The 69,562-nt window shown below is 37.6% G+C and overlaps 9 protein-coding genes across 19 annotated transcripts in view; 3 read left to right on the top strand and 6 right to left on the bottom strand.

Annotated features, from left to right (window-relative positions):
* Nucleotides 1-18,402: 18,402 nt before the first annotated feature.
* Nucleotides 18,403-19,689, bottom strand: LOC112569181. Of its 2 annotated transcripts, XM_025246907.1 has the most exons (3): nt 19,559-19,689; nt 19,048-19,152; nt 18,403-18,963 (listed from the first exon to the last, which is right to left on the bottom strand). In XM_025246907.1, exons 1-3 carry the CDS (start codon nt 19,614-19,616, stop codon nt 18,518-18,520), a joined length of 609 nt encoding a protein of 202 aa, XP_025102692.1. In that variant the 5' UTR covers nt 19,617-19,689; the 3' UTR covers nt 18,403-18,517. The 2 variants fall into 2 exon arrangements, with proteins under 2 accessions (XP_025102692.1, XP_025102691.1); XM_025246906.1 differs by having other exon boundaries at nt 18,403-19,152.
* Nucleotides 19,690-22,329: 2,640 nt separating this feature from the next.
* On the bottom strand, nt 22,330-23,690 carry LOC112568561 (phosphopantothenoylcysteine decarboxylase subunit VHS3-like). The gene is made up of 2 exons (XM_025245891.1): nt 23,501-23,690; nt 22,330-22,783 (listed from the first exon to the last, which is right to left on the bottom strand). The coding sequence occupies exons 1-2, from the start codon at nt 23,556-23,558 to the stop codon at nt 22,434-22,436; spliced, it is 408 nt and encodes a 135-aa protein (XP_025101676.1). The 5' UTR covers nt 23,559-23,690; the 3' UTR covers nt 22,330-22,433.
* Nucleotides 23,691-25,372: 1,682 nt separating this feature from the next.
* LOC112569553 (probable DNA-directed RNA polymerase subunit delta) lies at nt 25,373-27,035 on the bottom strand. The gene is made up of 2 exons (XM_025247364.1): nt 26,790-27,035; nt 25,373-25,855 (listed from the first exon to the last, which is right to left on the bottom strand). The coding sequence occupies exons 1-2, from the start codon at nt 26,845-26,847 to the stop codon at nt 25,503-25,505; spliced, it is 411 nt and encodes a 136-aa protein (XP_025103149.1). The 5' UTR covers nt 26,848-27,035; the 3' UTR covers nt 25,373-25,502.
* A 1,775-nt stretch (nt 27,036-28,810) lies between these two features.
* Nucleotides 28,811-30,072, bottom strand: LOC112568364 (trigger factor-like). The gene is made up of 2 exons (XM_025245642.1): nt 29,922-30,072; nt 28,811-29,270 (listed from the first exon to the last, which is right to left on the bottom strand). Exons 1-2 carry the CDS (start codon nt 29,977-29,979, stop codon nt 28,969-28,971), a joined length of 360 nt encoding a protein of 119 aa, XP_025101427.1. The 5' UTR covers nt 29,980-30,072; the 3' UTR covers nt 28,811-28,968.
* A 2,296-nt stretch (nt 30,073-32,368) lies between these two features.
* On the bottom strand, nt 32,369-34,751 carry LOC112568236 (trigger factor-like). Its single transcript, XM_025245436.1, has 2 exons — nt 34,626-34,751; nt 32,369-32,815 (listed from the first exon to the last, which is right to left on the bottom strand). The coding sequence occupies exons 1-2, from the start codon at nt 34,681-34,683 to the stop codon at nt 32,550-32,552; spliced, it is 324 nt and encodes a 107-aa protein (XP_025101221.1). The 5' UTR covers nt 34,684-34,751; the 3' UTR covers nt 32,369-32,549.
* A 3,227-nt stretch (nt 34,752-37,978) lies between these two features.
* On the top strand, nt 37,979-41,330 carry LOC112568302 (ependymin-related protein 1-like). Its single transcript, XM_025245542.1, has 7 exons — nt 37,979-38,087; nt 38,645-38,818; nt 39,271-39,384; nt 39,751-39,838; nt 40,168-40,344; nt 40,681-40,778; nt 41,068-41,330. Exons 2-7 carry the CDS (start codon nt 38,666-38,668, stop codon nt 41,116-41,118), a joined length of 681 nt encoding a protein of 226 aa, XP_025101327.1. The 5' UTR covers nt 37,979-38,087; nt 38,645-38,665; the 3' UTR covers nt 41,119-41,330.
* A 2,099-nt stretch (nt 41,331-43,429) lies between these two features.
* Nucleotides 43,430-48,099, top strand: LOC112568655. Its single transcript, XM_025246064.1, has 7 exons — nt 43,430-43,568; nt 44,018-44,191; nt 44,587-44,700; nt 45,905-45,992; nt 46,301-46,477; nt 46,772-46,887; nt 47,725-48,099. The coding sequence occupies exons 2-7, from the start codon at nt 44,039-44,041 to the stop codon at nt 47,788-47,790; spliced, it is 714 nt and encodes a 237-aa protein (XP_025101849.1). The 5' UTR covers nt 43,430-43,568; nt 44,018-44,038; the 3' UTR covers nt 47,791-48,099.
* A 1,477-nt stretch (nt 48,100-49,576) lies between these two features.
* LOC112568654 lies at nt 49,577-53,702 on the bottom strand. Its single transcript, XM_025246063.1, has 4 exons — nt 53,167-53,702; nt 52,655-52,784; nt 51,239-51,271; nt 49,577-50,979 (listed from the first exon to the last, which is right to left on the bottom strand). Exons 1-4 carry the CDS (start codon nt 53,668-53,670, stop codon nt 50,735-50,737), a joined length of 912 nt encoding a protein of 303 aa, XP_025101848.1. The 5' UTR covers nt 53,671-53,702; the 3' UTR covers nt 49,577-50,734.
* Nucleotides 53,703-54,024: 322 nt separating this feature from the next.
* LOC112567781 (AMP deaminase 2-like) overlaps nt 54,025-69,562 on the top strand; it is a 37,202-nt gene continuing 21,664 nt past the window's right edge. For 2 of the 10 annotated variants that reach the window (XM_025244605.1, XM_025244604.1), the window contains exons 1-7: nt 54,026-54,187; nt 57,411-57,636; nt 60,451-60,489; nt 63,073-63,132; nt 66,699-66,746; nt 67,857-68,013; nt 68,186-68,369. In XM_025244605.1, the coding sequence (XP_025100390.1) occupies nt 54,139-54,187; nt 57,411-57,636; nt 60,451-60,489; nt 63,073-63,132; nt 66,699-66,746; nt 67,857-68,013; nt 68,186-68,369 (763 nt within the window). In that variant the 5' untranslated portion in view covers nt 54,026-54,138. Of the gene's footprint in view, nt 54,188-57,410; nt 57,637-60,450; nt 60,490-63,072; nt 63,133-66,698; nt 66,747-67,856; nt 68,014-68,185; nt 68,370-68,893; nt 68,897-69,562 lie in introns of all 10 variants that reach the window. The other 8 variants (XM_025244603.1, XM_025244602.1, XM_025244606.1 and 5 more) reach the window with 8 other exon arrangements.

Genomic DNA, 69,562 nt, shown 5'->3' with positions numbered 1-69,562 from the left:
TTCATTTGTAAACATGGTTAGCTCCAGTAGTGCATTCGATTGAGTCAATAGATAATCTCACCCTTTCCAGAAGGAATCTGTATGCCATTTTAGTATGTATCCAAAAGTGTAATAGGTGATGAATCAACAGGAAACTGTAGTTAAATATATTTTGTTTCAAAATGTTACTATTAAAAAGTACGAAAATTTGGTATTGGTCAGCATCTCAGGTATTCAGGTATGTTATGACTATTCTGGAACTTTTTGTGGTAAAGAATGCTGTTCAACATCAAATGAACAGCACAGGCCAAAAAAAGTACTTGTACCCATACCCCCCAAACTTTTTAGTGTTTGATGTACTTTAGTCTGATGTGCATAATTTCAGAAAGGTCTGTTTCATATGTTATTGCCAAAATAAATGAAGGTCTTTTGGGAGGTAGGGCTGCAGTCGAGAGCTGCGAGCTATGCATTTAAAATATCAGCATGCTAAATAGAATTGCTGACCATAAATATATTCATACAATATGAACAAATCTTATGGGAGAGCAATCCCTGTACTGTAAACGCCTTTCAGAACATACTCGTCCATCAATCAACGTGAAGAACTTTGGCCACATTTGAAGAAATATTTATTGAAAATCCAATCAAGCAAAAAATACATCTTTAATTGAATTACAATGCTACATATAAGGGAAACCCTTAAGATAAAGTTTTCATTAAAGGATTTACAAAGAATAAGCTTAGTGAGGTGATTACAATGTTGACAAATACATTTAAAAAAAAAGAGCCTTAATGTGAAATAGTACATGCACCACTTTCATTTAGAAAAGCTTTGTAACCCACAGCTAGATAAACAAAGGACTGGTCCTGAGCAATAACCTTGGTTACATCGAGGTGCAAAGTAATTTGTTCAGATTGTCTCATCTGAAGAGATTTCAAATCATCCCATCTTGTACATTACAGATGCTTAGGAATGTGCAATGCCATCAGTTTAATAAGGTAACTGTCAATGACTGAAACATTGACTCTTCTGTTCTTATACTATATACTTTCTACTTGCTTGACATTTGCAATGCGAGCTGATAAAATATGTATTTCTAAAATAAAAACAAATTCTTATAAAGATTTCTTGCTAACCTTTTTCTTTAATAATAATTTGATGTTGCTTATACAATTGCGTTGTCAGTTTGCACACACAAGTGGAACTAGTTACCTATGTGTGTGAATGTGGACTTGTGAAATTGGGAAAATGGGTGCAAAAGAGTGGGCGAGCCAGCTGAGCATACCCCCCTTACTCCAGTTATTTAGCCCACACCTTCACCAAACAGGTTTGTCACATGGCATGTCTGAAAACATGAGTATTATTTAGGTTGTTTCACTTGCTGTATTATTTCTGTCTTATTCACACGTGTTAATGAATGCCTTGTACTTATGTTTAATGTTGATCTTGTTTTCTTTCAAATATTTTCATTTGGTCTGGTGAGAAAAAAGTCATCTGGACAAAGCCCTGATGAGCCTTTTCACAAGGGTATTACATCTTAGACCAAGCAGGTCAACACCTTTGTAAGTAATTATGTTTGTCACACAAAGAAAGAAGCTGGGGTAAGTTATTCAGTGTAAGGTAAAGATTTATATCCAAATTAGAGGCTGTTTATTTGAGATTATGTTTATTTAGTGGTAATTTGCTATTTTTTTGGTGACATTTACAATTTGATGGTACAGTGCTGCTAAAATGGTGGCTTCAGAATCATATGTTGCAATACTGAATACTATAAATTGTTCACCAATGTTCTTACAAGAAGGTGTAACCAACACGTCAAATGGTTACTTAATATACGTACACCGTGACCGTCGCCGCCATTTTCAAAATTTGCCATTTTGTGGCAAATACATAAGTGGTACTTCGACATCGGCCTTTAAGTGTTGTTTTCCAGGATAAATTATGGTAGTAAATAGAAGGAGGGGAAAAAGAAGAGGAGGGAGAGATTGTAGAAAATAGCGATGAAAGGAATCGGCGCCAGAGAGAGTGGTGCCGCCGCCGCCCGGGCCGTCGCAGCAATCAGCAGGCAAATCCAGCGGCAGGAGAGGGGACTGTCCCAGTGCAGCAATCCCCAAATCCGGTACCTGCAGTGCCTGCCCCAGTGCAGCAACCCCCTTCTGCATCTAGGAACTGTTGTTTCAATATCCCTTATGAGATTACAACTTTGCATGTGTCGCTGCTGGTAAAGATGAATTCATGGATGCTATACGGCAGGCTTTACCAGAGGGACACTGTATTAATGCCTCTTCCATTCACTTTACACACACAAATGCATGCGAGATTTTTGCAAATTGCCTTAAGTGAGTATGAGTTTTACCCCTCCATTTTTACAATCATCTTCTGGTGCTGTGTTTATGAAGTGAGGGTAAACTCTTACCCTGGGGTAATATCGGAACTCTAGAACAGACACCTTATTTTCAAACTTATAAAACAGGGCCCAGACCTCACAGATATTGTTTTACCCCTGTAGCTGTAGTTATAAAGTGGTTGGAAATGTGTTCTAGGGTAAAGAAACATGAAGCAACATAGTCCACAGGGTCTGGGCATTGCTTTATAACTTTGAAAATTAGGCTTTTCGCGGTGTTTCCCATTTTGAAATGAGGAAGTGACTTACTTTTGCTTCATAACTATGGCTTCCAGTGAGAATACGAATAGTTTATTTTGTTAGGCCTTTGGGCCCATTCAAAAGGATTCAACATGTCACAAAAAATACATAGTGTTATTATCGTGGAATAGCATATCTTTTCTTTGTCGCTAAATATAAAAACTTGGCAAGATTGGACAGTATTGTTTCAGTACTGGTTGACATAAGCATCTGCAGTTTAGAATTATTAGGTCTAGTGTAGTACATTGTCGGAATGAAATTTTTTCTCAGATCTTTCAGGCATGGACAACATAGTATAAAATGAAACTAATCCTCTTCATCAATTTGACACATAGGGCATATTTTACTTATATTATTGTCAGAATATCTTAAAGTATGTGTAATTATATCTGAAATACCAAATCGAATTCTCACGAATGCCTTTCTGATGAAACCACATCTAAACTCAAATACATCTCTCTGTGAGTCACAGATTTAATTGACTTATAGAAACTATACCTTTCACTGCTATTGATTATAAAATCCCATTCTTGCCAGTGACAATCAATCAATCTTTGTTTAAAACATTTTATAAAATTGCTTACTGATTCCACTCCTTGATTTAGCCAAACATGTCCAAAACCATATCTAAAAAGAAGTAACCTGATGGCTTCCAGTGAGAAAAATACAGTGATACCTTGGTTCTCGAACGCCTTGACTTTCGACCAAATCAGTATTCGACCAGGAAATTCGAGAAAGTTTTGTCTTGGAATCAGAACAAATATTTGGAACTCGAACATCCGAACGTCCGAGTTGAGCCGAATGGCGTTCATTCGGCCCAGCGCGCCTTGCTTGCGTCATCAGTGTGAGTGCAGAGAGAGAGTGTGTGTCACGTTTTTGTGGAGAGAGTCACGCTTTGTGTGTACTGTACTGTATTGCAAATTACTGTACTGTTCACTGAATTTAACCCTTACACATGGGTCCAAAGAAAGCCAGAAGTGGTAATGCAGACAAAGGTAAGCGGAAAGCTGTGAGAACAACTATTGAGATGAAGAAAGAAATCATTGCCAAATATGAACAGGGCACACGTGTTTCGGATCTGTCTGCCGAGTATGGCATGCCAAAATCAACCATCTCTACTTTCCTTAAGAATAAAGCTGTTATAAATGCTGCCAATGTTGCCAATTGTGTAACACTGATAACTAAGCAAAGGCCTCAGATAATGGAGGAAATGGAGAAACTGCTCCTTATTTTCATTAAAGAAAGAGTTAGCAGGTGACAACATCAATGAGGTCATTATTTGTGAGAAAGCACTACAAATATTCAGTGATCTGAACAAAGAAACACCTGGTACAAGTGGTGAAGGTGCTTTCACGTTTAAAGCCAGCAGAGGTTGGTTTGAGAATTTCAGACTTAGAAGTGGCATACCTAACCCTAACCCATGTAAATCAGGATCTGCCGAAATCCCTAAAAATACCAATAATCTGAAGATATAAATAGGGGGATATATAAAAAAAAAAACAGATGGGACGTACCCATGAGCCATCAGGGTTGACTAGCGGTCACAAGGGGGAGAGAAGCGTCCCACGCTTGTTTCACAGGTAAAACAGACATGACCCCGTTGTTACGGCCCGCTTTCACTTTCGCTATGGGTCGGACGCCATTTTGCCACATGGCCCCCGGGTACTCAAGACATGTGTCCCACCTGTAGCCAATATTCCTTTGCTGCTGGGGGAGGGGCACACAGATGTGTCTACCTGAAATCAGCAAATCTACAGGTTATTAGTGAAATTACTCCTAGATATTGAAGTAAAGTTCAAATAACTCACTTTACAACATTTAATCTTTGTATGTTATACCTAGTTTGTTCTTCAGATATACTGTGCATTTGTTTTACAGTGTAGTGCATTGTTATTAATTAAATAATTTGTTCTAAATGGCCCCTGGTGTATGATAAAACATTTTTGGACATTGTACTCAGCATTGTTATAAATCCACATTAATGACAAGTGGGGTAAGCGTTGATACATTCGAAGGAGTTGTGTTACACTAACTTCTGTCTGGATTCGATCTACAAGACAGGTTTACACGAGGCTGGTCAAACCTCTCTTCTGTCGTTTTGCTCAGTTCTCAATTTAATTAATTCTTAATCATCAAAAACACATGACAATAATGGACGTTTATTAATCACTAAATTTGTTCAATGAAGTGTAAAATACAAACGTTACATAGGTACATCCTGTGCACCTGTAAAAGATCGACCTCTGTTTTTTTAACAGCTGTCAAGTTTGACGGCTTACAAACTTTGCAAGACTGAGGACAATGAAATGCGAGAAATAAAAATTTGTCATAAACTTTTCCGTATAGATTCGCCTACGTTTCAAGTATATCCCGAATGGTAGGGTACTGTCGTGAAAAATCGATCGATATTTCTGGGATGAGCCACTTATTTAATTTTCCAGGACAAATTGAGCATACAACCATAGGTGCAGGCAATTACTCTGAATGTTATGTGACCCGTACCTCCCAACTTAATTCGGATATTTTAGTTCCATTTTGAAAATGTGATGTTTATTTTGGGTCCCGGAACCACAAAAAGTTTTTTCCTGCAAATTCTCTTGGTTGCGAATATTACCGACTCATGTACAACTCCATTCTGAAACAGCTCAACTTTGCTCCAATGTAACATGCGTCACGACATCGAAGTATTTAACTAGTACTTTAGTACGATATTGGTACTTACATTGTGTCGTCAATCCTGTTTGTTGTTGTCGTCGGCGTGCATCCAATATATCAGCTGTGGTGGTTCTGGCCCAGGGACTTGGGGCCGCATGAAACGTGTGTTCTGTGGCTGCCACTGTGGACCTTGGTCTCCTGCTGGTTCTGTTGGTAATTTCACTTTGGTTATTATTTAGAACAAATGATTCTGTCAATTATTTCGGTTCTTATGCTTTTTAGCATCCTTAATGGAGTAAACCAGGGATTTGAAGTGTTCATCCGGTTGCATCAACTATGTGGATAGCCGTCGAGCGGTGTCTATGCGTTCAGTTCCTTTGAAGGCGGCTAATTTGTCTCAGTAGTTATATCATGATAGTGATCATGGTTTGCATTGTTTGTTTTACCCAGCTGGGCTTTTTCACTGCACCTGCAGCATCTGTAATGGTTGAAGTGACCAATGGCTCTTCAAAGTTTGTTACTACCTTGTCTGAGTTTTATATGAACAATCAAGCACTAAGTGATACATTAGAGGGCATCGTAATGATGAGCGTGTTACCTCTAACGACATTTCTAGTGACGTGTCTGTCTACCTGTCTGACCGTGGTCAAGCTGAGAGCCGCCATGACGTGGCGAGGTCAGGTAAGCAGCAGCGCAGCGCGATAAAGTCAAGTGCAGCAATGGCGCTGACCAAGATGCTTGTAGTAAGTGTCCCTGTGTCTACATTCCTCACCACCATACCCTGGTCATCTTTTACATGCGGTATTGATGGTAGAAGATTTCTCATCGCAGGGTCAGTACAATAATGTTTACTGACATCAGCAGTGATAGCCAATTTCACCTGGCTTACATCAACAGCTCGATAAGTTTTTATATCTATTCAGAAGGTCAACTCGCTTAGAAGAGATGTTTATACTTTATTCCGCTGTTCATCCATAAATCGAGATAATAAAGCAATTAAATTCTTCTCAGAAACAATAATGTTCCAATTTAAATGATTATGAGCAGAAGAGTTTCGTGAACACTCTTCTTAAGCTACACTGTTTCTGTTTAGTTTCTAATTTACAGAATAAATAAGAGGAAAAAAATAAAAGATAGAGACTTTTCGTGAGCAAAATGTCAAAGAAGCTATTTACGAAAAATAAAACTGCTGCAAAAAAAGTTGTAGGAAATAAAAGTCAATCTTTTTACAGACGATAATTTTGCATTATCCTCGACATAGCTAGACATTTCTAAAACAGCTCCGGAGTTACTTCTTCCTGTTTTCTATGCTATGATAATAAGTCTTTGTCATTATTGAAGCTGAGTCATTATCAGACGAGCAGATCACCCCCCCCCCAAGGGGTTAAGGACGCAGGGAATGAATACAAGTTTGTAAAGTGGAGGTATTCCTTGACAATGTAGGGCTATCTGTGCTCCACTCGTTTACGAAATCACATTTATTTTATTAAAATCTGTATTCTACGTTTCTTTGAGCAATGCACGAATACTTTACATGTTTTTAAGATTTATTGTTGGAAGAGGCTTGAAACAGATGGATCTGATTTTTTCCATTGAACACCCTCTAAAAACGCTTACGTTGTGGAGGACGAAAGCCCAAACCAATAAATATACCGATTCGAAAAGCTATTGTTAATGAGGCAAATATATGTTGTTGGTGATTAAACGGAAACTAAAGGTGATGTGCAATTTCTACCTCCGTTATGGATTTATATAAAATCATGCGAATTGATCAACATAAAAGCATTGCAATGAGTTTTGTTGTGTCCAGTACTAGGACACTAAGAGTTATCTAGAGAGAACAGTTTCGTAGTCTAATTATTTCCCTTTTCTCATAAACAATGTGTTCGAAGCAAACTTTTTTGCAATGGTTTCAATCGCTTGTGAGTCGGATGGAATATTCTCGCCCTTGCTCTCCAATGACAAGTACTTGTTTTCCATTGTCATCACTAGATGTCGCAACATGAACTGAATCCCAGGCGCGAATAAATGTCTTCAGGTCAGGAAATACACGCCTTTTAGATGTTAATCCCTTCCTTTGTTGAGATAAAAACGTCCAGGTGGATAATATGAACAGACAGTGAGAGGAGTCATGGTTTGTTAGTCCTACATAAATGATCTCTCACGTAATAAAATATTGAGTATGTGGATTAATAATGGGCTGGCTTAGTTTCGCAAGTTTGCTTTGAACCGACTTATTCTTTATCTTTATCTACGCTCATACAGAGTTGAGGCGTTTCGAACACTTTAGGGTAACTTTACTTGATGTAGACCTGCACGTCCAGGTTGCTTGAGAAGAAGGCTACTTTGCATTAAAAGAGTAATGTATGCTTTTATACTATTTTATTTATAATTTCTAACGAGTAGAGAGGCTTAAATGGTAACTGTCAGACCAGGTTGGTCAGTTTTAGAACTGGTTGTGCCCCTTCCTCTATACCATCGGTGGGCAGAGTCTCGGTGTGAGACAAGAGCGAAGACCTTACAGGTCTCAACAACATCACCGATCGGCGGTTTCTTCTATACCCACTTATCCTCACTGGACCTCAGCTTGAGTCTCTTGGACCCACATTGTCCAGTGTTTGCTGATCCGTCTATAAACAGAAAAAACTAGCTTATAAACATCTAGGTCGTAAAATATCTACCTGATACTGAGGTCATTCATGTGATAATACTGATGGGTAAACCACTAAAGGTAGACATTCAGAAAAGGTTTAAAGGCCAGTTTCTGCGACGTCACTAGTGTAACATCACCGGCAATATTCCATAGGAATGTGTGCCTTGATACTTTCTCATTCATTTTGGTTACGGGGAGAATATGAACTAAAAGACAGTCAAAGAAATTTCAAAGAAAGAGACTTTTGCATTAGAAAGCTAAAGTTAAGATGTTAAGTTCTCATGGAATATTGTCTCAAAACTCACCGGCACCAAGCAAGTACCAATCAGCATATGCTAAAATGTAAGCTGCCAAACGCATAAAATGCATTTGTAGCTTGAACAATGTCTGAAAGCCTTTTTGCTACTAAAATAAGTTATACATTAAGCTGGAGTAGTTTAGTATATATAGAAGGTTTTGAGTAACTGAGTAATTGAGACAGTTCACAAGAAGTAGCTGTCCGCGTCCAACAAATGGCCACTCCCATCCCGCTCCCCCTCACATCAGCAGATGTTATCATGTTGTATCTTCCTCAGTTTGTAATCTCATTCAGCAAAGTTAATAGAAAACCATCTGAAACAAAGAAATTAAACTTTCTGTGATCATCCTTCAAAGAAAACATTCTTGACACTTTCAGTATGATTTGCCTGGGTGGCTGTTGGTTCCTGTTGTGTTTCCTTTTTGTTTGTGGGGTAGGAGGTATTATGAGCAGTGATGTGTTCCCAGGTTCATTGACTTTTGTGTTCCAGTACTGTTGTCAGCCAGGTTGACTTTCTTCTCTGCTTCTAACTGTTGTTCCACTCAAGTAACTTAGAACCTAAAGTATAACTGTTGTATGTCTGTAACACAGTTTTAAGGCTGTGATACTGAGATACACTGTCACTCTATCTCGTATTTGATTACTCCAGGTTGAAAGTAAAAGATTTAATATCCCGATTTTTAAATATATAAGGCATATTAATTATAATAAACTCATCTGACGAACAAAAATCATGACTGAGAAGCTAATCCATTCCATATAATTATTGTGACAGTTTGAGAGTAAAATACAGTTCACGTGATTTAACGTGTTTTATGTTTATCGAATTTAATACAGTGGGGCCCCCCAAATTCCCTCTTCCCTAACATTCGTCTGATTGACTTTTCCTGTTGTTTGTGCTAGATTTTGTTGTTGTTAAACAACGCTACTTTATTTAACATTCATTCAAGCTGTAGATGAGAAAGTGATGTGGGCTGCTTTGTATTTTGTGAACTTGCCCATACCTCTGAATGGAAGAATAAATAAATCAAAATGAGTGTCAATGTTAACAGTCACAACAGACATACAAAGTACCGATATGCAACATATGCACATTCGATATTTTAACTACTTTGGATGATACTTTGAACTTTCAAATTATGGAAACACTTCTAAAAAAAAATCGAAGTTACAAGCAAATGGAAAGAAGTTGTACTATTCAGTAGTCTAGTACTTTTGGTATATTTCTTTGACTTTCTCATTATTGTTTGTGTCTGATTGTCTATAGAGAAGCTACTAACTCTAGTCAAGATCACAATGTTGTGTGGTTCGAGCGGTTGAAGTTTTATCAGTAGAATGTTGTGTTTAATAACAATAAATTAACGGGAACTCTTTTTTGCTTCCACAAGTCTGCGTTCTCCGTCAGTGACGCTATGACGTGTGGTTCCATAGTGAGAACATGCTCGAGAATGTGCTTGCACCGATGCACGAAAGATGGAAAAAGATGTCAAAATTTTTTTCATCAGTTTCGAATCAAGACAGAGCCTTAAAGCCTGACACACAGAGTGCGTCATAGAGTAAACAGACGTCACTAATCTCGCAATCATAAATAAAATGCGCTCTCCAAACACTTCCTGTGGTGTGTGACGTCAGTAGTAGAAAAATAGAAAATAATTACCTTATTCTACCATCGACTGATGTCATAAGGAGACTCCTCTGCTTGATCATCTCGGAAGATCTCGCCGATTTACACGGCGGAAGGAACAAGTTTTACTTCGATTCACTGATTTTTTCAATTTTTATAAACATCGGCAACCGAAATAGTGCTAACAGAAAGTATGGTATTAAGTGAGAAACGAACTCCTTTATTTTCCTTGTAGCTCTCGTGCTCTGTAATTGTTAACTAAATATATTTTTGAAACGTTTGACCGTCGCCACAGCCTTATCAAAAGCCTTGAGCATATCTCTTTAACATTTGTCGGGTGGAGTGTATGGCGGTCGTATGTGCGCTTTTTTTCCGCTGTAATGCATGAGATGTATTTTATATCAGAAGAGTCCAGGTTACATTAGAGCTTTATTTAGAATTTCTTTCCCTATCAACCTCCTTACACCTCCCACTCATCAGTGGCGTAGGAAGATGCTCGGCTTTGTGGAGGAGAGGAGGAGGTAGGGCAAACTTCATGCTGACAGTCAACGACATTCACATTCTTGCCTCTTTAGTATCTTTTTTGAGGAGGTGGCTGTCCCCTTGCCCTGTTCCCTGTTGCTACTCCACTGCTCACACATCATCTCACAAAAAATCTGATTCACAAAGCATACATGTCTGTCACTACTTTAATTGATTTGTTTACTGGATTTTTCAATGACTGTTACTTTTCGACACAAGAGGAGAAGGGACTTTCTTTAAAAACATTGAAAAGACCCCTCTCGTGTTGTGGAATACTTTGCATGCAGGCTAACTGTTGATTTTGACAACACCAACAAGCCTGTGCCTTACGGAGGCCGATGGTCAACAACCTGGAGAAGCTTCTCTGCGTTCTTTGGCGACCGGGCTGAAACATGGAAAGGCTTCTCTGCGTTCTTTGGCGAATGGACTGAAACCTGGAGAGGCTTCTCTGCGTTCTTTGGCGACCGGCCTTGAAACCTGGAGAGGCTTCTCTGCGTTCTTTGGCGAATGGACTGAAACCTGGAGAGGCTTCTCTGCGTTCTTTGGCGAATGGATTGAAACCTGGAGAGGCTTCTCTGCGTTCTTTGGCGAATGGACTGAAACCTGGAGAGGCTTCTCTGCGTTCTTTGCGACCGGGCTGAAACCTGGAGAGCTTCTCTGCGTTTTTTGGCTGGAGATGGCTGAAACCTGGAGAGGCTTCTTGCGTTCTTTGGCGACCGGCTGAAACCTGGAGAGGCTTCTCTGCGTTCTTTGGCGACCGGGCTGAAACCTGAGAAGCTTCTCTGCGTTCTTTGGCGACCGGGCTGAAACCTGGAGAAGCTTCTCTGCGTTCTTTGGCGACTGGACTGAAACCTGGAGAAGCTTCTCTGCGTTCTTTGGCGACTGGACTGAAACCTGGAGAGGCTTCTCTGCGTTCTTTGGCTGCCCAGTCCACACCTGGAGAGGCCTCCCTGCGATCTTTTGAACAGACCAAAAGAAACTCTTCATAAAGAATATACTCTCTCCATCGGTGGTAGACGTCTTTGAAACATTCACCTCACAGTCGACAATGACATTACGGTACTCAATAGCAACAAACCTCAAAAACAACAAACTTCAGTGTCAGAAGTATATGCAATGATAAAACTCTGACAAAAGAAAAAAAACCATGTCTTTAGCATGAACGGAAAAAGCAGAACCAAACCAGACAAATAGGATTTCTTAGAAAGACCTGTATGGCGAACGTAGAACAATGAACAGAGCTTATTATGGACCTCCATGCTGGCCTTTAGCAAAGGTCGTTATGGAGAACACTGTCAGCTGCTTCAGGTATTAAATCTTCCCGACCATCAGAACAATTTCAACTAAACGCATCGTAAATTTCTTACCGTATTCCGCCTCGCCATGGCTATGCCGACGACAACCAGAATAACACAAACCTTCATGTTTCGGTTTTCACCAAGTTTCTGTACCAGTCAGAAGACCTCCGGATTCAGAATGAAGCTCAAAGACCCAACCGACCTTTTTATACATTTTATTTTTAATTAGTCTCCTATCTGCGAGAGAATAATCTGATTAATAAACAAAGGAAACAGCGCAAAATATACAGGTATCGTGTTAGTTTTTATCTTCTATTTACGACCAAGAGTGTGCTTATTAATTGAACCCTTTGAATAAACGGCTGTTGCGGTAGTCTTATTGAAAATATTTTCATTAGAAACTGTTCATATGAAAGAGTCAGTATTTAAGTAGAAATTAGAATAGATATGTATCTGGTGTAGGATAGTTAATACTGGACTGAGAAGTACTTTCTCAAAGCAAGATTACCACCAGGCGTTTCAAATGTTGTCAAATAATGCATGATAATGATAATAATGATGATGATGATGAGATGATGATGATGATGATGATGATGATGATGATGATGATGATGATAATAATAATATATTGTTCGAAAATGATCACATTAAGAAGAATAAAAGTTTTATTTACACTCTGAGTAACAACAATCAACCTCGGGGCGCGGCCAGGTACCCCAGGTGGTTAGTTATGAATGATTGTAGAATAAAAACAAAGTAAACTGGAAACACACCTTGTGTCTGTATATTAACAGTGCAGTAACTGTTCAGAGCTCTTCTGTATTCAAATCTCATCTCGAAAACATTGGGGTTTTTTTTCTCTGGATGTGACATTTGTTTACAGGGCTGGCAGCCTTGCTGTCATATAGCCATGGTTACTTTGGAAGGGCAAATAGGTGAAATCCTCCTTATGTGAGTTTTTATTATATCGTAACTAAAGCAATAGATGAAAAATACCAAGTTGCATCAGAAATGAGTTTGCTGTTCAAACAATGACTTCTAATTTTGAACCGCGGCTTTTTCATCTGCTGCACCTTTCCTGCCAAATATTAGTTATATATTGTTGATAGACACAAAGCTCGTAATTGCGACTACAAGCAAACAATGTAAAAGAGATCATCTGATATTCAGCTTTCATTTCATCCACTTTTGATATTAAAGATAAACCTGAACGGCTTGTGTTTTTTAAAATATCAGTAGATATATGCGATATAAAACTAATACGTAAATTTCAGCCTCAAAAACCTATCCATTAATTCAGTGATGCCCAACCTTTTTCGGCCTGCGGGCCATATCCATTTCGGACAGCTGTGTCGCGGGCCACTTCGCCGCAAAAATACAAAAAAGAAAAAAGAAATAGAGCAGATACATTTTTTATTAGAAACAAGTTGTACTTACCATTAATTATATAGTAATTAGTGGGATATTTGAAGTTGTTTTCCCGAAACCAACTTCTGAATGTCCGGCCTCATCGTAGAGACACCAAGTCGGAGCACTGAATCGAAATGTTCGTCCATCGAAAAAAAGATTGAGAGACGCACCTACGTAGGGATAAATACTTCTTCTTCCTTTTTTTCGTTTTTTAAGGTCTTCTTTTATTACTAACATGCCGATTTCCTGCACTGTGGGCAGAAGTTTCGCGGGCCATAGGTAGTGCATCCCTGCATTAATTAATTAACCGATTCGCACTTGGCATCCTTTTAGTTTGGTCTTTGACCTGCAATCAAAAGACATGGGACAAAAGAGACAGCTGTACTCAAACGAGTGTCAAGCAAATGTACTACCTAGTTAACATAGTATTTTCACTAAACGAGAGAAGAATTCGTCGTAATTAAAGCCGTTGGTAATTTTTTGGTAGTTATTTCACTGCATTCTTTTATAGAACCACATATGGTGTTTGAGGCTTTTATTTTTCCCGCATCAGTTTGGACGTACGGTTGTTAGTGTCTCATTAGCTGGAACCTCCACATAATAATTGTTATCAATATTTGTCATCGATGTAGTAGGGTTTGTGGCTTCTGTGGGCAGTGCGCGTGTAGTTCTAGTTGTCCGACATTTAATTACAAAACTCGCAGACTTAAATGGATTATTCATGTTGTCGGCAACTGTGGTGGGGACACCATTTAGTCCAGCTTGTTGGGTAAGTAATGACAAAATTCATGTCTTGAGTATATTTCTGTAGTTCATATGTGTTTATGGTGGTTTGCCTTGTTCTGGCTTTAGGTTAAAAATATGATGATTAACTTGAAACTCACATATGTTCCAATGTTAAACATATCACAAAAAATGTTCAGAAAATGTATTTGTCTATGTGTCATCAATTAAAACATATAAAAAGATGTGGTCTTAACAATTGAATGCAGTAAAAAGGAAGACGGACGTCGTTTGGTTGTTTTCTGCTTATTCTGACCTCATTTTATTTTATTATTGAATAAGTTTGTAAACTTGATCCAGTGATCTCCACTTACAAGCGAAATAGACCGTGGTATCCAACTTTGATGGTAAAAAGTTTAAACAATAAAATCCCACAGAAGTTTACTGACACCAGATAAGAGAAAGGATAATAATTAGCAATTTCTGGAATATATGTCTCGGTTAAGAAGTGTTTTGCTGCTTCCATATTTTGTTACGTTGTCGTGATTTTTTACTCTCCTTGTTGTAATTACCAATAGTTATCATATTACCAACAGTACCACAGTTAAGGTGGAATTGGTTGCATCTCTTGACGTGATTACAATTTCGACAAATATATCGATAAATTTTTTTTTTAAATGAAGATATATTTTTCTTTTCAGAACTAAACTCGACATCATGAGTAAAAGGTCCTGGGTTCAGATCTCGTCTCGGGACACTCTTTTGTGTGTGATGCCTTTCACAGGACCAGCTGTCGAGGGTTTTCTCCCCTCCCATAGTGCAGCATGGAAGACATTTTCTGATGAACCAATTCCTCTGTGATTGTGTTTGAATGCTCAAACTTGTATAATTTAGAGACTGAAGATATCACAGAGTTTAACGAAAAACTTCTGCTACAGGCGAAAAGAGCATAGAGCCCACAACTTTTTCATCTGTAAACATGGTTAGCTCCAGTAGTGCATTTAATTGCATCAATAAATAATCTCACCCTTTCCAGAAGGAATCTGTATGCCACTTTAGTATGTATCCAAAAGTGTAATAGGTGATGAGTCAACAGGAAGTTGTTGTAGTTAAGTATATTTTATTTTAAAATGTTCCTATTAAAAAGTACGAAAATTTGGTATTAGCTCAGGTTTGTTTTTATGACTATTCTGGAACTTTTTATGGTAAAAAATGTCGTTCTGCATGTGAGACATCAAATGAACAGCACATGCAACAAAAAGTATTTGTCCCCATACCCCCCAAAGTTTTTAGTGTTTAATGTACTTTAGTCTGATGTACATAATTTCAGATAGGTCTGTTTCATATGTTACTGCCAAAATAAATGAAGGTCTTTTGGGAGGCAGGGCTGCAATCTGAAGTTGTGAACTATGCATTGAAAATATCAGCATGCTAAACAGAATTGCCGACCATAAATATATTCATGCAATATGAACAAATCTTATAGGAGAGCAACCTCTGTACCAACTGACAATTCAAAGTTTTATAGTTGTAAGTAAAAAAGTAAAGCTGTAAACATCTTTCAGAACATACTCATCCTTCAATCAACGTCAAGAGCTTGAGCCAAATGCAAGTTACATTTGGAGAAATATTTATTAAAATCAATCAAGCCAAAAATACATCTTTAATTAAATTACAACGTGTTACATATAAGGGGAACCCTTAAGATAAAGGATAAAGTTTTCATTAAAGGATTTACAAAGCATAAGCTTAGTGAGGTGATTACAATGTTGACAAATACATTTCAAAAAGAAGAGCCTTAATCAATGTGAAATGGTGCATGCACCACTTTCAGGCTACCATCAGATCCATTTAGAAAAGCTTTGTAACCCACAGTTAGATAAACACAGGACTGGTCCTCAACAATAACCTTGGTTACATCGAGGTGCAAAGTAATTTGTTCAGATTGTTTCATCTGAAGAGACTTCAAATCATCCCATCTTGTACATTAAAGATGCTTAGGAATGTGCAATGCAATCAGTTTTTTTTTTCCTTGCCAGATGCTAAACATCTAATCTTTTCTCACCATCTATTATATGGGTGAAAGACTACCAATTTTCTTGAAGCATGATTCACAAAATCATCTGTTGTCATACTGTGATGAACTTTAATTTGTAGTTATAATTATTTTGTTAATGTCTTAAGTTATTAATACTAACCCTACACATGGGGGTGGGGGGGTTAACTACTACTCAAGCACAGGTGCAGGCACTTTCATAAAACCATATTTTCAAAACTGAAGTTCAATATTACTACATGTTCACCATTAAGTTTTCTCACAAAAAAAGGTAAATTATAGTAGACATTTCATCAACCTTATTGGTCCTTGAAAATCCTGTTGACCTGGTGGAAGGAGAAGCCAGGCAGTATGTTCATGACAAAATGTTAGTCATAGCTATCGTGCACATGAACAAAACAAGGTAACAGTCAATGACTGAAACATTCACACTTCTGTTCTTATACTATATACTTTCTACTTGCTTGACATTTGCAATGCGAGCTGATAAAAAATGTTTCTTAAAATAAAAACAAATTCTTATAAGGATTTGTTTCCATACACATGAGCACAGTTACATACTATATTGTAATTTGTATACTCATGTAATTTTTAACAATTTGAGAACATGTCACAGATTTCTTGCTAACCTTTTTCTTTAATAATAATTTGATGTTGTTTATACAACTGTGTTGTCAGTTTGCACACACAAGTGGAACCAAACAGGTTTGTCACACAAAGAAAGAAGCTGGGGTAATTTATTCAGTGTAAGTTTAAGATTTTTATCTAAATCAGAGGCTGTTTATTTGAGATTATGTTTATTTAATGATTATTTGCTATTTTTTGTGACATTTACAATTTGATGGTACAGGAAAGCATGCATCAAGTGCTGTTAAAATGGTGGCTTCAGAATCATATGTTGCAAAACTACTAAATATTTCTTTAAGAGCTCTAATGGAAATGCTTAAATTTGTATGAAGAAACACTCTACCAAATTGCAGGTCTATATATCTCTCGTCAATAAAAAGTTTTGTCCTTTTGAAGTGTTTAACAAAAAAAAAAAAATTCATAAAAAACTAAGCCGATATTGCAAAATGCCCGTCATACGATTGTAGATCTGTCTTTTATGTAACTATTTAAAAAAAATTTTGAGTCTACTCACAAAATTGACGAAGTTTCGTGCTTTTTAAAATGTTTGTTTGGGCGCCTTTTTGGATTGTTTCCCTTCGATGAGAAATCTTCTACCATCAATAGGCTTGAGAGGAGGAAAAGGTCGTTTGCAGTGGAATGCTGTGCATCAGTGCATTCCAGCTACCTTCTGCATTTAACAGCATCAGCAAGTGCATGCATTTTGAAACCATACGAACCCTAGTCAAATTTTGTGACTTGTTATTTCAGGGCAAAACGACTATATAGGGTTTTTTGTTGTTCAATTTTGAAGCTGTTGGGACATCCCTGGATCGGCCATTGTTTTCGGATCTCGACGACTATCACTGAAAACTTTGTTTGAGATAACACTTATAAAGATTTTTCATTGATTTTGTTTAAACGCTGGTTAATAAGGTAGTTATTCACGCTTGACACATGTTTTATTGAAGATGGAGTGTTTCGTAAAGGAGATTTTAACAAATACAGGTCCGGAAAGTTGTTAGTAAAAGAAAATAGTTTTTTTTAAATCCCAGGAAAGTAACAAAGAAACAGATCACACAGGTAATCTCAAATATTACCAAATTCTTCTAATGAATATTTTTAGGTTACCTTTTAAAAATGATTACAGTATGTATAGAATGAGTTGGAGCGGAAATTATTATTTTTTTATTCGAAATTCTTAGCTCAGCATACATCAAATTTCGCAGTGACCGTTTTGGATATATAGCTCAACTAGAAATCTGTCTCAATTACAGACGGAAAAAAAAAAGAGAATATAATTGTATATACTTATTTTTATGAAAAAAAAAGAAAGAAAAAATTAACCTTTAGATTACATCGTTACAAGGCTGAACAGTTTACATCAAATGGTCGTAATAACCGTCGGCAAAGTCAACTACCTGAATGTTATTGTTTATATTAATAGGAATTGATTAGTTATACTTATTTTAACAAGAACTAATTGAATTAATTAGTTGTACTTATCTTTTTTTGCAAATATATAATGTGAATGTGTATATTAATTATTTATATACTTACTTGCATTAATTAGTCATATTTTTGTTATTGAGAAATAATGTGAATGTTTATATTAATTCGATATGATACATATGCCAGATAAACATTTGTCTCAATGAAACACTGGCTTTGCAGAAACTATAGTGTAATTAAAATCTTTTTCTTGTCCCTTCACCAGACTGCTCACATCTCACACTCACCAGTGGCGTAGGAAGATGCTCAGCTTTGTGGAGAGGAGGAGGTAGGGCAAACTTCATGCTGACAGTCAACGACATTCACATTCTTGCCTCTTTAGTATCTTTTTTGAGGGGATGGCTGTCCCCCTTGCCCTGTCCCCTGTTCCTACGCCACTGCTCACACAGAATCTCACAAAAAATGTAATTCACAAATCATACAGGTCTGTCACTTTTATTGATTTGTTTACTGGATTTTTCAATGACATTGTTACTTTTCGAGTCGAGAGGAGAAGGGGATTGTCTACATTTAGCAACTTTACGACTGATTTTTTTTTAATCTAGAAAAGAGCCTTCATGTGAAGTGGAATACTTTGCATGCAGGCTAACTGTTGCATTTTTCAACACCAACAAGCCTGTGCCTTTCGGAGGCCTATGGTCCCCAGCCTGGAGAGGCTTCTCTTCGTTCCTTGGCCACCGGGTACCACCCTGGAGAGGCTTCTCTGCGTTCTTTGGCGACCGGGTACCACCCTGGAGAGGCTTCTCTGCGTTCTTTGGCGACCGGGTACCACCCTGGAGAGGCTTCTCTGCGTTCTTTGGCGACCGGGTACCACCCTGGAGAGGCTTCTCGGCGTTCTTTGGCGACCGGGTACCACCCTGGAGAGGCTTCTCTGCGTTCTTTGGCGACCGGTACCAACCTGGAGAGGCTTCTCGGCGTTCTTTGGCGACCGGGTACCAACCTGGAGAGGCTTCTCTGCGTTCTTTGGCGACCGGGTACCACCCTGGAGAGGCTTCTCTGCGTTCTTTGGTTAACCAGTCAAAGCCTGGAGAGGCTTCTCTGCGTTCTTTGGTTAACCAGTCAAAGCCTGGAGAGGCTTCTCTGCGTTCTTTGGCTGCCCAGTCCATACCTGAAGAGGCTTCTCTGCGTTCTTTGGCTGCCCAGTCCACACCTGAAGAGGCCTCCCTACGATCTTTTGAACACACCAAAAGGAATTCTTCATAAAGAATATACTCTCTCCATCGGTAGACGTATTTCAAACATTCACCTCACAGTCGACAATGACCTTACTGTACTCAATAGCAACAAACCTCAAGAACAACAAACTTCAGTGTCAGAAGTATATGCAATGATAACAACTCTGACAAGTAAAAAAAAATCTTTAGTATGAACGGAGAAAACAGAAATAAACCAGCCAAATGGGATTTCTTTAGAAAAACCTGTATGGCAAACGTAGAACAATGAACAGAGCTTATCACGAAGAACCTTTATGCTGGCCTTTAGCAAAGGTCGTTGTGGCGAACGCTGTTAGGTGCTCTAGGTATCAAATCTTCCCGACCACCAGAACAATTCAACTAAACTCAAAGTAAAGTTCTTACCGTATTCCGCACTCGTCATGGCTATGCCGACGACAACCAGAATAACACAAACCTTCATGTTTCAGTTTTCACTAATTTTCTGTACCAGTCAGAAGACCTCCGGATTCAGAATGAAGCTCAAAGACTCAACCGACCTTTTTATACTTTTTTTTTTAATTAGTCTCCTATCTGCGAGAAAATCATCCAATCAATAAACACCCGTTTAACAAAGGAAACAGTGCAACATATACAGGTATCGTGTTACTTTTGATCTTTCTATTTTTATTTAATTACGACCAAGCGTGTGCTTATTAATTGAACCCTTTGAATAAACTGCTGTTGCGGTAGTCTTCTTGAAAATATTTTCAGCTAGCAATATCATTAGAAACTGTTCATACGAAATTTTTATTAAACTGTTCTGCCGTGTCAGAACCACGGAACTTCTGACAGTCTGCGCAAATGTAGCTGGTCGTAAAGATTAGTGAAAAATTTTACATCTTTATTGGTTCCTTTCGTGGGTAAGGAAAATATTTTTTCTACAGAAGCGCGATACTTCGTCGGCATCAACATCACCTTTTACGTTGACACATCTTTATTCTACAAAATGTCCTGGCGCAGGTACTTGACCAGTAGTATTTAACATTCATTAATCTGGTTTAGTTTGAATTCTTACAATTCAGCGCGAAGAAACCTTTAGAGTCTTGACGAGAAGGAATAGTCACGACTTCGGTAGGATTAATAAAAAAAAAAAAAAAAAAATTTGTTAAAAATGATCACTATGCTGTAAGTAAATACTAAGGAAAGAACTTAGAAAAAAAGACTCATTTTCGGCAGTAAGAAGAATAAAAGTTTTATTTCCACTCTGAAAAGCAAAAATCAACCTCGGGGCGCGGACAGGTTCACCATCTGCTTAATTACGAATGATTGTAGAATAAAAACAAAGTAGACTGGAAACACCTTGTGTCTGTATATTAAAAACTCGGTAACTGTTCAGAGCTCTCCTGTGTTCAGAATTCATCTCGAACACATTGTTGTTGTTTCTTTCTCTGGATGTGACATCTGTTTCACAGGGCCGGCAGCCTGGCTGTGATATAGCCACGGTTACTTTGGAAGGGCAAATAGGTGAAATCCTCCTCATGTGAGTTTTAGTATATCGTAACTAAAGCAATAGATGAAAAATACCAAGTTGCATCAGAAATGAGTTTGCTGTTCAAACAATGACTTCTAATTTTGAACCGCGGCTTTTTCATCTGCTGGACCTTTCCTGCCAAATATTAGTTATATATTGTTGATAGACACAAAACTCGTACTTGCGACTACAGGCAAACAATGTAAAAGGGATCATCTGATATTCAGCTTTCATTTCATCCACTTTTGACATTAAAGATCAACCTGAACGGCTTTCGTTTTTTTAAATATCAGTAGATATATGCGATATAAAACTAATACGTAAATTTCAGCCTCAAAAACCTTTCCATTAATTAATTATCCGCCAGCAAAGTACTCGATTCGCACTTGGCATCCATTCAGTTTGGTCTTTGACCTGCAATCAAAAGACATCGGACAAAAGAGACAGCTGTCCGCAAACGAGTGTCATAAAGACTGTCAAACAAATGTACTACCTAGTATACATATTATTTTCACAAAACGAGAGAAGAATTGTTATTTCTCTGCATTCTTTTATAGAACCACAGATGGTGTTTGAGGCTTTTATTTTTGTCGACCTACTGCTATTAGTGTCTCATTGGCTGGAACTTCCACATAATAATTGTTATCAATATTTGTCATCGATGTAGCAGTGCGTCTGTGGCTTCTGTGGGCAGTGCGCGTGCAGTTCTAGTTGTCCGACATTTAATTACAAAACTCGCAGACTTCAATGGGTTATTCACGTTGTCGGCAACTGTGGTGGGGACACCATTAAGTGCACTTTGCTTGGTAAGTAATGCCAAAAGTAATTATCCATGTCATCAGTGTATTTCTGTAGTTTAATAATCTTAAGTTCACTTGTGTTTATGGTGGTTTGCCATGTTCTGGCTTTAGGTTTAAAATATGATGATCAACGTACATATGTTCCAATGTTAAACATATCACAAAAAATGTATTTGTCTATGTGACGGCAATTAAAACATAAAAAGATGTGAACACCTGAATGCAGAAAAAAGGAAGACGGACGTCGTTTGCTTGTTTTCTGCTTATTCTGACCGCATTCTATTTTATTATTGAATAAGTTTGTAACCTTGATCCAGCGATCTCCACTTACAATAAAATCCCACCGAAGTTTACTGACACCAGATAATAGAAGAGATAATAATTAGCAATTTCTGGAATATATGTCTAGGTCAGGGAAAATGTTATATGGTGTGTATTTCACCAGAGAATGTTTCTTTTTTGATGCTTTTTGCGATTTTAGTTTCTGTTTTCTCCGTTACACGTTAAAGCTCTAGACAATTAGAAATAACAGACGTTGTCATTCTAGATGTAACAGATGACACAGAGGGGTGAGGGAGGTGCATAGAGGGAGGGTGGCAAGCGAGAAAGATTGGAAAGTGTGAGTTTATTTCCACGTTGAGTAGCAGACATCGACCTGGAGGCGAGGCCAGGTACCCTGGGTAGTTACAACTGATAATAAATATAAAAGCAAAGTAGAACGGAAACACACATTGTGTCTGCATGTAAACAACGTGGTTCAGATCTCGTCTCGAGAAAGGGTAGTTTTTTTCTGCATGTGATCAAACCATGTTGCCCACACAGCTGTTGTAAAGGATTTGAATTAAACAGAAAAACACAAATGCTTTATTCACACATTAATAATTTATTTCTTCGGTTTTGTTTTTGACGCATATTTGAAAGCGTGGAGCCAGGACCGAATGTTTACTCACAAATTGCTCCTCCATTGTTATACACAAACCCAGACGCCCGCTACAGCATCACAGCGCTTTTTAGCGTGCAACAGGTCGTCAGGATTTTCGTCAAGATCATCATCAGGATCCTCGTCAGGATCCTTGTCAAGATCCTCGTCAAGATCATCATCGAAATCCTCGTCAAGATCATTATCGAAATACTCTTCAGGATTACCGTCAGTATCATCGTCAGGATCATCGTCAGGATCATCGAAAGGATCATCTTTAGGACCATAGTCGTCGTCATCAACACCCCTGCGCTTTTGGTCATGCAAATCTGGTTTGGCCGCTGGTAATGCCTCTCGACGACTTATCTCTGAACGCTTTGCAGCAACCATGTCTGGAACTAAACAACAACAACACGCGCGCACGCACGCACACACACAAATTTATACTTCCATCACTGCTACCTCTTAGAATACAGAATCGGACATGTCTGTTGTCAGAATTGTACTTACATAGAAAGGCTAAAGCAGGATTTATAGACTCAACCTTCTTTTTGTAAGTACAAACTGGAGCAGTCATTAAAAATAAAAACAAGTGTAATGATGTTCATAAAGACCTTGATTGACCACTGGAATCTTTGACCATGGGACCATGGGAATAAAGCAGTCGTCAAGCTCGATTAAAATAAAAGTAAGATAAAGCAATGCCCGGGGTGTCTGTACCCTGCTTCACAAGACACGTGTCCGCCTTTAGCCTCATGTTGTCCCGGGGCAATGCTTTACCTTGCTTCATCACTGCGGCCCAGGATGGGAGAGTACCTCACATTTCTGTGAGTGAAACAAGTCCTACAAAGGAAGGTTTTCCTTATTCCTATTTGGAAAATGTGGCACTCAAGCAAACTTAGAGACCACAAATGTTTGTAAAGCAGAAATACAAAGATTCTGTCTGAAAGCTTTGAAACTGGTAGTCAAGTCCAGGCTATAACCCTCTATGACTATATAACCCTCTTATAACCCTCTTATAAGGTTATAACCCTCTTACCAGCCTACTTAAAATCATCCGATTAAAAATTAGTCTATTAAGTCCTGGCAATATGATTCAATGTAACTCTACTTACTGGACTTCGCCGTCACCAGTGCGATGCAGACGACAACGAAAAGGATGCAAACCTTCATGTTGGCTTGTTTTGAGAAGATTTTCTACCTGTCAGAAGAATCTGCGGCTCGGTATGAAGCTATGAGGACTTTCTCTCACCTTTTCATACTTTTCAAATAGTCTCTGATTTATTCAAAAAAAATTATAAAATAATAAACATCCGCAGGCAGCCGGCTTAGTCTTGTTAGTGGAGATTGTGATCTTGGAAGTTGGAAGTACAATCCAATTGACCCTGTGGTGCAGATTGTTGTTCCTAGGGTTTTATCAAAACCTAGGATCAGTTGGAGCATATGAGCCCTAGACTAATTATATCGTGAAGTGAGCGTTTATTGTAACAGGAATAACAGGAAACACCTGCACCAGGCATGAGTTCATTCATCCGAATAATATTTCAACAATGTTTTCGGAGTGGCCAGAAAAAGTCTGTTTACACTTGAATGCGCTAGCCACTTGTCAAAAAGTGTAGTCAGTGTACATATTCATTTCAAGTATATGTTTATGAAATTTTATCAGAATATATAATTAGTAATAGTTTTTAAAATTAAGCACTGCAGATCTGATAGGACGACTCTTAAGTAACATCTTCAGAAACATCTGAGCCATTTCTTAACCAGAATATAGTTGCTCGCTCTTATAAACAGGCCATCGTATTGAAATATTTAAGGACAGCTTTAATAGACTTTATTAAGACAACAGTAAAACGCAAGAACTCAGTTTTTATCGATGAAAGAATAGTACAAAATATTACTGTGTCTTGCTAGTAATAATAAATAGTAAAATAGAGCATCAGGGAAAAGCAAGTAGTTTGGAACACGAGGTCTTTGTTTTGACAAAAAATAACAACATCCGATAATCAATTTTAGTTTTCTAAATGTGATATTGTCATCTTCTGCATGAAGCGCTTCCATGCTGAGCTGTCAACATGACAAAGGAACGAGAGTTACTTTTGAAGCATGCGATGAGTCAAAGAGATGATGCGATGTACCGATAGCCTTTCAATAAAACTCGATAACCTTTGTGAGCATATCCTACCCTCCTTGTTGACAAGAAGTTCATCAACAGTGTGTGTGTGTGTGTTGGAGGGTGGGGTGGGGTCGGAGGCTCAAAGCTCACAACAACAACAACTGCTACTACTACTTTTATTTAGCGCACGTTTCCCCTTCACTTTTGTAATTTGTTCCACAGATAACCGTATTGTTCGAGAAACTGGAAACACACCTTGTGTCTGTATGTTAACAGCGCGGAAACTGTTCAGATCTCTCCTGTGTTCAGATCTCATCTCGAACACCTTTTTTTTTCTCTGGATGTGACATCTGTTTACAGGGCCGGCAGCTTGGCTGTGATATAGCCATGATTACTTTGGAAGGGCAACTATGTGGAATCTTAGAATGGGACAAATGAGACAGCTGTACGCAAACGAGTGTCATAAAGCCTGTCAAGAAAACTTATTATGTAGTTAATATATTATTTTCACTAAACGAGAGAAGATTTCTTCGTAATTAAAGCCTTTGGTAATTTTTAGGTAGTTATTTCACTGCATTCTTTTATAGAACTGCATATGGAATTTGAGGCTTTTATTTTATTTTATTTTATTTTTTTTGCAGCAATTTCGTATGGCTGTTAGTGTCTCATTGGCTGGAACTTCCACATAATAATAATAATAATAATAATAATAATAATAATAATAATAATAATAAAAATAATAATAATAATAATGTAGCAGTGCGTCTGTGGCTTCTGTGGGTAATGCGCGTGCAGTTCTAGTTGTTTGAAATTTAACAAAAATTAAACAAAAAACACAAATGCTTTATTGACACATTAATAATTTATTTATTCGGCTTTGTTTATGACGCATATTTAAAAGCATGGAGCCACGACCGAATGTTTACACACAAATCGCTCCTCCATTGTTGTGCACAAAGGTTAAAGGTCAGCATGACGCGGCAGAAGCCGATTACAGCATCTCAGCTCTTTTTGCCGTACAGCAGGTCGTCAGGATCCTCGTAAAGATCATCATCAGGAACATCGTCAGGATCATCGTCAGGATCCTTGTGAAGATCCTCGTCAAGACCATAATCGAAATACTCGTCAAGACCATAAACGAAATCCTCTTCAAGTTCATCATCGAAATGCTCTTCAAGATCATCGCCAGTATCATCGTCAGTATCATCGTCATCATCATAGATAGGATAATCTTCAGGACCATAGTCGTCGTCATCAACACCCCTTCGCTTTTGGTCATGCAAATCTGGTTTGGCCGCTGGTAATGCCTCTCGACGGCTTATCTCTGAACGCTTTGCAGCAACCATCTCTGGAACTAAACAACAACAACAACAACAACAACAACAACAACACACACGCACGCACGCACACACAAATTTATACTTCCATCACTCTTAGAATCCAGAATCGGACATGTCTGAAGTCAGAGTTGTACTTACATAGAAAGGCAAAAGCAGGATTTATAGACTCAACCTTCTTTTTATAGTACAACAAGAACAGTCATTAACAATAAACAAGTGTAATGATGTTCATGAAGACCTTGATTGACCATTGGTATCTTTTACCATGGGACTATGGGAATAAAGCAGTGGTAAAGGTACCTTAGGGTAAAATAAAAGTAACAGAAAGCAATGCCCGTGGTGTCTGCACTCTGCTTCACAAGACACCTGTTCACCATTTGCCTCATGTTGTCCCCGGGGCAATGCTTTACCTCGCTTGATCACTGCGGCCCAGGATGGGAGTGTACCTCAAACTACGGTGAGTGAAACAAGTCCTACAAAGGAAGGTTTTCCTTATTCCTATTTGGAAAATGTGGCACTCAAGTAAACTTAGAGACCACAAATGTCTGTAAAGCAGAAATACAAAGATTCTGTCTGAAAGCTTTGAAACTGGTAGTCAAGTCCAGGCTATATATAACCCTCTATGACAGACCTGGGCAAAGGCCGGCCCGCGGGCCGGATTCGGCCCGCCTCCTGTCTCTGACCGGCCTGCCCGATGACCCGCCCACCAGTATATATACTACATATACAGTATTGGGTAAAACTGAGTTAACTATATTAGTCCTGCCCTCTAAAAACATTCCAATTTCTCATGCGGCCCCTTGGGAAAATTAATTGCCCACCCCTGCTCTATGACTATATAACCCTCTTATAAGGTTATAACCCTCTTACCAGCCTACTTAAAATCATCCGATGAAAAATGTTAGTCTATTAAGTCCTGGCAATATGATTCAATATAACTGTACTTACCGGACTTCACCGTCACCATTGCGATGCAGACGACAACCAAAAGGATGCAAACCTTCATGTTGGCTTGTGTTGAGATTTTCTACCTGTCAGAAGAATCTGGGACTCGGTATGAATCGTAAAGGACTTTTTCTCACCTTTTTATACTTTTTTAATTATCTCTGATTTATTAAAAAAAGTTATTACATAATAAACATCCACAGGCATCTGGCGTCAGAAGGCTTTCTCTTGTTAGTTTAGATTGTGATCTTGGAAGTGCAATCCAATTGACCTGTGGTGTAGATTGTTGTTGCTGGGGTTTTATTAAAACCTAGGATCAGTTCCAGCATATGAGCCCTAGACTAAGTATATCGAGACGTGAGCGTTCATTATAACATTAATAACAGGAAACACCTGTACCAGGCATGAGTCCATTCATCCGAATAATATTCCAACAATGTTTTCGAAGTGGCCAGAGAAAGTCTGTTTACGTTTGCATGCGCTAAGCACTTGTCAAAAAGTGAAGTCAGTGTACATATTCATTTCAAGTATATGTTTATGAAATTTTATCAGAATATATAATTAGTAATAGTTTTTAAAATTAAGCACTGCAGATATCTGATAGGACGGCTCTTAAAGAATATCTTCAAAAACATCTGAGCCATTTCTTAACCAGAATATAGTTGCTCGCTCTTATAAACAGGCCATCGTATTGAAATGTTTAAGGACAACGTTAATACACTTTATTAAGACAACAGTAAAACGCAAGAACTCAGTTTTTATCGATGAAAGAATAGTACAAAATATTACTGTGACGTGCTAGTAATAATAAATAGTAAAATAGAGAATTAGGGAAAAGCAAGTAGTTTGGAACACGAGGTCTTTGTTTTGACTAAAAATAACAACATCCGATTTGTTTTCTAAATGCGTTACTGTCATCTTCTGCCTGAAGCGCTTCCATGCTGAGTTGTCAACATGACAAAAGCACGAGAGTTACTTTTGAAGCATGCGATGAGTGAAAGAGATGATGCGATGTACCGATAGCCTTTCAATGAAACTCGATAACCTTTGTGAACATATCCTACCCTCCTTGTTGACAAGAAGTTCATCAACTGTGCGTGTGTGTTGAAGGATGGGGTGGGAGGCTCATAGCAAAGTGGCTTCCAAGCCCTGCGTCCCTCCTCCCCAGTTAACCCAACTGTCTGGTTCCATGGAGGGTTAGGGGAAGGGAAAGGGGAGAGACATGTGGCCCCGATGAAAGAAAAAGGACCTCATCTCTAACACCTCACTCGCAAACGGCTTCAAGGGTTACGGCAAGACCTTTTAAACCTTTTTTTTTCAATAAGAGTTGATAAAATATTTTCTTTCAAATGTGTGCAAAAAAGCAAAAATATAATAATAATAATTTTAATTTTGCGCAATATTCCAGGTCGTGGCCAAGCTTCACATTACCAGGCCTTAATGTGGCTTGTCGCTGTCGAGTAATGATTGTGCAGAAGTCATGAGCAGTCATGCGGAACGGTATCGATTTTCTGATGTCAAAACATTGCTAGTAGGTAGAGGTGGATCAGATCCGTTTCACGATAAAGCTTTAGATTATTAAGAATAACAGACGTTGTCATTCTAGATGTAACAGATGACACAGAGGGGTGAGGGAAGTGCATAAAGGGAGGGCGAGCAAGGGAGAAAGATTGGAAAGTGTGAGTTGATTTCATAGTTGAGTAGCAGACATCGACCTGGAGGCGAGGCCAGGTACCCTGGGTAGTTACAAATGATAGTAAATATAAAAACAAAGTAGAACGGAAACATACAATGTGTCTGCATGTTCAGAACCATTAATAGCTGTTCTGGGTTCAGATCTCGTCTCGAGCACGCTGGGTTTTTTTCTGCATGTGATCAAGGTATGTTGCCCATTCGACGATAAACACTCCTCTCCCTCCCGGACCCTTTTTAACGTGAGCAAAGGGCAATAAGTTTGCCTCTAATATAAACAGCAAACACACAGCTGTTGTAAAGGATTTGAATTAAACAAAAAACACAAATGCTTTATCGACACATTAATAGTTTATTTATTCGGTTTTGTTTATGACGCATATTTGAAAGCGTGGAGCCACGACCGAATGTTTACACACAAATTGCTCCTCCATTGTTGTGCACAAAGGTTAAAGGTCAGCATGACCCGGCAGCAGCCGATTGCAGAATCTCAGCGCTTTTTGTCGTCCAGCAGGTCGTCAAGATAATCATCGAAATCATCGTCAAGATCATCGTCGACATCATCGTCAAGATCATCGTCGACATCATCGTCGACATCATCGTCGTCGACATCATCGTCGTCGACATCATCGTCGACATCATCGTCGTCGACATCATCGTCGACATCATCGTCGACATCATCGTCGTCGAGATCTAAGCCCCTGCGCTTTTGGTCATGCAAATCTGGTTTGGCCGCTGGTAATGCCTCTCGACGGCTTATCTCTGAACGCTTTGCAGCAACCATCTCTGGAACTAAACAACAACAACACACACACGCACGCACGCACGCACGCAGGCACGCACACAAATTTATATTTCTATCACTGGTGCCTCGTAGAATCCAGAATCGGACATGTCTGCAGTCAGAATTGTACTTACATAGAAAGGCAAAAGCAGGATTTATAGACTCAACCTTCTTTTTATAGTACAAACAAGAACAGTCATTAACAATAAAAACAAGTGTAATGATGTTCATGAAGACCTTGATTGACCAATGGAATCTTTGACCATGGGACTATGGGAATAAAGCAGTGGTAAAGATACCCTAGGGTAAAATAAAAGTAAGATAAAGCAATTCCCGTGGTGTCTGCACTCTGCCTCATGTTGTCCCCGGGGCAATGCTTTACCTCGCTTCATCACTGCGGCCTAGGATGGGAGAGTACCTCACATTTCTGTGAGTGAAACAAGTCCTACAAAGGAAGGTTTCCCTTAATCCTATTTGGAAAATGTGGCACTCAAGCAAACTTAGAGACCACAAATGTCTGTAAAGCAGAAATACAAAGATTCTGTCTGAAACTGGTTGTCAAGTCCAGGTTATAACCCTCTTACCACCCTACTTAAAATCCGATGAAAAATGTTAGTCTATTAAGTCCTGGCAATATGATTCAATATAACTGTACTTACTGGACTTCGCCGTCACCAGTGCGATGCAGACGACCACGAAAAGGATGCAAACCTTCATGTTGGCTTGTGTTGAGAAGATTTTCTACCTGTCAGAAGAATCTGGGACTCGGTATGAAGCTATGAGGACTTTCTCTCACCTTTTTATACTTTTCAAATTGTCTCTGATTTATTCAAAAAAATTATAAAATAATAAACACCCGCGGGCAACTGGCGTCAGAAGCACAGTAAGATAGGTTTGCTCTTGTATGGTTAGATTGTTATCTTCAAAGTACAATCCCATTGACCTGTGGTGTAGATTGTTGTTCCTGGGGTTTTATCAAAACCTAGGATCAGCTCGCAGCATATGAGCCCTAGACTAATTATATCGAGACGTGAGCGTTCATTGTAACAGGAATAACAGGAAACACCTGTACCAGACATGAGTCCATTCATCCGAATAATATGCCAACGATGTTTTCGGAGTGGCCAGAGAAAGTCCGTTTACACTTGCATGCGCTAACCACTTGTCAAAAAGTGTAGTCAGTGTACATATTCATTTCAACTGTATGCTTATGCAGTTTTTTCAGAATATATAACTAGTAATAGTTTTTAAAATTAAGCTCTGCAGATCTCATAGGACGGCTCTAAAGTAACATCTTCAGAAACATCTGAGCCATTTCTTAACCAGAATATTGTTGCTCGCTCTTAGAAACAGGCCATCGTATTGAAATATTTAAGGACAACGTTAATGGACTTGAGAGAGAGAGAGAAAGAGAGAGAAAGAGAAGCATACAGCAACAGAAAAAAAGAGAAAGAGTATTTGAATCAAATGCTTTGCTGAAATCGTATTTCTTTCACATCTGTAATTCGAGTAGATTACGTACACAAGCTAAAGAATTTGATTGGATGTAATAAATTAAATAAAATATTGAATTTTTAAATTTTTCGGTAAAATATTTATTGGCATGTTTTACCGAATATTGATCAATTGCTGATAGTTTGGCAACTCACATATATATATATCCTTGACTGGGTTAGTCTTGGAAGTTAAGCCTAGAGGTGTTTTGTTTAATTTCCAAAAAATGCTGTTGGTTTGTTCGCTTGTGAGGACATGAAAAGGCGTCTGTAGCTGTCGGTCTTAAATGGCAAGTTCGTGAGACCAAACTTAGCTAAGTCGACTTAGTGAGAGCGACGGCGATTTAAGACTTAGCAAAACGTCACATGCAACCCAACTCTGGCTAACAGTGTGAAAGCAGCTTTATTAAGACAACAGTAAAACGAAAGAAATCAGTTTTTATCGATGGAAGAATAGAACAAAATATTACTGTGACGTGCTAGTAATAATAAATAGTAAAATAGAGCGTTAGGGAAAGGCAAGTAGTTTGGAACACGAGGTCTTTGTTTTGACGAAAAATAACAACATCCGATTATCAATTTTAGTTTCCTAAATGCGTTACTGTCATCTTCTGCCTGAAGCGCTTCCATGCTGAGTTGTCAACATGACAAAAGCACGAGTGTTGCTTTTGAAGCATGCGATGAGTCAAAGAGATGATGCGATGAAACTCGATAAACCTTTGTCAACATATCGTGCCATCTTTGTTGACAAGAAGTTCACAAACAGCGTGTGTGTGTTGAAGGGTGGAGTGGGGTGGGCATAGCAGAGTGGCTTCCAAGCCCTGGGTCCCACCTCCCCAGTCAACCCAACTGTCGGGTACCATGGAGAGTTAGGGAAGGGAAAGCGGAGAGACATGTGGCCCCTAGGAAAGATAAAACACCTCATGTGCAACACCTCACTCCCGAACGGCTTAAAAAAGGGTTTGGGCAAGACCTTTTAACCTTTTCTTCAATAAGAGTTGATAAAATATTTTCTTTCAAATGTGTGCAAAAAGCAAAAATATAATAATAATTTTAATTTAGCGCAATATTCCAGGTCGTGGCCAAGCTTCACATTACCAGGCCTTCATGTGGCTTGTGGCTGTCGAGTAATGATTGTGGAGAAGTCATGAGCAGTCATGCGGAACGGTATAGATTTTCTGTTGTCAAAACATGGCTAATAGGTAGAGGAGGATCAGATCCCTGTTTCAACGGGGTGGAACTCCCAGCTGACACTGATCCTTTCGTTTTGTTTTTTTTACATCATCACTAATTTAGCGTGTGTATGTGTGTGTTTGTGTGCGTGGGTGCGTGCGTGTGTGTGTGGATGGCAGATGTCAGTCGTTTCTTGTCCAAAAATGTCAGACAGAAATTCTGGACACATCACGAGGTTGACTCTTTTAGCCACTGTCATATCAGCAACTCAGATTTGTTAAACTTCCTAAGCGAAGATTAAAAAAAACTGATTATTTGTGTTTGAAGTCAGCATTTCAAATATTTTTTTAAAAGGATGACTTTGAGCAATCTTTATTTGTTTTTGCTTTATTTAACATTTCACATCTTTTTCAAGCCACAAAAAATTTTGACTCAACGGGTGATGTTTTTAAATAAGTTTATTTCGTTCATCGTATGTTGATGGCGTTGTACGGAGCAGTCTCAGCTTGCTTAGCTTCAGCGAAAGTTACCAGACAGAATTTTCATTGAAAAACAATTCTTCCTTTGCAGTGCACAAAGTTCAGCAAGAAATACCACCATACCCCGTCTTTAAATATAGCCTCAAGCAAATATCGCCTCTTTGCGCTTTTTCTTGCCATCATCAAAATCATCATCAAAATCATCATCAAAATCATCATCAAAATCATCATCATCATCATCGTCGTCGTCGTCGTCGTCGTCACCAAAACCGAAAAGGCCCCTTTTGGCCATGACGCCGCTATCAACTTCCAGGTCTCGCTTGGCGTGCAAGAGATTCCCTGCGACTGCTTCCACCTCTCGACGGTTCGTCTCAACTTCTTCAGCGGTCCTCTTGGGGAGTATGTAACCTAATTAGCAAACAAATTGGTAATGATTACCGTTAGACCCTCATCAGCAAATAAAAGTTGTCAGGAATTTTCTACATGCTTCATAAACTCCTACTGATGTCAGACTAATCGAATGTTTTCTAATCGAGTTGATTAAACTTTCAGAACTAAAATTGTTGTGGATACGTAGACTTGTTAACGTGGTAACGAATAAACTTAATGACATCATATGTAAGCCATTGCACTTTTTATTAGTGAAAGCACATAAAACCATTAATTATGTACTGTGTTTTGTCGGAGAAAAACATAGCTTCCATCTCACTTAGATTGGTTGTATTGTCAGGACAGAAAGTCTTGTTAAAGCGGGGCATTTTTTCTTATTTAAAACAATTTTAGTTTTAAAGTTTTTAAAATGTATTGTGCATTGTGATTAAGTAAAATTGTTTATCTAAACAGATTTAAGGCTAGAATGTGTTCAAAATTAGGAATGGGTTGTGCAGCTGACCAGAAGAACACAAAGCTCCAACACCACGCTCGACAACCGGCTAGAAAGCCATCTCAATTCTTATAAGTAATATTGAAAAAAATATATAAGACCTTTTGCACTAGTGGGACATATAACTCTATTATCTTTAAAACATATTATTTGTCAAAAATGAGAAACTTCTCGCTCTTCTGGCCAAACAAACGAAGGAATAGCAGCTCAGCGGGCATTGAACTCGTGACCTGACCTCTCACGCAAATGTTACGCTTAGGATACGACTACGATTACGCGCGCTGGCTTTATCTCTCTACTGGAACAAATAAAACCGCAGTAAAAAAAAAATATAATAATAGACAATGTAAAGAAATGGACTGGTAAATAAAGAACGAAAAACAATACGCTGAGGTAAAACACTCAAGATCACGAGAGATAGATGGAGGAATGTAAGAAGCCATCAAGTGTGTTCTTTCTTCTGAACACTTTTCTGTAATCAAAATATCACATCAATTCACATATTTAAATGTGTTCTAGTGTGTCGAAACATCCCCTAATATTTCTTAATCAGAACATACATTGTACAAATTTCAATACATTAAGTTCTCCTTGGAAGCACACTAGCAAGGAATATGAAACTGGAATTTTCTGATCCCAGTTTAAACTCGGTTCAGTCATAACATGACTTACCTATACATGTATACATATACAGTGATACCTCGGTTCTCGAACGCCTTGGTTTTCGACCAAATCGGTATTCGACCAGAAATTCAAATTTGTCTTGGAATCGAACAAATAAACGAGTTGAGCCGAATGGCGTTCATTAATCCCACAAAGCAGAAATCGCAAATTTTGTTGAACAACATAGCAGTTAACATTTTAATGACAAGTTATGTCCACTCTCCGTAAAGAAATCAGACAAGCAAACTGCAGAGCAAGATTCTGATATAGTTACCTCTTTTTATTGAAGAGGACTCCCTTCAATACAATAACCATCCCCCTTCCCTCCTCCCTCCACATTCATTCCCTCCTGCCATAAAGTTTGTAGAGGTACAGACTGTACTGTACAGTACATTTTATTTATTTTTTTTTGTTTTAATAAATACACTTTATTTCTTATTTCTTGTTGAGACTCATGTTTTTCTACATATTATATACAAATTAGCCAGAATAGGCATTTTCTGGGCTTGGAACGAGTTTCCATTATTTCCTATGGGTTTCATTGCTTCGTTTCTCGAACAATTTGTTCTCGACCGTCCTCCCGGAACGAATTATGTTCGAGAACCGAGGTATCACTGTATATTCTTACCCAAACACCGTCGAGCTTATTGTAACTAATGAAGACAAACTCACCGGTGACTATCGAGTCTATGGCGATGCAGACGATAACCAGAACGATGCAGGTCTTCATGATTCGTTTTTCTCTTCTAGGTGCAAATACTCTGTACACTCAAAAGAGCTCAGAATTCAGAGTAAAGCTCAAGGAAATCTCACACCTTGTTTTATACATCTATGTCTATTTGTCACAAATTTGCCGGAGTAGCAGCCAGTCGCATGGTAGGCTCTTTGACATCTTGATGGCAGCAAGACAGAGCGATATTCGTTATTCCAGATGAGCTTGAGATGGCTATCTACCTGAGGCTGATCCTCCAGCGTGTAACCGACACCACACTGTAGATCATTGGTCTTATAAAATATATCAGATAACAATATTTCTATTGGCGAATCCTCATACATCAAAACAGCGAGAATCGACGGTGAAAATATCGGAATAACTTGTCCACCATGCTTCAATCTTTTCATCCAGCTACTAAATCATCGCCACGAAACATCCTAGGGTAAGGTTAGAGCAAAGGTGAAAAAACGAATTATTTATTGTAAAAAATGTGTTTTCAAGCAAGCATTAGACTACAAAAATATTTGTTTATTTTCATTGAAAGCAAAATAACCAAATGGAAATAAAACCAAAGGGCAACATGTGAATTGCAATTCTTAGTTTTGATTTTTATGATGTCTGTCATTCTCGGATTATGAAATAAATGAAAACTACATTTATCGAAAATTTCTGTTCCTGAATATTCATCCAGTTTGTAAGTTCTAGAAAAATTCCGCGTTTGTTTCTGATGAACTAAGCATAATCTCCACCACATTTTTCTTGAGTAGGAAAAAGTTATCATAAGAAAACTTGTTTTGTTTTTGTTTTTGAAAACTAAAAGTTAATGATGATCTGTAAGTATGAGTGCTTTGGATAAAAGATGTAATGGTGATGGAATCTTGCTACACGCAAGTATTCATGATGAGGATATTCGTTATGTGTTTGGGGAATAATCATCATCTTGATAAACATAATAAACTAAAAATAAATAAAGTAAATAAAAATAAACAAAACAAACAAAGCAAACAAGCAAAGAACTACGTTAGAACAACGCCCTCGTTGAGATGTGAAACAAAAGTCTAATAATTACAAGAGTAGAGAGTCGATCATAAAAAAAAATGAAACTGCAGTAATTAAATACGACATTAATTTTCACCACCCTTTCCTCGTTTCCCCACCCTCCTCCATTGAATATATATTCCCCAGCTTTACATCAGCAACATCCCGACACACCCCAGTCCCCACCACCACCACCACCACCACCACCACAGACCTTGATGTCAGTCTGCTTTTTCTGCAAAACAAGCCATTAGCCTCAGAAGACTAAATGAAAAACGTAATCAGATCATACCTTCATGCTTCCAACAGCGAGTTTTTATTTGATTTCTCTCTCTCTCTTTTTTGCCAACAGCGCAGGTGCGGCAGTCAATATTATCAACTTTGTTTTCCCGAGCTTGTTCATTAACACAAAGACCTTGTTGTTGGGAGGGTATGTCAGAAAGGTTAATGCTTTGCCACATTTTGTCTGTCACTGATAACTATCCGCTCACCACGCAGGCGCCAAAGAATTGCAGGTGTTTTGCAAATTTTCTATCTCTACAGTTCGTTAATAAAGAGACCGTAAATAATAAAAATCTGTAAACAAGCTGTTTACATAGAAGGGTGCGTATCTTGTCACGTCCTTAGCCAAGCTGTTTGTTGTCGGCTATGATGCGGCTGGAGAGGTAGAAGAATATATTTAATTATATTTAAATACCAAGTGCACAGTAACCTAGCTGTTGCTAGGTGGATAGCTAATGCCTCTTTATAATAACAAATGCAAAATTTGCATAACACATACTCACACACCTAAGGAGCACGCTCTTAGCACTTAAAAATAAAAACGAAACATGGACAGCATACGAGGGACAGGAAAACAAACAACATATGAACATGAACTATAAAAGAATAAAAGAAATTACTAAACGAAGAATAAAATCAAATACAGAAAAACGCAAAGAGGAACCAAATAACAAGAATAAGAGCTGAGAGTAACTTCGATCAATTTTATAAATTCTTACTTTTGATTCTTTTAGGTGTTTGTCTTTTGCCTATCTATACCTCTGGCTGCTAAGCAGGAAAGAGGCTGATAAATAAAGTAACAGAAAACTGAGACATAGATAATATTAGGATAAATAGTGAACTAAAAAAAAAAACTTTATTGATTCTGGTTTCAACTACTGTCCGTTTATAAATTTATAATTGGAAAATCGAGTGGTTAGCTCAACCGTAGTTCAAACCCGAACAATAGTCGGTTCGATACCTGTAGAACGCAGAATACTTCTTCCAGCTGACTTACGGTGATATATGTACTTCATTCCTTAGAGGCTGGTAAAGATGATGGAGCAAAGGGAAAAAGAAGGGCACCGTCCTCAAAAATGACTAGGGTCTCTAACATCTCACATCTCACAGTCGTAAAAAAATGCTGGCCTCGAGATGACTTGGGTTTCTAATTTCTAACATCTAACTTCTCAAATTTACTTGCCTGCCTTCTTTAACCATACATGCTAGTAATAATCAAAGAAAAATATATTTAATAAAACATCTGTAATTTTGTCATAATGTGTGGACTGTCCATATTACTGTTTAGTACAATGTAATGTTTTTCTGGATTCATCATTGATGTATTGTATATAAAACAAAAACATTACAACGTTCGGAATGATTACATCGGATAAGTAAAGGGAAGGTGATCGAATAAGTATTTCAAATAAACGCACTGCAGAAATAACATTTCACACATACAAACATTGTTATTACAGGTGTCTCGCGTGTTGAAAAAAAAATCAGCAAATATTTTGTTTAGTTGCAAAAGTTACAGCCCGGCCTGTATCAAGCACAGGCTCATTATTTCCACTTAAAAGTTACTAAAAATAACAAAAATTGTTTGTTGCCTCCCGCGTTTGTATCCCCGGGGAGCAAATAGAACAATAAAAGAAAAACATTTGTTATTTTCCTGAAAACGTTTTAGCTTCTGACACACGTATCCTGATCTTGATATGGAGTTGGAAAGCTGCATCCACAACACAGCAGCAGGTTTGGATGTCATTACTTTTCGGAGACTAGATGACATGATCCCCCGCCATGAAGAGAGTAGCTTGGGAAGGGGGACTGATGTTTTACACTTAGTCAGCAAGTAGAGCAGCCACCACTGTAAAGAAAGTGGGGAAGGGAGGTTGAAGAAGGGGGTGAATGAATGATGCTGATCACATCTCACCATCACCTGTACTACAGTGTCTTTATTGCGTAGGTAATGTGTGATGAATGCGAATACATATGTATATAATGTCTACTGAAACTAAATATCTTTAGTGTACGGCCAACTTCAAAAAAGCGAAAAGGTCCAAACATCAGTCCTGCGGCAATTCTGAAGAGAAGTCTTGGAAGCACACAGGAGAGAGGTATGACCGGAAGACAGATGTCTGAGTGATTCATCTGGACCCCATCATAACTAATCGCGTATTTGTTCTCAGACTTATGTTGAATTATTATAACTTTTATGATGTCCTAACCACACTACTGTTAGGAAAATACTCTTTAATTCATTTATTTTTATATAGATAATCTTCTAAAACTGTTGCAGTGACAAGCTTGTGTTTTGTTTGCTTCTTGTCCTCGGTTTGTTTGTATTTATGTTTTGTTCTTTTAGTTCCAGTTCATTTGTAGCTGTTAGTTTAAATAGTTGTAAACATTCAGATGAGTCTACTGCTTTAAATGATAGCCCTGACTACAAGGCTACGAAATCTTTTAGCAAAATTTAAAAAAATATTTAAAATACTATTACTTTCTGTATTTTTTTTAATAAGCTTATTGTAAGTGTGCAGTTTCCAATATTCAAACAGCTTTCAGTTTTCCGCACCTTTATATCTCTTTATATTTATTGTTTTTATTATCTTCATTGTCTTTAACACAAACAAAGTTTGATCCACAGATTGTCAAAGTGCTTAATACCTTTCAGACTTTCGTATCACCAGCGGAAATGAAGATGTTCTCAGTTTGCGGGTTGATCGTCCTGGTCCTGGTGGTGTCAACAAAAGGTCAGACCAAATATTGCTGCTCTCTTGATCAGTTTGAGGGAGTGTTGTCCAGCGTGACTAAAACCACTGTCGGTGGTGTTGACGGTCTCTTTAAGGTAAGCGGTTTACTTCTTTCATTGAGTTTTAACCCTTCATGTCCTACATGTCATCATTTGGTTAGTCAATGGACTCCCATTGTTATTTCCTCGTAATCGGCGCAATGAATATATTTTTTTATTATATATATGTGTGTGTTTGGCTAGTCTTTATTTGTAAGAAATATTCCCACAATATAAAATTTAAAAACAAATCTGGCAAAAAATTTGGTAAACTCTTAATGAAAAAAGCGAGTAAGTCCAGTGGTTTACCAGGACTGTTGCTTTCTACACCCTCTCCTCTCATGTTCAGTGTGTATGTATGTTTGTATGATTGCCTGATTGTGATGCCTTTGTAAAGCGTATTAAGCTCGTCTGCGTGTTGGCTAATTATTAGTATTGTTGTTGTTGTTGACGTGATCATAAAGGAAACGAAAAGATTAAGAATATTTTTGCTTTCCGCAATCGTTCAGAACATCAGCTATATCTTCTACGACTACACCAACAATCGTTTTGCGATGTTTGTCAACGACACAACTCCGAGTGGAACCAGCGAGTCCTTTGTGTTGCAGCTGTACACAGAAACTGTAAGTATGAAGTAGGAAAGTCAGAAGGGGACGTAACACTGTGTATAAGGGGACTGCACCGACTCTTACTTACCTCAGACTTCTTCCTCGTATTTTCAGATATCTCCTTTCATACGTTAACACTAGTATGAGTCAGAATTTATTTAATTAAATTTTCTGCTGTTTGACAGAACACAGTGCTGTTGTTATTTTGTTCAAACTTCTGTCTACTGATGTCACTGAAAGTCCAACCATTGAATTAACAACTTCAAGCAAATGCCTATTGTTTTTTCATCCAATATTATGTGATTTATGACTATAAAAAAAGAAGCTGTACACTTTAATGACTCTGGATGCTTTATATATTTCTGTGATTATTTTGGTCAGGGCGCAAAGATTTACAAAAAGAATTTGCGATCGGGAGACTGCAGTGTAGAAGTGAACTCAGAACGTTTTCCACGACATTGTGTTCCTGGTATGTCATGTGTTTTTTTGTAAATCGAAAGTTCTTTAAACTTGATCCTTTGACCTTATCTTCTTTCTCCACAGAACGCTACTATCTTACCTCTCGCAGTTGTGTTTCCTGTTGTAATGTGCGGTTATATTTTATGTGTGATAAATTGAGAAAGAAGGAAACGGTGGAAGATAAACTACATAACTCCCCTGTATTTGTATCAAATATTAACCCTTTCCTGCTACTTTGTACCCAGTATCTTTGGTAGGAAGATGATTGTATCGAGGGGTAGAAGTGTAAGGATTAAAAAGACAGTTGTGTTTCATGCCCTGCTTTTGTCCTTCCTTCAGATGAAGCTGAGAAGATGGGCATCGTCTCATACGGCACGACTGACAACCCTCTCTATGCTGGAGCTTACCTGCTTAAAGAAGACACGGACAAGGGTCCACTGGAAATCGTTATCACTACCACGGCTGACGACGATTGTGCACCGATCTCCTTGGTAATCTCTGGACCTTTAAACGGAGGTGAGTGAGTGAGTGGACACGCCAAAAGGTAGTACAACAAGTAGACTTGTAAGCGGGTGAGTGGATGATTCAGTCTTGAAAATAAATCCAACAACGAAACGGACGAAGTGATTATGACTGAATGATGATGATGACAAAGGAATAATGGTCACGGACGATCACGATCGATGATGCTGATGATCACGCACTATCACACAAATTTACTTTTTACCTTTACCTTTGACCTTAAACACATTTTCGCTGTGCATCAATGCCGTTGATGATGATAATGATGATGATTGATGATTGATTGACGATTGATTGATTGATGATGATTCTCATTGACAATCGTGCCAGTGCCGCTGCTGCTTGTGGCAGGATATGTGAACATCAGGCCCGGCATCTCCGACGCTTCTGTCTTCAACGTGCCGCCAGAGTGTCAAGGCGCTCCAGAGGTCAGGGCAGTAAATATTATCATCTAAATTATTTGTGACGTCACGCCCACACACCCAGCCACACCAACACACTCACCCACCAACACACACACACACCACACCACACTTTCCCTTGCATAATGTTAAGGTCATTAAATTAACTTTGATGTAAATGAAGTATAACATGACTCAAACTACACATTTTTACACAAGTAAATTATTGTATCCCCAAAGAAACAATGAGATGAAATAAATCATGTAGACTAGTGCATACCGGTCAGCGAATGTTCATTCTTCGGTCCTTTGACAGAGTCGACGACGCTCGGCCAGTGTTGTCTCCAACAGCTTCTTCCTCCCTTAAGAAGGACCCTGCTACCATCAACCCGACTGACACCCAGAAATGAAATTCCTCCGACATTCCACTGGCGTTTTCTTCAATGGTTAGCAGCTTTTAGCTTTTAGTCTTTTGTGTCCATCCGGACCTTATACCCGACCTCCAACTCCTATTTCCTATTATTCTAAGCCGCTGAGTAGTGTTTACATTTTCAAGGTGTAATAAATGAATTATTTCAATTTACTTGTCTTTGATCGTAATTTACATGAGAGAATGTTTTGTATGTGCAAGTTATTCATTCAGGTTACAGTATCTGACCTGGTGTTGGTCTCTATCATAATTGTTATTTATTTTGTGTGTGTGTGTCAGTGATGCGTATGTGCATGTGAAAACACATTCTTCCATACAGAAGTTTGCATGAAAAAATTATATATCTGTTAAAAGTCACACTAAAATTATGGCAAAAGATCATTACATATCACTTCTCCTCTTGCGAAAAAAACTTTCAATATAGTCTACAAATTATTACATAAATGACTTGAAAGCGTCTTCAAGGAAGATTTAAATTTTTTTTTTTTGCAAGAAAGATAATTTCCCAGGAAATATTTTTCTTTACTCGGTACAAGTCTGCAAAGAGCGAGGTCTGTTATTTCCGAAATATGAGCAGCGGAAAGTGAGCGCGTGTTTCACTACATGGCTACCACCTCCATATAGTCACAATAAAAGTTGACAATACAGTCACAACTAGAAGAACTACCAGCAGAAATCAACCCCAGAAAATCAGTGTACCTGGCTGGCAAATAACAAATTGTTTTGAAAACACTGTGCACTCATGTAACATCTATTCACGCTGCACACTTACTCCGTTCAAAAGTCTAGATACAGCTACTTAAAAATATATGAAAAAAAAAAATAAAAATGAATAAAAGACTTCTGAGTACACTTAGTACGTCCTGGAAATTAATTACTCCTACATCCGAGTGGAAAAAAAAAACCAGACACTTATTAGTCGGATACGAGGGTTCATTTAATTTGACCATAAAAGCTACATTCGTGAGTCATCTAAACGACCCACACCTTTGCACGCATGCACACACACAAACACACACTGATATCTAAATTCTAATGATATCTAAATACATTTTTTTGAGAACTTGAGTAGAGATAAGCGTTGGAACATATACATTGATATCTAAATATAATTTTTTTTTTGAGAACTTGAAATAAAATGAGTAGAGATAAGCAGAGGAACACATACATTAACCGGCACGTGATTCCACTTTGATGAAATGTCATTACCGATAAATGATAAGGAAAGAATGTTCTCTGCTTTCACCTTCCCTTATAACTTAATTACATTTACCAGTCCTCTTCTGTCATCTTTACCTCCACTAATACATCAATTACGCATTCATGCAAAGCAAGTTCTGGATATTTTAGGTGTTACAGGTCGGAGCAGGTCTTGAACCAGATACCTTTTGATCCGCAATCGAGATGATTAGGGACTAAGCCACGTCTAGAGCATTCTTGCACTAATAAAAGTGAAACATCGAGATTTTGATAAAGAGACAGAAAAGTTGGAATTAAGGACATCATCACCATGCACGTTACAGTCGCCGAAATGTTTAACTAAGTATTTTAAAACTCAAACAAGATTGACCCAGATTTGTTGTTGTTTCTTACCTTGACCCTGAGGTCGTGGAGACTGCGAAATACCTGTTTTCAGGTCACGTTTGCAATAATCTATCAAGGATAAGTGAAGTTCACATTTCCGTTGTTGCTACAACCATTGTCCTATCATAGAACAAGTATGAAAATGTGGTCAGTTGCTGAATAATCTTTACGAAAAAGAAAATGTATTTGAAGACACTAAAGCAGACGTTGTCATAGCACATACAAACACAATAAAAATAAATGAAAACATACATAATACACAGAGAGTTTTGGCAACAACATTACAAAAATACATCTAAGGGTTTGTCAGCGGGTTCTCGAATGTTTATGAATCACAGGATACTTGAATATCTGAAGTTAACTTTACTTGGCGCTCGAGTGTCTGAGCAAGTAATTTAAACTAAGAAAAATATATTGACCCGAGTTTGAAATCTTGATGCTGAGGTCATGAGTACTGGGAAATTTTCAAGTGAGAGCTTTTGCCAGTAGGTTCTCATGTCCTTGTGCATGGATACCTTAATATTTGATATTATCACTACCCTTTATCGTTTAAGCAAGTAGTCTGAAAAAAAAAATTCGGGTCAATTTATTTTTTCATATCGTGATAGCAGGTACTGGGGATTGGGAAATACCCTGACGAAGCCTCTCGTGACCTCCCAGCCACTTGAAATATCTAATAAAAGGCAAGTCCGCGCACCTTTAGTGCAGGTAAGGACAGATTTTGGCACAGGTGAGTTGTCACTGTTGCTCTTGTTACATCCACTGAGTTGGTGTCTACATGACATTTTGTGCTTACCCTTAAAGTGAGTATAGTTTTCAAATTTTTTATCTCTTGTTTCTTAAATAGCTATTGCAGCGATGCAAGCTTTGTTATAGTCTTTTTAGTTCCCCTATTCTATATCGTCGTTATATACCCGCTTACCTCTCTACCATCCCTTTTGTTGGCAACGGTGAACCATTTATATTCCCTTTCCATTTATTACTTCTGTCCTCAAAGTGTGAAATGATCAAATGTTGGAAACAATTTTCGATCACGTTAAGACAACCCAGGATTCCCCCGTCATCAGGTTGTAATAAAGCTGCTTTACACTTGATAGGTATTTTATTTATTTATTTGATTTTTGCTTTGATCTAACAGGTGTTCTTACCTTCGGGGTAATTAGCAACCTACAGTTTGTCTCTAGGAATGTCACATCTATTTTATCTGACATGTGTCTGTCCTCGCTCTCAGTAAAACGTCTTCATATTGCAGGTCGTCACGTAACTAACAGAAATGAGAAGTTTCTCAGCTTGGATACTGATCCTTGTGATGTTGGTGGGGTTAACAAATGGCCAAACCAAATACTGCTGCTCCATTAACCAGTGGGAAGGACTTCAATCTAGAATTACTGGAACAGCACCTCATGGTGTAGGCTCTTTAATTAAGGTAAGCAGTTTATTCTTTATTCATTCTTTATTGAATGTTCCTTGCATTCATCGCTGTTATAGAGTTTCAGCTAATACACGAGTGATATGAAACACTTGTTTTCTTGTTAATGAAACTGTATGTCATCTTTTTCTGGAAAAAACTTTTAGCCACAAAAGGAATTAAAATTTTAGCTTTTAGCTATTTAGTCCCGTTCAAGCTTCCGAGAAAGAGCTAATAGTCCCTCTCATTCTCTGTAACTTTATATTGGTTTCCAGGAGAGTGGATGTTTGTGGAGCCAATGAGATATAAATATGAGTTTCACCTTGCGCGTGATCAGCTTAAAGAACAGTTGTTGTTATTTTCACTGTATGAAAATGGACTTTCTTGTATTTTCTCTTTATTGTATTCTTCAGGAAGATAGCTATGTCTACTATGATTCCACCAACCGTCGTGTTGCGGCCTTTCTCAACACTACCTCACCAACCGAAAATACCGAGAACTTTTTCCTGGAGGTTTATACAGGTTCTGTAAGTACAAGAGTCAGTAAGAGGTAGCCCTTCAGCCCTTAACGATTTACATGTAGTTTGGTAATGGCTTAGGAAGGCTCCATATAAGATATTGTTTTCCCAAATCTGTGCTAATATTTCTCTTTTGATCTTGTATACCATCCACAAAAAGATATAAAAATCGTGATGTTTGTACACACATATTTCTAATTAACATTTGGTCCCAGGGATCTCACTGAAGGACTTTGAAGCCTTTGCAACATAAAAGTACAATCATGACGTCTATGGGGAAGGGAGTATTGACCTAGACTTGGGGAAATAGCAATTTATATGCATTTCACTTTTCTCAATCATCAGAAATATCGCGCCATAGTAAATCTTTAATATTGACATTGTCCATGAATCGTTTAGACCAGTGATGCCCAACCTTTTTCGGCCTGCGGGCCATATCCATTTCGGACAGCCGTGTCGCGGGCCACTTCACCGCAAAAATACAAAAAGGAAAAAAAAATAGAGCAGATACCATTTTTTTAATTAGAAACAAGTTGTACTTACCATTAATTATGTGGTAATTAGTGGGATATTTGAAGTTGTTTTCCCGAAACCAACTCTGAATGTCCGCCTCATCGTACAGACACAAGTCGGAGCACTGAATCGAAATGTTCGTCCATCGAAAAAAAGATTGAGAGACGCCCCTACGTGGGGATAAATACTTCTTCTTTCCTTTTTTTCGTTTTTTATGGTCTTCTTTCATTACTAATATGCCGATTTCCTGCACTGTGGGCAGAAGTTTCGCGGGCCGGATGGCACCGCGTCGCGGGCCGGATATGGCCCGCGGGCCGTAGGTTGTGCATCCCTGGTTTAGACCAAAGGTGTCCCAAGTTTACACACCTCAAATGACTACAATGCGAATTCGAAAGCTGTGTGCTTACTACATTTCAATTATTGTATTTATTATCGCTGTTTATTTTTGTTGTATGTTGTAGCTATAATAGTTTTTAACACTGCAAAGGATAATACGTATTATGAGGCAGAATTTTGTGGTGTATTACCGATGAGTAAATTCTATTTCCCAGTCATAATTTCTGTCCTGGGTATCCTCGACAGACAATAAAGTTTGTTTTGATTTTGATTTTGATTATTAACATCTGCTTCTTCTTCTAGTTATTATTATTATTATTATTGTATCAAACATAAATTGCGTTGGCCGTGTGTTTCTGTTCAGGTTGGGAGGATTTACATACTAGATTTGCTAACAAGAAAATGCACTCTTCAAGTGTCCTCATTGCCTTTCAGTGGAGCATGTGTACCTGGTATGACTTTTATCGCAAATATTTTCCATATAATAATTGGTTTGTCTTTTTAAGTGAAGCAGACGTCATCTACTGAACTAATTTCCTACCATTAGAAAATTTAGGGAGAATTGTATAGAAGTGATAGTGCTGACCTGTCTTAGACGAGAGAAAGGAACCCGACCCTCCTTCTTTTCCGACTTCAACACTTGGAATTCTCTGCCCCCGTTGTCTTCCGTCTGTGAGAACGATATTATCGTTATTGTATATTTTGGGGGAAATAAGAAGCCTGTTTGACGTATATTGTTGCATCACTGTCCTCAATGCAGATAACGCCACCAAGCTCAGCGACATCTTCTTTGGCACGTCCGTTAACCCTCTCAACGCTGTCGCCTACCATCTTCTCCAAGAAGTGGCTGGCAGTAAACTGGAAGTCGTTCTCACTGTCACGGCTGACGGAAGCTGCGTCCCGGTCACCCAGCTTGTCACTGGAGCTATAGAAGGAGGTGTGTGTGTGAGAGAGAGAGAAGAGAGATCGACTGTGTGTGTGTGTGAGAGAGAGACGGAGAGAGTGTGTGTGTGAGAGAGAGAAGGTGGCAAGCGAGCAAGTGTGAACGAGAGAGCGGACTAGACGATGGGAGAGAAGATATGTGACGTCCATAAAGATTTTATCATGTCTGTACTTTAACATGTTTAATTTGAACAAATAATTTCAAACGCTGTGCAGCGATGATGATGATACGTGAGTCTGGTTTCCAATTTCTTCTTTGACCTTTTATTTTCATTGTCACCCGCTACAGAGCCTGTGATGCAAGTGACGGGTTATACGAACATCAGGCCTGGCATCTCCCGACCCTCGGTCTTCAACGTGCCACCTGAGTGTCAAGGTGTCTCGGAGGTCGAGACCAAGACACAGGTAAATAACGTGGGCTAAATATATCTGATTATATCACCTTTGGTATAGGACAGGCGTAGGAAGATGAGATGATGATGCGCGCGCACAGATGCATATATATATATCTTTACTTTACTATGTGTACTGCAAACACACACACAAACACACAGAGGCTTTTGACTTACATTTCTGTACACAACACACACTGACATATAGGCACACACAACGAAGTACATAAACCTCTTTACTTGTCCTTAGACGCACAGACATACATAACAGGCACACATATAAGCATGCATACACACAAGCTAATAATAAAGAGTGGAGTTTGTCTATGTGACAAAGACAATGACAAATACACGTGTCACTGGTGTTACATAAAGATACAAATATTGAAATCATTTAATGACATGTTCTCAGGTGAATGTGTGTAATTTATGTCCTTACCTGATGACATTAGTGCCTTTTGGGCGTACAGTTGTAGGAAAACATGAGATGAGACTTTCAACTGTGTACAAACAACACCAGGCTCATGTACTGGTTGTCTTTTTCACACCATGTGACTATCATATCCCATTTCTGAATTCTTCCCTTTTATGTCTTTTGCGTCATTCTCCTTTAAAATCCCGTTGAGCTAGTTATCTGTAAAGAAATGTGTTGTTTAGGTAGTCTTTTATTATTATTAATGAACTGCAGATTACTGAAAGCCACTATACATTCTGTAAAGATACTTTCATATCAGTAATCAATCAAATGCAATTTTTAAAAGCATCTCAAATCAAATATCAACGTAGAAGAAAACCAATGGACATTAGTGCACACTTATCAGTAATTATTCTTCCTTCGGTTTTGTAACAGAGATTTCGTCGGTCGGCCACAGGTGCTGGTCTGCCTTCCGTCATGAACAACCTCTTTCGCCCATGAAGATGAAGTTGTGTATCATCCCTGCCTGTAGTGTCTCGCCGTCCCCTTTCAGTTTGCTAGCGTGTTCGAGCCAAGACATGGCGTAGTAAAAGTTTGTTAACATACAGTACTCTGTTGGATGCCCAGCATTCTATTTCTTTAATTTTTTTTATGATCAATTTCGGTCTGGGCTAGCTTTTAATTACATATTAATGTTACACTGTTTCTCTCTGTACTTCAAAACATTCTGTAGCATCTCTAATCAGTCATGATACTTATGTATTCCAAAAATGTACGTTTTCAATACTAATAAAATAGGATTTTTCATTCTGTCCTGTCTTTAGTGATTTACATTCATTCATACATTTGTTTTTCTACCCATTCACTAAATTTTTCAGTGATTAGCTGTTCATTCAGAACCAAACCAATCAAAGTACTTCATTTTATAATTTTTGTATGTGTGTGTGGGCTTATGTATAAGGGGGGCATTGGTATTTTACGCCGTGCCAGCAACTGAGGCTATATTACGGCAAGCAGCCAGCCCTGTAAACAGATGCCACATGCAGGGCTTATGTATAAGAATATGTGTGTAGACAATGCATCTTTGCACAAACAAATATTCTGTCATCAAAATGTTATGCAAAGAAGAAAAACTATGTCTACTCTTGAATCAATTTGTCCTAGTCATAACACAGTGAAGTTTAGCAGTTAAGGACTTTCACCTGTCTGTATTGGTTCTCATATTACATCCCTTCATGACAGAAAATTCAACATTATGACATTTAAAGCAAGTAAAAGATTTTCGTACCCAAAATAGGGATATCCTGCAAATTTACACAATTACATTTTGTTGTATTTTCTAATTCAAAATTTATTTTCCTCAATCAACGAGATTTGCAGTAAGACAGCAAAGGTCTGAAAATTTAAGTCTTCACAAGATTTAAACAAGTCTGAGATGGAGAACAACAAACCCATGTTGCTGAATTTTTAACACAAGACCAGCTAATCTGCATGTGATAATAAAGATAAATGGGTTAGTTATTTAAATTTTAAGTATGTACATCTCATAAGAGTAATGAAAATTTTATTTATAAAGAATTGTGTCCTACATTCACATATTCAGATTGTAGGCCAGAACAGAGCATAACTGAAATTTAATAATCAAATTATTTGTAATGGAAAAGACGGGTAAGGCAGACAACCATTAGTACATTGTTACCTGGCCTGGGCTCAAGATCTGAAAGATTTTTAACTGCAGACAGTCCACTGGCTGCTTTTCAATAGCTTTTGATAGATCTTTCATCCAAACTTGTAATGTTCCTTAATGCAGAAAATATACCACAAAAAAAACTTCCCACAAAATATTTAATTTTTCTTAGTCTTATTAGCCACCAGTGGAGTATAGGGCTGCAGCCAAACCACGCTAGCGGCTCAGGTTCTGAGTTTCCTTCTTCAGTTTAGTCCATGTCATCCTAGCTGCCTTTGCCTCCCAGTGGACCGATCCCCTTCAGCACTGTAGTCTTTATAAATTGTTAGCCAGCTTTCACAGGGTGTAACCAATCCAGCCCCACTTGTGCTTTTTGAAGTCTTGATTGGGAGCCATTTTGGTTGGTTCTCTTCCCAAGGTCTGCACTGCAGATCATCTTGGACCATCTGATGTTGAGGATGTGGCGCAGACATCTGTTAACCAATGTCTGAATCCTGTTGGTGATAGTTTGTCACACGCCATGTCTCAGATCCATACAGAAGGAAAGACTTAATATGTAACTTTCATATACCATAGATCAGTGTCAACAAAATATATTTATCTGCACCAGAATACCTGTTTTAATAAAAAAAGATGCAATCTTTCCAAACAGAGTTTCAAGATTTTGATTACTTTCTAATCTGTAAAGCTATATAGTATCATTCCAAAACCATGTCAGTTGCTTCTTATAAATAATTCAAGGCAAAAGCAAGACATTTGCTTGCAAGTCCAGTTCAAAAATACAAATAACCCGTTTACTTTCTTCTGGGATGCAAAATTATTTAGAGGAAAATAATGCAAAACATTTCCAGATGCCTTCTAAATAAATTATACACTTTAACAACACAAGAGGAATAAATGATAAACTACAAACCACAAAACTTAAAAATGTATACAGTAAATATACAATGCGAGAAAATAAACCGATTTCATAAAAACGAAGGTTTAAAGCACAAATCATATGCACAAATAATTGTAATAAAGAAGAAGAATTTGTTCTTTCAATACGTTGCACAACTTAAAAAGCATTTAATAGTAACTTTCCTGATGTGGATGTTTTACTGTTCATATTCTAAATATCCAGGAAAAGAATTTGTGGTTTTATTTTTTTGATGACATTTGAATTATAAAATATAACCATAAATAACTCAAATGTCTTTCCTGATCTGTGAAATCCATAAATTAAAGAGTACATGAGAAATAAAATTCAAGACTGTAACCAAAATCACTGTTTTGTTAATAAAATAATACTTATATCTCATTTAAAAAAAAATCAAAAACACAAAGAAGCAAGACCGCTGTAACTAAAACAGGGAAAAAAGTCAAGGGACATAACAAAGGAACAGCAAAACTCACAAAAAACATCACATTTACTTTAACCGATTAGCTCAAATAACAGTGTCACAGATCTGGTGTACTAAGGCCCCAAGGAGCACGATAGTTATAAGCACAGTGATGATCCAGTTAGATTTAAATGCATTTATCACATCACTTCTGCAGCAGCATCTAAGAAATGTTAAAATAAATGACAAGTACAAGAAGCCCACAAACCATAGACAAGTTATTACTATAACTTTCTAGATAAGACTGTTGTTAAAATTTCTTTTCTGATATGACACGGGGAGTTAAAAATATGTATAAAGTTCCTTAACCATGACTACATTATTTTAAACACCTAAAAACTTTTTTTTCATCTGAACCATTTCTGAGATTATCTGATCATTTTCCAGCAGCAATCCAGCTGACTGTGAGGCTGCTAAATCTTCTGTCACGGACAGAGCACTGTGCACTAAAGCCAGCCTGAGTCACATGTACATCATCCATCTCGAAGGAGAACAAGTCGCCTCCATTACTGACACCACTCTGTGCAAAAATAACCTGGGGAACTTCTGTGAAGTTGACTTTCCGGAAGCTGATTTGAACTTTGTAGGTCTCCTCATTGCAGTCAAAATAACCCATTTCCACTGCAAAATAATAAAACACTAATAAAACAATACATTAGAGACAACCACCCAACCAAGCTCATGACTGCAAAAAAATATATATATATTAAAGTTTAAAAAAAACCAAAAAACTATTTTGGCATTACAAGAAACTATCATGGTAGTCTTCAACATAGCCCCTACTATCATCTTGCGATTATTTACATTTAGTTGTACGGACACCACATGAAGAGTCACAACTACATGTGATTGTATAACAATTTTAATAGGCCACTCTTACCTTGTTTCATCTTGCTAACGTGCTCTTGCAGATCTGTAAATTTCAACACAATGTATCTCATTTCATTGTAATTGATTAAAATTTAATTCTGATATGTCTATAGCAACTAGGAAAATTAGTAGACTTCTTTAACAACAGCTTCACATTCTTTTTACTGAAAGAATACAAATGAAAACATAAAAATTATGAGCAAACTTTATAAGTAAAAATATTTTCTGACAAGAAATCTGTGAAAGAAAGTAGCAAACTGCTTACAAACCTTTTTAATTATATGTTTATTTAGTTAGATAGACAAAGAAGGGTCTTGACAGCTTCCATTTACCTTACAGAAAAAAGGAACGTATAACATGTTTTCCCACATGGGAGCAAGTTTAATGTACTGATGCAAGGGGCAGCGCATTTAAATGCTCTATGACACAAGGGATAACAATCAGTCAAACACACATATACATATGTGCAGTAAATGGTAGCACGAAGGAACACAGAGTGAGGAAGGACGAGAAAGTAATATGATAAACTAATATTTTAGTATTTCTGAAAAAGATAGGTTTTAAAGGCCAACATATGTGCTCAGTGAAAGTTGCAGCAAATAGAGTATCACAAAAACATATTCTGGTGGTATTTTATGAAGAGGTGCAAGAAATATTATATTATTGTTTTTCTCTTAACTGCATCTAGATTTGTCAAGAAAACGAAGTGACGAAAAGGTAGTATTTTCTAAAAAATAGCATTGTCTGTATGAGCTGAATTTAAAGAGGAAAGATACAATCCTTGGTAAAAGAAACCAGACCAGGACACAATGTGCTGTGCCTAACTGGCATGACAGCTCTTGTGTTCCACTACTGTTTCTTGATATGCTTGGTTGTCACTGCAGTTTGTGCCTGTGAGTTCAACACTGATTGAGTTTTAATTTCTGCTGTGTTTTTTGTTATCGACCAAAAAAATCATGCAGACTTCGGAGCATTGCCAGCGTCAGGCATTGTGCTAGTGTGCAGTTGTTTAAATTATGACTGACTTTGTTGTACACAACAATTATTCTGGTTTCACTGTATCTTTCTCCAATTGTGTCATTCTTGTTCGCAGATCTAATGTTTGATCTAAAACTCAGGACTTTGCATTTGATACATGATTATCCTAGCTTATCTATGACAATTTGCTCTGTGGACAAGGACTAATCTGTGAAAGCTGATGTACAGTGGATTATCTTGGCACTTCACTATTATATGGGTGGATTTGCATCGCTTTTTTTCTGATGGCTCATGAACACATTTTGCAGGCAACTCAATGAGGAGCCAAAACATTTCACTGCCCTCTTGATATTTGTATGCATATGTGACTATACTACATGACTTCAATTGTCAGGTCTAGACATATTTTAAATAAATTTCATTAAATTCTTACTGATATTATCATTACCATCTATTTTTCGCTGCATCTTGGCTAGTTCTGTCACAAAATCGATGTCACCAGGAATACCACAAACATGACGCTTAAGAAAGGTAGACAATGATGATTTTTGTATGAACCCATGCAAAACACCAAAGTTCTGCAACAGAGTAACAAAACTTTGAACATTAATTTCAAATCTTAACTTGCTTAAGTCTAAGGTATACAGGTCTGCATGAACACATATAACTGTACAGAACAGTTATCAATTAGACATAGCTGTAACTGCAAATAACAAGAAATGATTCAAGTTAATTCATGTAATTACTAAGAACAGAACCTGAGCATAGTGTGTTATGATTCATATTAATGTGAAAGATTCTTGTAAAGCGACTAAATCTTTCTCAGGAAACTTAAAAATGTAATTCAACAGAACAAATAATTCACATGTATCATATGTAACCTATCATTTTTTGTATATGATGAAATCCAGTGAATGTGTATCTTTGTGTATCTTTGTAATAGAAATATATGTGATATACCATAGCAACGAAAAATGTTAGCACAAATGTGAGGACGGCCGCCACTCCTGCTGCAATAGCCAGTGGCTTAATAAACTCGTGGAGGTTTGGTTGAATTGATGTGACGTAAATATCTCGAACAGCTGCCACTATCGTTGCAAAAGAAGACAAAACTTCGTTTCTGCCAGAAGTATTGCCTGGACGCCTCTCCGACTGCTCATGCTCTGAAAGTGCTGGGGTTACCATAACATCTACAGCGCCAGAATCATCGTGGTGTCTTGTTATTGTTTTCAGGAGAATACGATCTTCTTGGTCCTCAGAAATCAAACTGCCTAGACGAGTCATGAAAACCCACTCTTCTGGCACAATCAGACCATTTTGCGTGATAGAAGTGCGAAAATGCTCGAGTTTGATATCCAGACTCGTAATAAAAATGGCTTGATTGGGGTGGTCTGGTTGACAAATTGCTACCTCTATCATATCGGTAGCGTCGTTAGAACCGTTGATTGTTATATCATCAGCCATTTTTTCGGAGATTTGCTTAAAGACGCAGTTGCGTATGTGACCTTTGTGTTCTAAATCAACTGTGTGGAATAAATCATACAATAACCTTAAGAATGTAATTCCTTTGTACCACTTGTTTTTAAAGTAATTTAATATATTAATACTATTGATAAGATACAATTACGCAACTGTTTTCCTTCCTCTTAAGTAGGGAGGTTTCTGCAAAACAAATTATTTTGATAATATAAATAATAAGTTTTTCTTCATTGTTTAAATAATGTAGATTCTTAACTATTTATTAGACTGTTTGTTAAACGTCATGTTATTTAAGGTCATAACATTTATCATAATTAGGGGATATGATTATGATTACGGATTTCTCCCCGTGATAGTGCTTGCAGCCGAACAGAAAAGCAACAGCTGATCTTCGCTGTGTACAGCGCAAGTACCTTTCTTTAGAAGCTGCGTGTTTGTTTGACTTAGTGCAAAATGGAAGAAACAGAACATGTTGTCAATGAAGATGCAAAGACAAAAAAGAGTGAGTTTGTAAATTTATAAATTTTTTTCTTATAAGATTTTAATTTTTCCATGGTAATGAAAACAGAAACGCTTGTCTGCGTTGTCCAGTTTTTTTTTTTTAATTTCATCTTTTAGTCTATAGGAAAGCTTTTACAGTTTTATCCTCTGATAATACCACTAAGATTTGTACATAACATTCGTGACACCATGAGTTAATGTTTAACAACGAAGTTTGGTTGTAAGTTTTCGGGTAAAAAGTGAGAGGAAAGTTTTAAAAAGTCGGAGAAAATACATTATGCAACTGGTGCTTGATAAATGTGTCACAAGGCTTTTAGTGTAGTCACCTGCTAGTCCTGTCCCACACCTCACTGTCATTTTCCGCCCTTCTCAGTCTCTTTACCTTGCTTGTTCTCTGACCATTGGTTTATATTCCTGTTCTGCAAAAGCAAATGACCATTAATGGGGTATTGTTTTCTTACAATGCTGCACCTTGCATATATAGCCCCATGCAGTCTTCAGAGTTTGTTTGCTGTTATTGCTGAAGCTCAGAGCCAATGAAATTGATAAAAATAATAAAATTGCTAGGATAGTGGACATATCTTGACAACTGGCTGAACAATCAACAGTATGAAAATGAATAAGTGCACACACATTCTCTGATGTAATAATGTCCCTTTCTAAGTCACTCACATCCCCTGGTGCCAACCTTGATGCCTCACACTCCAGAGCATTACATCACTGAATAGCACAAGTACATTTTCGTGAGAATCCATCATCTTATTTGACTGTTGATTTTATTTAAAACATTTTATCTTCATTTGTGTTTAATAGACTTTTCCACTTTTTATTTGTTATCCTTCCCACTGGCTTTCTTAATAAGAACCCAGAACAATACTTCATTGTTATCCTACTGGTTATTTTACTTGCTTCTTCATGGGTAACCATTTATGCTGGAGTTTATGTTGGTAAAAAATTGTTGGTACACATAACCCTTGACTTCATTGCCTTACCTGGTAGAAGGTAAAGGTCATCACCTATCCTTTTGGTCTGTAGGGAATGAGATGTTAGAGATCATACTTTACTTGGGGCCAGCATTATTTGAAGGTAGTGCTAATCTCTTTTTCTCTCTTCCTTACCTTCCCCAACCCTTTATGGTCAGGTGTAGTCTTGACAGGTGCATCAAGTTTGCTATATCACATGAACATTGAACCAGTGCACCTATGGTCCATATTACAACCACTGACATCAAAATGCTGAGGAGAAGGGATAGACTAAATATCCTGAGAATAAAGGGGACACTTCTGATGGCTTGCCTTGCCTGACTTTCACCCTTTCACGCTCCTTTCCCCTGATTTCGCACATCCACATGCCTCGCTCAAATATTCTCTTCTCACTTGTGTGTGCAAGAACACCTGACAACACATTATTAACATACAAACAAAAAATTATGTTGAGCACGATAGAATCATATATATATAACTAATAAAATAACCTGCTATCAGGCAAGTAAGATTTACATGCTATGCATACAAAACAAAACAAAGAAACAGTTCCCTCATAGCATGGTATTCTTTATGGCTCTGAGTTTGAAATGGGGCAGACGAATTCACCCTTACATTCCTGAGACGTAAACACCTGCCCAGCCTTGCACACAGCTGGGAGTATGGCAGTGTCCTCACAACTGACTGCCTCCTCGACAACCAGTAGTACATCTACAAAATAGCCCTGGCAAACTACTGGCGGAGATCACTGCTGGTTGCACACAGTTATCCCAGTCAACAAACAGTGGCAACGAAGATGAAGTTAGCCTCTGACATGCCGCCCCCAATGCCACTTACACGGCTGCTCCAGCTGGTTGCCCTAGGCATCAAACAGCAGCTGCAGTGAAGATTGTTAGGCAACAGCAGTGTCCGGCACTGGCTTCAGATGACCAAGAATTCCAGGGAGACACGATAGATTCTGCCAGTCACTACCTCACAGCGGTTGCCTTGCAGTGTTGCTGTTATCAGTATTCGCGCCAACGCTCTGCGGTCGTGTCTTTCTTTCTTCTCACGTTCTGTGATCGCCGACGCCTCCACTAGGCAGACCTCTTGCTTCGCGACTGTTCCAGCGAGGTTAGAGACTACAAGTGCTAGTAAGTAGTGCATGGTGTTCTCATCCCAACGGATAGATCATGTCCTCTCTATGTACTAATCTCTGTCGTGGGCTTCTCGTGTGAACAATGTTTCTCAGCAGTGCTTTAGGCCCTTGGTCAAGGTTGTTGTTTTACACTGCCTTGAGCTGCATGTTGTATGGGTATGTGAGCAAAGACAAACTTTCAGATTTTGATGGTAGTCCCTGCTGGAGTAATAGGAAATGCCCTGTCACTACCCTTTTTCCAATTCTAAAGCTAACTGGTTTGCTGACTACATGACCCCTTCCTCACATCCAAACCAAAATAACCGCAAACTATCTCCACATGTCAAACATAAAAACCTTGTGCCTTTCAAGTTCAGGCCCTGTCCTCCTACCTCTGCCTATGTCCTAAAAGAAAAAAACCCTCTGTACTACCCCCCACATATCTAAGCCCACAGTCGATAACATACATCTCTGTGGGCTATCATTTCCTAAAAACAGACAGAAAGGCTTCCCCTTCTGACCGTTGTAGTGACCACCACGCACCTATAATTAACATAGATTTAAACAACTGTTTAGTTCTGGCCTTGAACCAGGCTGGTTCATAACACTATTGTTATCAGCTATTTCATGATTATAAAAGTTTGGGATTCCTAATAACCTATTTTCACCTAATGCTGTACAGGAAGCCATTTCCCCAAATCTGGATGAGTGACTCTTCCCTATATTCTTAAGATACAATTGTAAAAACATCATTATGCACAGAAAGAAATGAAACTCATGATGTCATGTTTGTCCACAGATTCATCTATTAACATAGTTATATATGCTAAAAACTCTCCTATTGGCTGTTGCATCAGCTTAAATATATCTCTGTGTTTTTGACCTCTTTCTGTACATGGTGATGGTTGTAGGCATGTTTCTGGAGAATGGAAGAAGGGTATTTATCCAGATTATGAGAAACAGCATCTTGCGCTAATCTTTGTCTGGTCATTGAAAAAATCCACAAAAAAATCCTATATGTTTACATAAAAAGTTTCTTCGTTGGTTAAGTTATCTAGAATACATGAAGTAATAAATATAAGAGAATGATAATATTGTGATTTATTATCATTATTTTGGCACAGATGATGTGGTATCTACAAGGTTTACACCTTCAAAACTGAAACTCCAGAAACAGAGACAATCCAAAGTCGATGAAAAAGTTGTGGAGCTTGCTGGAGCCATTCTCCCACGGATTAAATATGGATCTGACCATAGAGCCAGCATAGCATCAGCCGTTTACGAAATGCCTGAATATCCCATCGAACAGAAGGAAGAGAGAGAGTACTTTGAACGTCAGTACTCCCAAAGGTGAACAGTTACATGAAGCTTTTAAACACATCTTTCACTCCTTTGTCCATATATTTGAGAGTGTGTATGAAACCTTGCTTCTCTGTTTTTCATAAAACACTTTTAAAATTTCTCCTTTTTTTGTTGTTAAATGCGGTGCCTTTAATGCACAATAATTTATTACAAGGCAGTGATTACATTGCTTGGGCACATAGATAAACCAATTATAAAAATTAGTTTTATTAAATGTCAACTAACAATTTTTGAACATCTCCATTTACTAGTGTAGATGTGAAGGTACCTGGCAATCAGCATGTGTATAATGTGTTTGTAAGACAAGAAGAAGCAATTCAGTGTCTTAGTGTCAGAGCATACATTAGGCACATGAATTGTTTTTTTTTATTATGCATATTTTACTTGTTACATGATATGCACTTATAAGTGTATGCACTTTAAGGATCTTGAGGTTGCTTATCTTTAATACACAAATAAAATGATCCAAAACAGTGCTAAAGAAGAGCACTAAAAGTGTAAATATTAGTAATTTCTCACTAGTGATGATGATAATGATGATGATGATAATAATAATAAGAAGAAGCATTTGTATTGCACTTTTCCAATGATTTGCTTAGAGTGCTTTACAGAAGTGATAGACCTATCCACATTAAATAGAATCACTTAATACCATGCATCCATATTTGCATGTGACAGACCTGCTCACTTCTACAACAGACACACCTATTCATATACAAGGTAAATACAGACATGTTATGCATGCTCATGTTAGGGACAGCCTCAAAGGGAAATCCTTTTTTTAAAAAAATGCATAAGTTTGGACTTGGTGGTAAGAGAGAGTGATGAAAGGTGATGGGTAATTTGTCATTGGTGTCATTAGTATTAACACATGTTTTAACTAGAATATCTAGACATAAGTTCTATGTGGCACTTAGACACATGAAGATTGTGCTTATAACCAAGGGTTAAATATCATTTTTTTCAGTGTAAATATGAGTTTTTAAGACATATAATGACACTGAGGTAAAATGAGTCTGTAGTTCTTTTGCTCAAATACTTTATCTAAGACTGGAAAGAAATGGAGCAAAATACCTTCCTCTAATATGCAATGAGATATGAAAAACTTTCAGAAAATTGTAATTTTAGATAACATGGCAAACTTAGTTATTGGTTATTAGCATAGACAAGCAGCATGCCCAGCTTCTGATTGGTTATAACCACCTGGACAGCAAAGCCAGCATCCGTGACTAATTGACTTTTCAGTGTCAGCACATTGAAATTTCAACATTAAAATGCAGCGTAGATATTTTTACTCTTTAGAAGATTATTTGTACAGTGATAACAAGGTCTAAGTGAATGATTAGTTATTTGGGTATGGGTTGTTATGCAGACAAAATTGTCTTTAGTCATCAGCCACTTGTAACCATCTCTACCTGCTCATTACTGACATCCACCTGGTTTGTTCATTTTTCTCCTCTTTGCACCCCACAGTTGCTATGCAAATCACTGTTGAACCCTTCAGTTTTTTCCATATTAGTTCTTTTTCTTCCCATTACTTTTATTGGTAATGATAAAAAATTTAGACCATACCTCATTTCATGGCAAAGTCTGTGATATACACAAAATCAATTATGTGCGAGCATATGAGGAAAAGCGCAATATACATTTAGAATATAAATCACACGTAAATGTTCACACACTAACATATATACATATAACATATATGTATAAATATTATAAAGTTTGTAAAGTGCAGCATTGCACGCTTAAATAAACATGCCCACAATCCTTAACTCTTTCAGTTCAGAGTGTCATACTCATCCACTTAGTGAACATTTTTTGATTGCACATGTTAGAGTGAACTGAAAAAAAGATTATCCTAGTTTTGATAGTGGAGACAAGTGTTTTGAAGAATTGCAATTGATCGAAAATAGTGCAAGTGACAGAAGACTTGGAAAATCAGATGGGCCATTTGGTCATCACAGATTTTAGTTCTAGGAAAGAGAGAAAAAGTGTCCAAAGTAAAGAGTAACACCAATCAAAGTAGCCAAACATTTGACAGCAAAGCATTGATTCTATACAGAAAAGACTGGCATGATTGCAGCATTTATATTTATTTAAGGTGTACATTTATTTTCATTTGTCCACCCATTATTTTTACAGCCTTAAACCTTTAACTTTGAATATGGCTTTATCATTATCTGTCTGAATAAAGGTCGAGTGGGGACAATTTTTTTCTGATGACTGGGCAAAACTTAGTGCAAAATTCTATTGTCCCAATTCCAACTCTTCACCATGCACATGAAGAGATCAAACATCACATCATGTTTTTCCTTAACATAGGCTTCAATCTCTCCAAGGGCCGTCCAGTGGCCCAACGAATAGTACCAATCTCCAATAGAGTAAGGATTAGCTGTCCTAGGCTATGCTCTTGTTTTGGACACAGTGTTCTTTCTATTTACAGGGCTGGCTTCCTTGCCCTAATATAGTCTTAGTTGCTGGCTCGGTGTAAAACACCATTGCCCTTCCCCACCCCCTCCCCAATTACTGTAGCCTCACAACATAAACATATCAATATATAGTCCTGCTGTCAACAGGGTTGACCTTGACCAGTGCATAGCAATGTCAGAAGGCTTGTGTCTCCAGAACAGAAGGTGGTTACCCAGATTTTGAGTAGTATCTTGCTTTACCCACTCATCAGAAAAAAAAAGTACACATCACTAGAACTTTTAACAATAACAGCTGTTCTTTCTCCAATGGGCAATTCAGCCAATATGTTTGAGGGGATCTGATAGATGTTTCTTTACTGAACCTTTTCAGGTCTTCTGATTGCTCCCTCAGTTTTAACACAGTTTCTGAGTGAGTTTGCCTGCCTTTGCATATTGGCTGTTTACATGCTAAGTGGCTGATCACATAGCTGTGTGCACGTCAGTGGCTGCATGACCATTGTTTTTTATTAGCACAAATTTGGGAGTCCAACTGTACACTTATTGAACATTGTACCACTCCCTTCCTCAGCCCAGTTAATGTGCGCATGTCATGTTTTGTAGAAGCCAATGTTAGTAACCCTGCATTAGATTAATGGCAAATCTTGTGAAATGTGCTATGTTGTAAGCTGTAGCATTTATCTTGTGGCAGCTTTTTTCCCTGAGTCCTTGTCTCCTAGCCCCTAGCTATTCTATCCTTCTACAAAGAATACAAATACTGTCTGTGGAAGCTGCATTGATAGTGTTTTGGGGCATGACTATGAGCATGTTATTTCATGATCAGTTAATAACGAAGATTAATTTCTCACCCATTTCTCTTCTGTCAACACACAGTACATTCAGTTGTGTGTGGTCAGACTGTAAAGTTTAATGATGTTTTGAAGCGCTTGAAGAGTTAATTATAAAAGTAGATTTTAGCAAGAAATTCACCCGAAAAAGGAATTTGCAGTTTTTGTAATGTGGTATTACATGTGTCAAGCATCGATGTGTACATGATTCCAATGTGTCTTCTGTCCTGCTCAGAGGATAGTCTTGTTTGCCAGGAATGGCTGGTCTCATATTTTTTTTTTTAAAAGAGTGGTGGCTTGAGGCTTGACTATGACAGTACCTCATCAGAAGTCACACAGTAAATTGGCACATATTTATATGCACAGAATTAACAATCTAGCACTAGTTTTTGATGAAGACATAATCTCACTGCCAGTTGTGACTGTTGGAGGGTTCACTATTCAATGCAAACTAGGTTCCAGTTAATAGTATATTTTAATTCTGTGTCATTCTGAAGTTAACCAATATAATTTTATTAATAGTCCACAAGGCAGTACTCATATGCTCGCAATATTAATAGTCATTCTAAAGAAATAACATTTATTCTCACTGTTCTTTACTGCTGGTGCTACTAGTAAAGGTAGAAAAAACTTTATTTTCCTGAAAAAAAGTGACAGCAACCATTTTCTAATGTAATTGGTAAAAATATACATGTATTTGTAATGTTTGAACAAGCCATGATTGATTTCTTATCAGATAGATCACACATTCTTCAAAGATGCCTTAATATTATCATATCTACCAGCCCTAGCACACTGTAAAATTCTCTTCTTAATCTCAGAATGAAGAGGTTCCTTAAGCTTCTGGTTAGTGCACAACCCAGTGGTAGAGCAGGAGGTCACTGGTTCAAGGTCTGGTAGGACCTGTGTCTGAAATCTCCCACCCGCCACCTCCGCCCACCCAGCACCAGAAATGAGGATCTGATTTATTAGTGAAGGAAAATTGCCAGAAGGAGAGGGTTTGGAAAAGATGGATTGGAATGTTGCAACTTAAAAAATTCAGAACATATGTTTTTGCAAACTAAATTCAAATAATTGTGCTTATTTTCTTGAATGTATTGGGGATGACTTATGGCAACCCTGTTGTTCATAAACAATAACATCTTTCTTGTTTCATATTTGTGTGCCCTTGCAAGCTGGGACTCATGGTTAATGGCATTGTTAATTATGGTGGTGTTTTGTTTTGTTTGTTTTTTTTAACTTAAGCGTCAGGTATATATTTATCCTGGTTCATCTGTCAAAACTGAGGAAACTATCTGACTTGAAATCATTGGAACTCGGTTCCTGAAGATATGGTTTAATTTATTTGCTTTAGATGCCAATCTCCACTGGAGGGGGTGTAGTGTGATTGTAGTAGTGTGATTTGATTGTACATATATTGGTATTCTTTTAACAAATATTCCACTTGATGAGCGAATCATCTTCTTTCCTCAAGCTGGAGTTTGAGTGCTCATTTGATGAGAAGAATGTATGGATACTTGTACATCTTTTGGCCAGACAATATGTTGGAGTGAAAATCGTGAATGATAATGAGGTAGAGGGATTCTGTCTTTGACTACGTCTTAAAGATTTGCGGAGATCTTAGAAACTTTGTATTAAAAGAAATTAAGAGGTTGGTTTGAAATATGCCATGATGTAAATTTATTGATTTTCAATGTGTCCATGTTGTAATGCAGTTTGGGAAAGTATTATTCTTTTGTTCTCATAAAAGTAATAGCCACCACTTTCTCATTACAAACATTATTGTGTGCTATATTAGATTAGAACTCCTTATAGTACTGTCAGCATGCATTGATGTTTTTATTTTTTTCTGTACTAATTGAACATTTGTGTTGCTTACTGTCCAACCATAATACAGAGTTTGCATCTGCTAATTTCTAAAGTTTTTTAATTATCTGTGCACAGATCTTTAATAATTCCCACTTGTGAAGGCACACAAAGACAGATTCTCTTAGCACAGTTCCATTCCTTATTGTATATTAAAGAAACTATAGAATCAATAACAACGGTACAATAAACCATCAGAGCTGGGATTTAAGTGATGCTGCTGGAAGTCTTGTGCCCAAGGTACTTGTGACAGAGGATTGCTTGAACACCTTATAATTATAGTTGTTTTGTTTCTGGGACAGATCTTCAGGGTTATTCTTCGAGAATGGCGATCCTGAGGGAGATACGGTCATGACCAATGGGTAAATAATGGACTTGGTTTCCATTCAATGAATGTTAATATACCAATTTAATGGTCTGTAGGACAAGTAGAGGACAAGTCTACTTACAAAGCACTTTGTATTAGCATTGTTATTCCCTCTCTAATGTGTGCAGTGTTTTATCTGTCTGGCTCAATGTTGTATAATTAACCCCTTTCTTTTAAATATATTTTGCTTTGTCACATCTATTTCTGTATTCAAATTTGGGGTGGGGGGGAATTAGAGAAATGCTTTCCTTTTAAAATACAAAAAAAGAAATTGATTTGCTCATCAAAACTAAGATTTGAGCATTTAATCATCATGCGGGTTGATCCAGGCAGCCTGGTTTATGCTGAGTTGATGAAAAACAGGACAGTCCACAGCTCTTGTTTTGTCTGTGCTTTTTATGTGACTCACTTGCTGCCTAAACTGCCCAGGTGCAGGAAGATATTTGTGGGTGAAGCTTGATGCCACTGGCAATCGAAAAAGGCAAGCTAATTACCATGGTTATTGCAAAAATTGCCTCCAGGAAGCGAAGTAATCAATCCCAGAATGGATTGTGGCTTTGAGAGTGACCTTTCCAGCTGAGCAAACAGTGCAGAAATGTCCTCTGAAGGTTGCAGAGGAAGTGAGGATGGAGCTGATGATAAAGAGGCCCAATGGAAGCCTGTCAAGACAGATGTTCACCCTTGCTGCTGGTATGCATATGAACCTTAAAGCAGCAGATTTAATGTGTCACAGGCAGGTTTCTGGAAGTAAACAACACTTTACCAAGAACTTGTTAAGCGCCAAACTAGCTAAAAGAGTGTCATAATTTCTGTGAGATGTTTCGACAAACATCTGTGTTGTTCAGATGTTGTGATTCAGTGATAGTAGTGTCGCATCTGTTACCACAGGCTTCAAGTTTGATAACCACTATAAATGAATACATGCTAATGGAGGACGTTCATCATGTATAGTATGTAAATGAAATTACTTCTTCGCTGAGCAGCATGTTACTGAAGTGACAAATATGTTTGCCTTGTTCATGCATACTGAAGGGTATACGCACACACAGAGCTGGAGTCTGTTGAAGAGCAATGTGCCATCATCAGATGTGTGTAAAGGCATTATGTTGTGTTTACATGAAAGATGGCAATAATGGAAAAGCAGTTGTTACGACAACATTTTAATATTATGATCATAGCATTCTCAACACATTCATCAAGGACTGGACGAGAATAATGCTTTCTGCAGTAGGCAGCAGGCGTTGGTCTCTTAAAAATGCTTTTATTTTCATTGTGATTGTTAGTGGAGGAGGGAAAAGTCTTTTGATTTCATGCTGCTTTTTAGCTGTTGCTGATTTCTAACTCAAGACTTTAACATGTAGCTTAGAACTGATGCTTAAAATAAATTTGATGGCAGCAACACAAATGCAAACTATAAACTACCAAGCTTTCTTCCTTCTTTCCTTCAAGACCTGTCTTGAAGTATGTAAAATAGAAGATGGAAAGAGGTGGGAAAAGTTGAAGAGAAAGATTTTACAGTCAAAAAAAGGTTTAACCTTGTTACATACTTCAAACTATACTTTTTCTCCACTAGAAACTTGATAGAATTTGAGTGGGGTAAGAGAAAAAAATAAGGAACATGGTCTTGTAATTTATGACCACATCTTTTTGATTAATAGTTTCACAATTCCTGCATCATGAATTTTGTTTAATATCTGAACATTTGTGGTAAAAGCTTACTAGTGATATTATTCATTCTCACTGAATGAAGCTGCATTAATGTTTTAATATATTTGCTGTATATATAAATATTGTATTCATGTGATGTATTTTTTCTCTATGCTTTATCAAGAGGGCTTCGTAGATGTGTCAGGAAACTACAGTATTTTATGAGTAACATTCTGTTAATGTCTCTGGCAGTTTTGTTTCTTTGTGTGACGTCTTTGCTTCTGAAGCATACTGATAGGATTCATTTTAAGTACTATACATTTCAGCCACAGAACATAGATACAACCATACTGCCCTCAAATCTTTGATGTTCCAGTTTTTTGCAGCATTTGTCATCAAACTCTTCCAAATAAAAATTCTGATAATGTTATTCGAAAAGGAATAATTAGACGATTCTTATCATTAGAAAGGACTGTACGCTCAAGCCTATTCACTCCAACAGTGGTGAGCTGTGTGGGTTATTTCTGTCTATTGATCCTCGGTAAAAATAACTTCTGTTTCAGCAGGCTTCAGTGCTTGTTTGTGCTTCTTTCCAGCCATGTACCATGACCTGCAGTTTTAGCAGCATCCAGCTTTTAGTTGCTGCGACAAATTAAACGAAATCAGTCATTTCATTATTTCATAGTAGTATTAGGCTTGGTTTTTGCTGAAAGGGCAGTATTGGCCAGGAACTGTTCATTACTTTGCAGTCAGTCTTAGATTATTATCAATGATTTTTTGCCAGTAAAACACCAAATAAAGGATGTGTGTTATTTCTAGGCAACCATTAAAACTCGTCCATAACAGACTTATTTTGCAGGAATAATATATTTTAAGAAAGCAGAAACAAGAATGCATTGTGTGGTCATAGGTCATTTTTGTTCTATTTGAGAGGGGAATTTTGTTAACATGCCATCTCCTGAATTTCTGGGATCATCCCTTGTTGTCCTGCTTCATTGTTACTGCATGTATGTTTCACGATCATATTGTATGTCTGCTTTGCTTTAGTATTGAATTGCTTCAGCCTATTGTTTTATCTCTCTCTCTCCTTTTTCTAATTTGGCCTCATTGTCACAACTAATTGGCTTGTATGTGAACAGAGGGAATTGGGCATTTTTAGTTTTGTGATGGCAACTCATGTGTTGTCTTATTTATGTGCATTCATTTATTGCTTCTTTCCTGGAAACGTTTATTAATCAGATGTAGTAGATGCATTTTGATCTGCATCAAACTTTAATCCTCATACAAAATATGCTTTTTTATTTGCATTATAACCATATCTTAAAGGCATCTTTAGTGCTAAGCAACTATGGATAATTTAGTACACTGACTTCCTTTCATGTATTCCTTTCTGTAATCTGTGTGTTTGTCTTTTGTACTTTTATCATCATCATAGGCGTCTGGGTATTTTTTAAATAGTTCCTCCATCCTGGCATATGAACCAGGACAATGCCTGAAGCTAAGACTAAAGTGCAACGTGACTGCCAGAACCATACAGCATGAATAAGATGTTATCAAGTTTTGCCTATTCTGGCAAAATAAAAAAAACCAAAGAACTAACAGTGACATGGGACTTTTTGTCTCATCCATTGTCCTGCTTCATATGTTAGGTTCTTGGAGTCTGGTGTTGGTATTTAATATTTAGATTATTGCTGTAATTTGTTCACCTTTCAGCTTAACCTGACATTTCAATGTCAAGACAGCATTGTTAAAGTTTTATTATAATGTAGTCACAGCTACATTGAAGTTCAAGCACCCATTCCAGCTTCCAAATGTTATTCACATCATGAAATGTAGAAAAGCAGGAAATTAATGGTCTTGTAAAGTGCTCATGGGCATAAATCAAGTGTACATAATTCTTCAATTCACTTTCAGGGTTGTGGATACAGACCACTCGGCTACTGCTGGCACCCACTGCCACCGGTGATTTTTTTCCCTACCCTCCCTTACCCCCCTTTCCCAAATGGAAATTAGTATCTTCCTTTAAGTTGGCAGATATTTATTGAAACATTAATCTGGCATGTGCCTTTCAAAGCAGCTAAGTTTTCTTTCCATTAATCTTTTTTTTTAATCTTGTTGCTTGCCTTTGTCATAGCATTTTTTATTTATTTACTTTTTTTTGTGAGCTTCGGTGCTCATTTTTATTAACCAACTTTATTCATGGTGTTCTGTTTTTTTCCTATGCATAGAAAATAGAAGTGTATATCATTGACTAAAGTTTGTTGTGGTTGACAAATTGTTAAATTGAAAGATGTGCATATTTGTTTCTTCACATATAAATTCACTTGCAGATGGGCATAGGGTATCTGGTCACATTTTATCAATCATTAATACAATGATTATGTTATAGGAACATATGTTACCATGTCATATCTGTAGTGTTCATACTAGCAAATGATTTTAATATATAGTAACAGGCATCGTTGATGAGTGTTTATGTTCGGTGTAGTGTAGTTTTAAATCTTAAGTTAAAATAGTATTGCAGCACTCAGCTGCCTTATTTTTTTCTATATAAACATAATAGTAAGATGTTTTTCTTGAAAGGGCATGTTGAAATTTTCCATTTACTTTTCCTCAGTTACATTCATTTAGACTTTGTTAATTGAAAGTGTCATTTACACCATACTGTGGGAAGTGTCCTAAGTACAACATTAACTGTAAACAGTACAATGCTTTTACAAATTTTATTTGTTACTTGTTCCACTGCCATTAAGTAATAAAATTTTAGCCTTTCAAATGAACAAAATTCTCTTATTTAGATTCTGAACTAGTGAGTGTTAGTGCCTTATAGCATAACCAATTAGCACTTAATATATATCATACAAGGAAGATGTGAACTTTGATTGTGCTGTAAGATGATATCCAAATCCAAAAATTGGTGCATCAAAATGATATATATGAAAACCTTTTTCAGCAGTCTGTTTGAAAGCGGCATAGTCTGCTTTTCGGCATTCTTAGCAGTTTAGTAGAAACTAGGTGGCATGATGATGTCTCAGAAGTTGATTAGTGATGTCTTGTTGATCTCTCTGTCAGTAATTCTGTAGTTCCTGTGTCACCATCCAAAGTGATAACCCAAATCATGAAAGTTGACAGTGTCATTCCGCTTGATGTAGTGGAGCAGCTGGAAGAAGGATATGATGCTGTGCCAACTTTCCAAAGGGTATCTGTGTCCGGAGAAGACACCAGCGGGGTAAGGGTGGTGATGGATTCATCCACTTTTCTTTCTCTTGCTGTGATATTGGGTTAATTGCTGGCAAGTTGTAAAACTCAATCAACCGATCAGTAATACAGGGAAAGATTGGCTCAATTAATGGCATGAAATTTCAGAATCATTGAATCATTAACTTCTTCCTTGTATGTAGGTGCCACTGAAGGAACTTGAACAAGCATCCAAGATTCTGGTGGAGATGCTGTTGATTCGTGAAAAGTACATGCTGCTGTCACATCAAGCCTTCCCAGTGGTCACTGCCCGCTTCCTTCAGAGCCTTGAGGACCAGGAGGACTTTTGGGGTGTGCAAGAAATCTTTTCCAAGACAAGTTTGGAAGGTTGGTAGTGTAAGAATTCTTTGATCATGGATATCATCTGTCACTGTGTAAATGTTAACAGATTTGGTTTAGCAGACTGCATTTATTTTAATTTTAAAAATAATTTTACTCTTGCAATCAGACATAACTGTTTACTGCTGTGTAATTGTCTTTGGCTTGCTTATCTCATTGTCTACCTGTTATTTATGTCTGTTTGGGTATACGGTCAAAGATTAGCATATTTAGTATATTTTTATGTTTATAAAGTGCAACCTGTTCAGCATGTCTTCTGCTTTTATCATGTTATTTTTCTTGTATCATTTGTACTGGTTAGCTGCTGATTTTTAAAAACTGCTTTTACTGATGATATACAAATGGAAGTTCTAAGGTAGCATAACTTGGAAAGGTTTAAGAACAGCTTCAGTAGACTTTATTGTACATGCACAGAATAAAAGCTCATTACATCTGAGGTTATCTAAGGGATTGAGAGAATTTTATAAAGCTTTTGCAGCCTGTTACACCGTTGTTTGAACACAGGTTTGAAGAGGGTCGAGATGACAAATACAAAATAGTTCATATAGTAATAGTTCAGCTTGTTCATGAAATATAGGTGGTTCCTTTCAAAAGTAATACCAGGTTTATAAGTGGACTCTTATATAAACATATGATTCTCTTGGTATATTTATTTGGCACATACAGTTAAAATCCCAATAGTGCATATTGTTCCAAGTGATTGAATTCTTATTTTTATTTTTTACAAATGTGCCCAATCTGAGCAAATAATCGTTTCTGTTCTTAAGAGACAGGCCTTCACTAACATGCCCAGGAATAGATTAAAAACAAAAAAGTCAGTTGTGGCATTGCTTAACACTAAAGACAAGTGGACAGTGTGTGTTCATTATTTGTAGCAGACATATTTGACTCTGCATGGGTATTTGACAGGTATTTGCACAGGTCTCATGAATAGTCACAAGTTTTGGGGATTAGAATCTTTTAAAGAGCTTCATCCAGTCTTTTAGAAAATTTTTTTGCTAAGGTGGGTCCTTGACTGCTTTATCAACCAAACATATCTTTAAAATCTACTGTCCCTACATGAAGTTTTGAACTTAACATAACTTTTTATGCTTTCATTGTATATATTTTATTTTAAAATTATCTTTTTTGTTGATCATTTTCTAACATTTTTTTTTCCTACAGAGGGTACTGGAAAATTT

This window comes from Pomacea canaliculata, linkage group LG7 (genome assembly GCF_003073045.1).
Source record: "Pomacea canaliculata isolate SZHN2017 linkage group LG7, ASM307304v1, whole genome shotgun sequence".
Lineage (NCBI taxonomy): Eukaryota > Metazoa > Mollusca > Gastropoda > Architaenioglossa > Ampullariidae > Pomacea > Pomacea canaliculata.
The sequence above is the reverse complement of the archived record's forward strand: the minus strand, read 5'-3'. Positions and strand labels throughout refer to the sequence as shown.

What these genes read in the sequence shown, in the direction of transcription:
- LOC112569181 (XM_025246906.1), bottom strand. Translation starts at nt 19,616, where the DNA reads ATGAAGGTTTGTGTTATTCTGGTTGTCGTCGGCATAGCCATGACGAGT. An exon ending in CATGACGAGTGCGGAATACG is followed by an intron (nt 19,153 to 19,558) that starts GTAAGAACTTTA and finishes TGTGTTCAAAAG; the next exon opens with ATCGTAGGGAGGCCTCTTCA.
- LOC112568561 (XM_025245891.1), bottom strand. Translation starts at nt 23,558, where the DNA reads ATGAAGGTTTGCATCCTTTTCGTTGTCGTCTGCATCGCACTGGTGACG. An exon ending in ACTGGTGACGGCGAAGTCCA is followed by an intron (nt 22,784 to 23,500) that starts GTAAGTAGAGTT and finishes GTTGTTGTTTAG; the next exon opens with TTCCAGACATGGTTGCTGCA.
- LOC112569553 (XM_025247364.1), bottom strand. Translation starts at nt 26,847, where the DNA reads ATGAAGGTTTGCATCCTTTTGGTTGTCGTCTGCATCGCAATGGTGACG. An exon ending in AATGGTGACGGTGAAGTCCG is followed by an intron (nt 25,856 to 26,789) that starts GTAAGTACAGTT and finishes GTTGTTGTTTAG; the next exon opens with TTCCAGAGATGGTTGCTGCA.
- LOC112568364 (XM_025245642.1), bottom strand. Translation starts at nt 29,979, where the DNA reads ATGAAGGTTTGCATCCTTTTCGTGGTCGTCTGCATCGCACTGGTGACG. An exon ending in ACTGGTGACGGCGAAGTCCA is followed by an intron (nt 29,271 to 29,921) that starts GTAAGTACAGTT and finishes GTTGTTGTTTAG; the next exon opens with TTCCAGAGATGGTTGCTGCA.
- LOC112568236 (XM_025245436.1), bottom strand. Translation starts at nt 34,683, where the DNA reads ATGAAGACCTGCATCGTTCTGGTTATCGTCTGCATCGCCATAGACTCG. An exon ending in CATAGACTCGATAGTCACCG is followed by an intron (nt 32,816 to 34,625) that starts GTGAGTTTGTCT and finishes TTTGCTAATTAG; the next exon opens with GTTACATACTCCCCAAGAGG.
- LOC112568302 (XM_025245542.1), top strand. Translation starts at nt 38,666, where the DNA reads ATGAAGATGTTCTCAGTTTGCGGGTTGATCGTCCTGGTCCTGGTGGTG. An exon ending in TCCACGACATTGTGTTCCTG is followed by an intron (nt 39,839 to 40,167) that starts GTATGTCATGTG and finishes TCCTTCCTTCAG; the next exon opens with ATGAAGCTGAGAAGATGGGC. An exon ending in CTCTGGACCTTTAAACGGAG is followed by an intron (nt 40,345 to 40,680) that starts GTGAGTGAGTGA and finishes CAATCGTGCCAG; the next exon opens with TGCCGCTGCTGCTTGTGGCA.
- LOC112568655 (XM_025246064.1), top strand. Translation starts at nt 44,039, where the DNA reads ATGAGAAGTTTCTCAGCTTGGATACTGATCCTTGTGATGTTGGTGGGG. An exon ending in GTGTAGGCTCTTTAATTAAG is followed by an intron (nt 44,192 to 44,586) that starts GTAAGCAGTTTA and finishes TGTATTCTTCAG; the next exon opens with GAAGATAGCTATGTCTACTA. An exon ending in TGGAGGTTTATACAGGTTCT is followed by an intron (nt 44,701 to 45,904) that starts GTAAGTACAAGA and finishes GTTTCTGTTCAG; the next exon opens with GTTGGGAGGATTTACATACT.
- LOC112568654 (XM_025246063.1), bottom strand. Translation starts at nt 53,670, where the DNA reads ATGGCTGATGATATAACAATCAACGGTTCTAACGACGCTACCGATATG. An exon ending in TAACATTTTTCGTTGCTATG is followed by an intron (nt 52,785 to 53,166) that starts GTATATCACATA and finishes ACTCTGTTGCAG; the next exon opens with AACTTTGGTGTTTTGCATGG. An exon ending in CGTTAGCAAGATGAAACAAG is followed by an intron (nt 50,980 to 51,238) that starts GTAAGAGTGGCC and finishes ATTATTTTGCAG; the next exon opens with TGGAAATGGGTTATTTTGAC.